Source organism: Pteropus medius, unplaced genomic scaffold, assembly GCF_902729225.1.
Source record: "Pteropus medius unplaced genomic scaffold, Ma_sr-lr_union100, whole genome shotgun sequence".
NCBI lineage: Eukaryota > Metazoa > Chordata > Mammalia > Chiroptera > Pteropodidae > Pteropus > Pteropus medius.
Genome location: NW_024349803.1, coordinates 3,282,407 through 3,348,056, shown reverse-complemented (window position 1 = coordinate 3,348,056; position 65,650 = coordinate 3,282,407). Strand labels below are relative to the sequence as shown.

Sequence of the window (65,650 nt, the reverse complement as noted above, 5' to 3'; positions counted from 1 at the left end):
TTTTTTTTTTTTTCACTAACAGACATACCCAGCAGAAATTTTGCTCGTCTTCTTCCTGCAGCTGATCTTTATTAGTGTATACTGCTCACTGATAGAAACTGTGCTACTCAGAATTGGATTAGGGGGTGATCTGGTCTAAATTAAAGCTGTAATAAACGAGCACTGTTTACATTTCCTCACACCCTCTCTTCTCTACACACACATCAAATTACTCTGGAAATGAAATGCAAAATAAAATGAGAAAGGTTTCTGTTCTTCATTAACGTGTAATTATAAAATGCTGAGGCTCCCCTGCTGGGTGGAGAAGTAAAGCCCATAGCAGGGGTGGGACTGCTTGAGGGTAGGACATTCTTCATTGCTCTTAACTGTGGGTGAATTATTATTTTCACATCTTTATGAAGAGATGAATAAAAATGCTGACTTAGATAAGATCTGTATCCCGTCATAGAACCATAATAATGCGAGGAAAGCAAGTGTGCAGGACTGTTCATATCACAAGGTTAGAACCTAATAGTCTACTCTCATTTGATATCTCTGCCCTTCCTGTTTTTTTTTTTTTAAATAAGCTGAGGAATTTAATAAGTAACTTCTAACTCAGCTTTAATCTCGATCTTAAACCACTTAGTTTTTCGTTTAAAAGCGGCAAAAATGATAGAGATGCTTTCGATTTACTTCCATTTATTTTAAAGATATTTGGAGTCTTAGCGCTGAAAGAACAAGAGAGGCCTCACGGGAGACTGCTAGGCTCTGGGATCAGACAGACAGCATCTCAGGCCAGCTGTGAGGGGAAGTCTTGCTCTCCAACCAGCTTCACGGGGTTCTTGTGCGGACTTGATATTATTAATTTTTTTTTTTTTAACAGTCCTTGCACAGTGTCTGATACAGTGCTTATGGAAAGGAGGTTATTATTATAATCATCTCTTGGCAGTGAAATATGGAAAAGAGATGGAAGGAAACCTGTGTCCCTCATTCTCCTGTCTTTTCTCCCCAATCCTAGACTTCTTGGGTTTAATTTAAAACTTTGCATTTTATCTGAAACTTGACTGTCTTTAAGTCACTTCTTTCTATAATTCTTTCACAAATTTTAAATGAGGAAGAAATACTAACTGGTTTCGTTGTTAATTCATATCACAATAAATGAGTAAGGATACTTTAGTAAGAAGATATACTTTTCCTCAAAAAGCTTATAAATATTCATCAAGGATGGAGCTGCACTTTCCAATATTATAGCCACTAATCACGTGGCTATTTAAGTTTAAAGCAATTAAAATGAAATAAAGTTAAATATTCAGTTCCTCAGTTGTACTAGACACATTTCAAGTGCTTAATAAGCACATGTGGCCACTGGGTACCACACTGGACAGTGAAGATAGAACACTCCTATCACTGTTCTATTGTGTTCATGCCTACTGGCTTAAATTGGTGTTCAGTATATACAGGGTAGAAAGTAAAAGAGATGTGGATGCAGTATGGAAAGACAAGGTGGGAAGGTAAGGAAGAGAAATTTATTGATTTCATGAATTTGGGAAGAACCGGTCCTGAATTTTGCTGTAATAAGACCACAAAACATTGAACAAAATTGCCCCTAAAATGTCTGTGGAGGATGTGAGAAAAATAAACGTTTTTAAGTTATTGAAAATTTTACTGGTGTACTTTATTTTGCCTAAAAAATTCAATCATTCATCAAATAGTTATTGAGTGCCTCCCATGTGTCATGTGCCACGCCAGGGGATGAGTGAGCCATGTGAATATGTATGAGAAGAGTATTCCAGCGCTATGGGGAAAAAAAGGTAGATCAGAATAAGAAGGATCAGGAATGTGGAGGTGGGAAGTAGACTGTAGTATTAAATAGATTGATCGGAGAAGGCACCCTTAGAAGGGGAGATTTGAGCAAGACTCGAAGGAGGTTAAGGTGTGAGCCATGTGGCTACCTAGAGAAAGAGTACCTGCAGGGGCACAGGTCCTTAGGCAAGGGCATGCCTGGCACATCCAAGAATGACAAGAAGGCTAACGTAACAGGAGCAGAGAGACCAAAGGAGAGAGTGAGGGGATGAGTTCTGAGAGGTAATAGGGAAGGAGGGGCAGATCATATTTAATTTTATGGGGCAATGTTAGTACTTTGGTTTTCACTTGGTCATCAGATAGTTTTTTAAGCAAGACAGACTGAATTAACTTAGGTTTTAAAAAGCATCTTCTGGATCCTGAGTTGAAAGGGTAGTGGCTTAGACCAGGGTGATACCAGGAAAGTTGGTGAGAAGTGGTGGATTCTGGATAAATTTTAAGATAGAGCCACTATGATGCGTTGAGAGATTGGATGTGTAGTGTGGCAGAAATACAAGAGTTAAGGTAAATAAGATTTTTCCCCTGAGTAATTTTAAAGATGGATTTGCCATCAACTGAGATGCAACAGACTAGATGGAACAAGTTTTTCTTTTTTAGTGGGGCAGGGGAGGATGGATCAAAAATTCAGTATTAGACATGTTGAATTTGAGATGTCTTTAAGAGAGATTGGATAAGTGGCTGGATATAAGAATATAGAGATCTCTCCAAAAAAATCAAATATTCAGAAATAGAATAATATAAGCTTTGACAAACGGACTAGTAATTGGTATTTAAATAAATCATCCAAACAAATAAATCTAAATAGCCACAAAATTATCAACATTATTCACAAACATGTGTGGCCAAGCGTTGGGTCCATTCCTCCAAGGTGTTTGCAACTTGCTTGGCAGTGAGTGGAAATAGTAATATAGACTTATGTGTTCTGTCTTTATGTGAATCCTGAGTTCTATTGTTAAGATCTGCTTAAAGCAATGTATACATGTGCTGATGTTAAGCAACATCTATAGCTGCCTTGTTTACTACAATAGCCATGAGCCACATGCTCCTCAACAGAGCACTTGAAATATGACTAGTCCTAATTGAGGTGTGCTGTACTTGTAAAATACACATCAGAGTTCAAAGATTCGGCATGAAAAAAATGCAGAATAGCTCATTAGTAAATTTTAAAATATTGATTACATGTTGAGATGATGTTTTGGCCATATTGGGTTAAATAAAATGCATTATTAAAATTATGTATCTATTATTCAATTTCTTTTTATCTTTTTAAATATTACTAAACAATTTTAAATTACAAATGTGATCTGCTGTATTTCTATTGGACAGTGTAAAGTACATCTCTTAGGCTTAAATTTTTGTAAACAAATGGCTTTTCTTAGGAAGAAAGTAGTTTGTAACAGTTCTTCACAATGGAAAAATCAATGAAAAATCTAGAAATCATTAATGACGTTGGGCTGTATCCTCCAGGAGGCTTCCCCATTGTAGCAGGAGGCTCTGAAATCTGTCCTAAAACAGAGGCCATATTGTAAGATTTGAGATTGGTAGTCTCCGCCCTCCCCCCCATCACTACCAGATTAAAAGTGGTAATTATGTCCACATTGTCTGACTAAATGCTGCTGGTGTGTGACATAAGAGCTGGTTTCAGGCAACTCTTTCCTCCCTGAATAGATAATGAAAATTGAGGCTGAGCCCCCACACCTCTCCTGTGTGGTTTGACACCTCTGTGGCAGCCACGACTTGCAAAATAAGAGGGAAGAATAGTTCTGAGAACCCCTGGGAAGTGTGTGTGGGGGGGGGACCCCTGCTGTTCTCTAAAAGGCATTCTAAGGAACGACTTCACAGAAAATCAATTGCTATCACTTAAGGCCTTTCCTTTAACTCACTATATTCCCTCATAGGCTTATTTTTTCTTAGAATGAGACAGAGCAATGTGTGAAAAATTGTATAGGATTTCCTGCGGTGTCTTTGAAAGCAAGTTTATAAATTCCTAATATGCATTCCTATTAGTTAGGAGTCTCAAAGAGAAGAGAGTGTCAATAAAAATCATCCACTAAGACAGATGATGGTTTTTGAAACAGGGAGAAAAGGCCTTGTTACAACAGAATGTTATGGGTTCAGAAAAGCTGAAGTGAATTTGAAGAAAGGAAAAGCATGGAGGTGAGTCACAAAGCTCTGCACCCCGACCCAGTGAAGTTTCTGAATAAGGCTTCCTGGCCCTTTCATGGTTTAGCTTCCCTGTGGCTTGAGCCTTTCATTCTCCAGGGGGAATCAAGGGAAGATTTCTGCTGGGAAAACCAGGACCCTGTTAGTTCATGGATTTCCTCCTTTCGCTCCCTCTGCCCCTAATACTCTTTATTTTTAGATCAAATTTTTAACGTATATCAGCTACTTTTACCCCTGGGTTCTATGTAGTTAAGATCATGGCTTCTAGAGGTAGACAAAGCCTGGCATCTGACCCAGGTCTGTTAATTCCCAACTGTGTGACCCCAAGGAACTGCTTAATCTCTGAGAGCCTCCACAGAGCCCTCTGGTCATCTCTGCCCTGAGGGTGACTGTAGTAGGGAATGAGGAAGCATATTTGTGTTGGGCTGAGGGTCTGGCACGTTGGAAGTGCTCAGAAATGTTAGTTATTATTATAATTATTATAACAAAAAATGAGGTATAATTTTAGGGAACAAACTATAAAATAAGCATGTCTGCTGTTCACAAATAGTAGAATTTTACATTACTCAATTTCTCTTATTTTGGCATAAGGCATTAAACAGTCTATATCAGGGGACCAACCAACTGGTCATTTCTTGGGTGTGGATGACTAAGGACAGGAACACATAAGCACATATACACTCATTTCCTTCCTCTATTAAAATAGCTGAGGGTAATATAATGAATCAATAATTACCAACATTTGTATATAGTATAAATTATAGCCGGCTGCTGCCCGCTGCGCTTAAAAAGCAAGACCTCTATATTGCCGGGGTTGAGGGAGAGTTGTACACACATCCATGTGGAATAAGGACCTCTCTCTTTCCTTTTCCGTAAAGGTACTTTCTAGGACTGTTATGGGGATTAAAGGGTTAACGCATGCACACCCCGCCCCCCTTAGCTCAGTAGCTGGCATCTATTATTATTATTCTTAATACGCTTGCTATTAGAAATCCTTGGCTGATTACAACCGGTACTTTCCAGAGTCACAAGCTGCATAGACTCAAGAGACTCTGGAAGGATTATCTTTGGGTCACAGTCCTGACGTGGCCCCAAATTACCCATGGGACCTTAGGTTTGAAGATTTCATAAAATCTGTGCCTAATTCTAGACTCCCGGAATGTTTGCATTAACGCTGGGGGAACCTGAGAACATTTCCTGCTGGCCTAACCCAGACCCCCAAAGGTAAAGCTGCTCGAGGTCCTACAGCCCATATCCGCCAAACTCAGGCCTATAACATGGTATAGTTGGTTATAGTTTGCCCGTTAAAATTTTTGCTCTGACTTTCCAGGGATCTTTCTTGTTGTTATACAATATTTCAGCAGAAAGACTACAATATGGTACATTGGAACAAAGCCAGGCAAAAATCTTTAGGCTTTGGCTGGACACCTACAGACAAGGGAGAGAGGAACACTTCATTCCTGTCTGCTCCTTCAGAGAGTGAGCAAGCTGGTAATAGAGTAAACGGAGGGGCTGGGGGAACCATCAGGGCAAGTGTGATGATTGGATTAGCTGTGGCCCAGGGGAGACGAAGAAGCACGCTCCTTGGGATCCGGAGTGAAAGCATTCTACTCTCCGAAGTGAAAGCATTCTATTCTCCAGACGAGAGAAGCTACAAACGAAATGATTGAGTTTGAGATCAGGCTGCCCCTGGGGATTGTCCGTTTCACTCTAGCTCTAGCGCCCACTCCCTCCCTTCCTCAGGAGGGCACTGTGAGTGCCAAGAGGAGGAGAGGGAGGTTGTGGGCAGGAGAGGAGGAGATGGAGGTGTGGCAGTAATGGGCACTGGCTGGCAGTTCCATGGGGATAGAGAGGTTAAGGGGTGGAGGGGGCAAAGTAGAGAAAGCAAAACAGATTGGGTTAACAACCATTTATTGAGATATTTGTTGGAGGAAACAATAGATCACTTGCTACGTATTTTCTCACTCTGTCTTGGGGCAGGTGCACAATTATCTCCATCACAAAGATGAATGAAAAGAAACTCAGCAAGCTTAAGTCAGATTCACAAGGACTATTTGGATTGAAACCACGCCAGGAAGTTTCCAAAGCTATGATGAGCTCCTACCCACCAGTCCTTAGCCCTCAGCCCCTATGGAGAATTGGAAATATGTCTGTTTAAAGCTGGCAAACAGTGGGTGGACTAGGCTAGTGAGAGAGGAGCATGTATCTTGCTTGAGAGAAAAAGTTTACTGAGAGGTTGAAGAAAGTTCCAGAGAGTAGATGCAGTAGAATATAGCTTAGATCTCTCTCTAAGAAATAAAGGGATTCCTCAAACCATCCTTGGGGGAACCTGCTATGAGAAAAGGAGAAATGGGGACAGAGGGTAGCAAATTCCTGGGTCCGCACACCAGGGACAGTGATGGACTCTATAGTCATGCAGATGAAACTTAGTGCAAAACCCTGTGATGAGTCCTGTGAGAAACAAGTCCGTCACAGCCGGCTCTCCTTTTTAAGGAAGTTACAGTCTCCTGGAGGATAAGATATGCACATAAACACTAAACATAAAAGATACCTTAGAAAAAGTCACATCAAGCGTCATTGGCATTAAGTGGTGAGAGAAGTTACTTATGATGGGTTTACAAGGAAAAGCATCGTGGATGAGGTGGTATCTGAAGAATGGGTAGGATCTTGACCCAAGGAATTGGCAAGCATTCCAGCCAGAGAAAAGGGCTAGATGTTGGATAGTATGGAGTGTGTGTAAGGAGACTATGGGCAGTTTGGTTTGGCTTGACCATCAGTAAGGGGATAAGTGGGAGATGATGACAGAAAGATTAGGGTAAAAGTGAAGGACCTCGAAAGTCGCTTAATTTAGAGGCACTAGAGACTCACTAAAAATGTTTGAATAAGGGGATGCCATGGTAAATCCTTTGCTTAGGAAGATTATTCCTACTCTTCCTAATCTTTTGCAGCACTGGACAGGTAGAGGGAGAAGGCAGAGTGACGGAGGAGGCTCCCTCAACAGTTTTGAAATAGAGACAATAAGGTTCTAAACTAGAGTCATGGCACATGGGCTTCCTTTGCCTAGAACATGTTCCCCTTCTTTGTTTGTTTTACACCACTCATCCTTTAGATCTGTGCTTAAATGTCACTTCCTTAGGGAAGTCCTCAATTGCCCCAGACTAGATCAGGTCCCCCTGTAGAGGCCTTCATGCTCTCCTTTCCTCTGAATTACAGCAGGTATCACAACCATAATTAAAAGATTCCAAGTAATTAAATGATTCCACATAATTAAATGACGTGTGGTCGTTTGTCAGCATTCTGTCTTTTATAAGGCTGTAAGTTCCATGAGGCCAGAGCTGGGACTCTGCTTCCTATTGCTATATCTCCAGAGCCCAGTGTAGTTCCCGGCACATGGTAGATGTCTTACCAGCTTGTGAAATGAATAAAGAGAAGTAGTTTATGGTGGGGGATAAGATAGGTTTCAAGTACTGAGGTATTCGATTGGCCGGATATGGCAACTGATTGTGCAAGGGAGGGGAGAAGGCAAAGACAATGCCAAGGGTTAGAATCCACAGGTTTTTCCTGCAACTAAGTTCAGTTAATATGGGGAAAGGAAGAAAAGGGGGCTTGATGGGGTTACAATAAATTCGGTTTTGAAAACAACCTCCTAGAAGATCAGCCAGGTTTAAATGTCTAATAGGCATTTGAAAATAGAAGCCTGGAATTGGAGAGAAATTAGGGGGGAGGAGACATGGCGTTGCTCTCCTGTGGTCCTGGTTCTCTGTTCCTGCTTGCAATCATATGACTGGGTTTGTGGGAAGTCACAGCAATGTGACTGGATTTGGCCATTGAAATATGAGCCAAATATGTGTGTTTCTAGGTGGAAGCATTAAAGAGCTAGTGTAAGCTTCTCCATATGCTGTCTTGCTTCTGCTGTCACACCAACATCATTCCAAATGCTACGAGCTTCTCAGACATGGCCCTGAAGTGCGGATGAGGAGGTGAGCACCCTGCCAGCACGCAATGAACACATAGTATAAATGAAATAAACCTTTGATGTTTGAAGCCACCAAGATTTTGGAGGTTTTTGTTATAGAAGCATAATCTAATCTATCCTGATTGATGCAAGAACCATGTACATAAAGAAGTCATTCAGTCAATTCAGTACTTGTTTATGAGTGCTCACTCTGCCAGGCACTGTGTTAGGTGCTAGAGTACCATGATGAATGAGACAGGTATAGTTGAACAGGAGTTGGGGGTGAGAGGAACTAACATTAGGGAACTGGAAGAGGGCCCAGATAGTACGAGGCTCTGGGAAGTCCCTTAAGAACAGGAGAACACAGCAGGAGCTGTGGGAGAGCAGCCTGTGCCCTGTCTCAGGCTCTCAAGAGAACTGAAAGGGCAGGAAGAAGTGAGTGCTGGGGTGAGCTTTCTCAGGCTCGCTTCCCTAATGCGGTCCTTGACGGGTAGTTCTCGACCAGCGGCATTAGCATCGCCTGGGAACTTGGTAGAAAGGCAGAATCCCAAGCTCCACCCCAGACCTTCTGAACCAGGGGTGGCCCAGCTATCTCTTTTGTAAGAAGCCATCCAGGTGACTCTGATGCACATTTAAGTTTACCATTGCTCTGGGGCAGCTCTCAAAAGCATCTGTCAACTTCCTTAGAACAGAAGTGAAGTGCTCCTGAGGCTGCCAGAGGACCTAGCTGTGCTCTCGTCTAATGGCTGTGGTGAGAATTACTGTGAGTAATAAAGTCCTTGTGGTCAACTGAGAAGACAAGGCTCCAGGTGTGGTGGGTAAGGGCGGGTAAGGATGCTGATTTTAACAAAAGGTACCACTTCAAACCAGGAGCAGCTGCCGAGCTGCTTTGGAAATGGCCTATTGGGAGTCACAGATCATGTATCAGGCTGGGAGTCCTGACTGCCTGGAGGTTTCTGCTGTTTCCCATCATGAATCCTCTCAGGAGAGGGGGATCAGCCCATGGAAGAATGAAGAAGGAGACAGAGCTGGGAGAGGTCTGTGGTGTGACAGGCACCACTAGGCTTGCTCCTCCCAGGATCTCATTTAATCATCATAATTACTCAAGGAAGGTAGATGCATTGGTTCATGTACTTTATCAGATGAAGAGAGGAGGGGAGGCTTAGTGAGGTTAAGAAACTTGCCCACAGGGACAGATAATAAGCGGTGAGCAGGATTCACCAGGCCTAGGGATTCTACAACCATTGCTCGTTTCGGTTCTACTTGCCTCGAGTCTTTCAGTCTGTGGCTACCTGTGTACCTTAGGTAGGAGCTAAGCTGCATACTGAAGGACATATAGGTGTTAGCAAAGAAAAGAGAATGTGGAGGAACATTCTAGACACAGGGTAAATGTCTAGGAAGCAGCAAGTCTTGCTTGAATAATGTCAAGTGTTAAATATGCCAGTGTACCTTGAGCACAGAACATGAGAAGGTGTGTGTGAGATGAGGTGGTGGCAGTTAGGGAGATGCTAGGTCATGCAGGCCCATAGAGGATGTAAACAGTTCAGAGGATAACATGTGGGCAAAGTGGGTTATTTGTATGACAATCAATATTTCTAACTTAGTGTAGAGGGTCTGTTATATTCAGGACATGAGTTCCCTATTTCTCTCCGAACCTTATGTTGTGGCTCCTATACCAATTTAAAAAGGGGCCTGATGTCTCAATTAATCAATTCTCTATTAATAAAACTACTTCATAATAAAGTTATCGTGATAAAATCAATAGCAACAACAAAGAAATATTATACCTTACAGCAAATAAAACCCCCTGGATTGCATAAAAAGCAATTATTTAAAGAGGTAATTGCTATCATTTCTAGAAAACTGACTACAGGGCAGGCAGCACTTACTAAGTATAGGCAATTTACATGTAGCATTTCACTTATTCTTTATAATAACCCTATGAGATACATAGTGGTTTCCATATTTTAAAGGTAGGAACGTGAAACTCAGAGAGGTCAAGTCAATGTCTTAATCATCCAGCTAGATAATGGCAAGGCAAGGAGTCAAAACCAACTTTCTGCTCTGAGTGTCCAGGCTATGCCGCTGGTATTCTGTGAAAGCAGATAGCCCTGTGGATTTGCAGTTAGCAGGGGTGAAAAGGGAGGCAGTTCCTGGCATGGGACAGGATTGGGGGCTCTGATGCTGGACATCCGTCTATTTCTTTTTACTGCTATCTTAGTTCTGATCAACTTATGAGGAATTAATCCAGAGTTATCTGTCATGACTTTAATTATGTAGCTGTGGCACCTTTACAAAAATGAAAGGCCTCATAAACACCAAATGCTTTCATAAATGGGACTAAATATCAGAATTCAAAATTTTACAAATTTGAAAGGCCCTTAAATGCCCTGGGGTTTTCCTGGGTAATATCATTCTTTCAGTATAATCTGGTGTTGCTCCCAAAAAGTAGAGGAACAATTTGCTGTGAAGGACAAGCTGAAGTCTTAAATCTCTAGTGAAGTTTGTAGAAATAGACAGCATATGCCATCTCCCTTCCATTGCACAGCCTTTCCCCATTTGTTGGATTTGCTTCTGTGGTTTTGCTTTTCCTCTATGAATGGAGGAACATTCGTTCCTTTTATCTCACACAGAGCCATTGTATTTATACCCAGTCCCCAGAGTCTCCTCCTATACCTGAAGGTGTGATATCAGTTAGGATGGGCTAGGTTTTGCTGCAGTAACAAACAACTCCTAAACATTAGTGGCTTAAAACAACAAAGGTTATTTCTTGCTCATGACATAGTTTGTTATGGGTTAGCTGAGGGCTTTGTTCTATATCATCTTTCCTCAAAGTTATAATCTGATGGACACTCCACTGTCTGAAATGTTGCTGTCAATATGGCAGGGGAAAGGGAATGTGGCTAATATTTACTGACTCATATGTTCTTTCATGTGTCATTTCCACTCACTTTTCTACTCCTAACTCCAAGATATCCTACCGTCTGCCAGGTGGAGGGAAACCAGAAACATCACTGAACAGAACATACCCTAAGAAATAATAAAAATATTTTTTCAAACAAAAAGATAAAATTCTTTCTCTAAGATAATTCTGGTTACCTGAGAAAAAAAGACTCTAGTGGCTAAGAGAATGTGATTTTCTCATCTCATTACATGTATGATTAAATATCCAACATAGACTCTGCTTTTCTTTTTCTCAGAGGTGACCTGGGCATGCAGAGGAATGGAAGAAGGGAAAGGGTGGGAGTACCAGTATATGCCAGGCACTGTGCTAGGAACTCTACCTATGTTATCTCCCTTAGTCCTAACAACAAGGCAGGAAGGCCAATATTTTAAATTCTCTTTCATAATGAGGAAACTGAGGTGCAGAGAAGTTAAGTGTGTAGTGAAGAATCTTATCAAAAGAGAGATCTAGTCTTTATCTCAGATTCTGGCAAGATGTCACATGATGGTGTACGCTATACACCCTGACTGTTTCTTTTTGATACTCCAAACAAGATTTTATAACTTAAAACTATTTTCTCTATCAAATAGCACAGTTTTTGTAAATCAAAATTTATGGTTTTCTGTCATGAATTTCGAAGGTCCACTTAGAAACTCAAAAAGCCCAGAATCGGACTCTAAATTCTCTATAGTCTGCCTTCTCAGGCAGAAACCCACAGGCCTCAGCTGGCCCTCACCATACAGTTGTGGTGGGGAAAGGCGGAGAGTAAGAAAAAAGTCATTACGTGGTATGGAAAACAGCAGCTAATATATTGAAATTATAACCCCTCCCCCACCCCGACCCCGTGCTGCCCATGTCAGAAAACATTCCAAAGAAGCCAATTCTCTTTCCTACATCCTCCTGCAATGGCTCCTGTATCTATTGAGATATACAAAATGGTGAGATTCTGACCCAAGAGGTCACATCCAGAGATTATTCTCTTGATCTCACTCCTTAATGGACAGAAAGGTCTATAGAAATTGCCTGTTTTCTTAACTGTCCAATAGTATTTCTTATGAAAATAAGAATTTTCTCATAAAGGTGGGAATGGGATGAAGTTTTTCTAGAGAGTAGCATCATTTTTTTCCCTACCTTTTTTTCCCATTGAAATAAGGACAGTTATAAATTTTCAGAGTACCTTGTGTAGTTCATGTTTGAGAAGTTACAAGCCGATTCATTTGCAAACCCACATATTAGCATTCTATGGGGTTACATACTTTTATCCTCAGGCTCTTTAACCCAGTTAATTACTGCTTGTTGCTATTGATGTCAAGGTTAAGTCTTTAGTCTCCACAGGGCCTAATTACCTTAGCTATGTTCAGGCCCTTTCTAAAATACACGCATCTAGTCACCAGGGGGACCAGGCAGTGTAAATAGGTAGAGACATAAAATTTCTAGAGAAATTCAAGGCCTTTGTGAGGGAAGAGGCAAGAAGACACATGTTTTTCTTTCTAGAAGCCAAATAATAGAAATTTTGGAAAAATCATAATTACCTATTTTTTTGCTTTCCCCCAACATTTCAATATTAAACATATAGAAAAGTTGAAAGAATTAATTTAGTACCGATATATATACCGCCTAGATTCTGCCATTAATATTTTGCTGTCTTTGCTTTATCACATGTCTAAGTGTCTATCTGTCCCTCTATCTGTCCAGTAAGCGTATCTTATATTTTTGATGCATCTTCAACTTCCTCCATCTTCAAAGCCAGCACTGTAACGTCTTTAAATCTCTATCTGATCTCTGCTTCTATCATCACATCTTCTCTGACTCTGACCCTCCTTCTTCCCTCTTATAAGGTCCTTTGTGATTACAGTGGGTCTATTTGGATAATCCAGGATAATCTATCCATGTCAAGATCCTTAACTTAATCACATCTGCAATGATCCTTTTGCCAAGTAAGGTAACTACTAGTCTTCTTGGGCTGCTATAACAAAATACCATAGACAAGGGTCGCTTAAACAACAGAAATTTATTTTATTACAGTTCTAGAGGCTGGGAAGTCCAAGAGTGAGGTGCTGCTCAGTTTGGTTCTTGGTGAGAGTTCTTTCTGGTTTGCAGACATTTGCCTTCTCACAGTGCCCTCACATGGCTGAGAGAGTGAGCTCTCTGATGTCTCCTCTTATAAAGACATTAATCCAAATGGGTCAGGGCTCTACTCTATGATCTCATTTAACCTTAATTACCTCTTGTAGACTCCCTAATTTTCACCTGGCTGTAAGTCTTTAGAGAGTATGAAGAATGAAAAAGTTATGCATGCTGTAGTAGATAGAATATGCCACACCCCCTCATTCAATAAGATGCCCATGTCTTAAACTTCAGGACCTATAAATTCGTTACTGCTATGGACTAAATTGTATCCCCCCACAAAATTCACATATTGAAGCCCTAACCGAGCAGCCAGGGGTGCAGGGGGGTGAAATCCCAGTAAGTGTCAAAGTCCAGATGATCAACTGGATGCCTCTACTGCTGGCAGATCGAAAACATGAGGCTCGAGACTTGGCCACTGGTTGGGTTTAGCCAAGTGGAAATCACTGGATACACTGTTCTGCTGGTATGGTGCGGGAAATGCCTGGCTGGAGTGGCTTCAGGAGAGAAGGGGAAGAGAGGAACTGGAGTGGGTACTGTGAGTGGAGGAGAGAACACATTGAATAACTCTGATAGAAATAGGAGCAGAGAAAGGGGTGGTATCTGATGTTGGCTTCTTCATCATCATCGATTTTATATTATTTGTGAATATCAACTAACTCTTTTCATGAGCCCCAGAAAGTCGAGGAATAAAAGAAGGATAAACTCTAAAGAGTCTGAAAGGGCTTTGGTCCTAACCACCATAATTCAGTACAGACACTCCTGAAGGAATTCACATGGCACTGGCACTGAAGTCCTGAATTCTGATAGTGCCACCAGCACTCTTACCTTCTTCCTTCTTTCTGTCCTCCTCCCTTCTTTCTTTCTTTTCCATCTTGTTTTTTTCTTATTTATTCATTTTTTTTCCTTCTTTCATTCCACAAACACATATAAGACCCCACACCTTTGAAACTTGGATCCGCAAGAGGGATTAGTATGAATTAGCTAATAATAAAATTATTTTTCATTTCTTAGTAAAATTTTCCATTTTATCATCCTCTGTACATAAGAATGAAAATATTCTTAAATTTCAAAACCAGTCGTTTTATCTGCCCAAAGCACACTCCCTGATTTAGCTGCAGACATTCCTCTAAATAGTTTTGCATGCAAATGTCCCTATTACGTAGTTTTTAGAAGTATTTTTTGAAGAGCAAAGGCTGGGTAGCAATATGTAAATAATTTTTATTATGAATTTCATTCACTTAAAAAGATAATCCATTCTCTTTTTAGTTTTAAAACTGCCCTCAGAAGTGAATGAGGAAATTTCATGAATGCTTCCAATCTTTTTCAGGGCTTCACATTTCTGAATTTCATTTTTTCTTCATTTTCCCAAACTCCAGAATCTTCCTTTTCCCCATTCATATACCCACACTCTTCATTCTTTTATTTATTTATTTATTTTTTGCATTTCACTGTGACTTCTCCTTAGTCTCCTTGTGATATCTTTGTCCCAGGTGTGGCTAATAATGATACACATATTTAAGAAAACCGCTTAATATTGTTTTTTAATCACCCTATCTCTATTGGTTCTTTCCTGACTGTTCATTCTATGATTAGAACAATCTCATTCTCCCTTGCTAGGATAATTTTCTCACGTCTTATGATTTCCTCTTAGAAACTTAAAAATTAAAGCATTTCACCAAAAACTTATTGGTTTAAATAGAGAACTCAGAAAGATTTTTTTACAACCTTGATATTTACCTGTCTAAATGCTATCAAATGAGCACCTAGAACATATTTCAGTCTGGACACCACATCTTAAGAAGGACAAATTAAAGTATGCCAGTGACAAGTGATCAGAAGTTGGAAAGCCATGTCATGAAGACTGACTAACTGAAGGATTTTGGGATGTTTTGTTTAGAAATAAGGAAGTCTTGGGTGAGAGAGGGGCATGGGTAGTTAGAGGTGACAGACTAAGAGAGAATTTGGCTGGGACGAAGACTACTACCTGGGCCAATTTAGATGGTTGTCTCAGAAAGATACTGGTACTTGGGATGAGGGTGGGGGCAGTACCCTGAAAGGCACCCAGGGGAAAACTGGGTGTTATTAAGCTTGGCCATCAGTAGAAAGAGCACTCACCTTTGAGATGCATCTCATCCATTCCCACACCTACTTGACTATGGCTTTTACTACTTCTCCCAGTTAGACCTCAGAAGCAGAGGTGGTTAATGGTCTCAAAGGACTGAAGACAGGCCCATATGCAAAAATCATGGGGCAATTTAAGAAAACAAGTACTGTGAGAGCATAACAACAAAGACAACAACCTACAGTAGAAAGAGAAGACCTGTTGACAGATAGGAACAGGAATCTTAATCCTAAGTAAGACATTGCAGATATGAAACAAGAATTAGTAGTTTCGAAGGAAAGTCAACCAAAGATAATGGATATAAAACATGTAATTGCCAAAATAAAGAATGGGTTGAAGAGCTGAATGGCTGGCAAGTGGATAACATCTGAAAACTAACACATATGTGCACGAAGGTTCATGTATGTATGCAGCATCATAACCTGGTAGGGGGAAGATGGATTATTCATCAATGATCTCTAGAAACCTGGTTCACTATATGCAGAAAACTAAGATTAAATTTCCATCTTGTTCTATATACAAAAATAAACTTTAGATAGGTTAAAAGCCAAATATGAAAGAGAAATGTAAACGTCTATTAGAAGAAAATATAGAATTTTTTTGTGACATTGGAATGGAGAAGGAATTCTTAAGATGACAAAAAGTGAAAGCCATAAAAGAGATAACTAATGGAGTTAATGACACAAAAATTAAAGATTTCTGACACCGTAAACAAAGTTAACACATAGGTTATAGGTTAGAAGCAACAAAGTTGGAATAACTGACAAAGAAGTATTTTGAGTATACAGATAACTCCTGAAAATCAGATAAATAACAAAGAAAATAATAGGATATTGTAGCAGACTCTGCTGATGCCCTGCCCACATCCCTCAGCCCACCTCTGAGTTGACCTGCAACTGTGGTGGATGGTTGGTTCCCTGCATCACACAGCTTTCTACCTCAGTGTGGGAACCTCTCTCTTTATTGGCCTGAGTGTTCTCTCAGTGTACTGTGAGAACATGCTCAATTTAGATGTGCAAACTGAAAATGCTGGTGGTTGCATCTTCCCAGGGGCAGCCTCAACCAATTAGGACCAGAGGATAGTGTGTAAATATCCATCTTCCCCATTTCTTGGTGGAACAGTTTAGGGAAGTGTTCAACATAGTTTTTCAGGGAGTTCCCAGAAGGACTGAGCCTCAGTTGCCCACAGCAGCAACCTGATCATAACCCACCCTATTTCTCCCTTCCTTGTCTCGCTATCTTTACTCCCCTACTTGTGCTTCTGAATAAATGACATACACTTTAGTCTTTGTCTCAAGATCTGTTTTTCAAATTAGGATAGATATTTTAAGCATTGCACAGGAGAGGAAAGAGGAAAGGCTGAAAAGTATGGGAAGAGATGCTCAACTTCAGTCATCAGAAATGTAGGGAACTATGTAGGGAACTACCACTTTACTCTCAAAAGTTTGGCAAAAATGAAAAAATACGGATTTTATAAAATGCATGTGAGAATGTGGAGAAATAAAAACCCTATGCGCCACTAATGCAGCCATTCTGGAGAACAGTTCAGTGTGTAGCGGATTTGCACGTACGCACACCCTAAATCTCACAAATCCTCTCCTATGTACATGCCCCACACAAACTCTCACACACTCAATCCTACCAGGTCTACGAATCAAACCAATCTTCAGTGCTCCTGGTAATCCTACCATATTTCCCCAGTCCAACTCTTTCTTTTTAAACTTCCGTCCTCTAATACCTTCTCTTGCTTCCTCACATTTAGCCAATAACCTCACTTCTAATTGAACTGAGGACATAGAAACGATGGGACACCAAAATTTGACTTTAGGCATTCTGATTCCAAAACTCCCACTTAACCGCTGCACTAAATTTCCTTCAATGAACGATAAGGACTTGTTAAAGGTTTCTGAGCAGAATCACAACATAATGGACTTGGGATTTTAGCAAGATGGGTTTGTCAGAAGTGTGTAGAATGGCTTGCAGGGGACAGAGACTGGAGGCAGGGATTCTTAGTGGTGGAGAGTGTGTATATGTGTGTGTCGGGGGGATAATATCAGTGCAAGTTGACAGGAAACTTACTGGCATGCTGCCAGTGTGTTGGGGCGCGAAGAGACTGATGAAGCAGCCAATTAGGCAATCCTCAAGTTTGTACTGTGGCCCTACTCCATACTAGAAATTGGGCTAGGCTCTGGGGCCAGTGAGCTGAAAGATATAGACACAGGTAATTAACTAATAACAAGTGTGCAAACTACTGCCAGGTAAAAGGAATGTAGCAGCCCAACTTAAAACAGGAGAGAGGGGTGCTGTTTGTATGTAATTACATCTCTTCTTACTAAAATAAAAAAAAATATTATGCATGAAGTTGTCATAATATTTCATAACCTTAAAAATAATATTTTAAAAATTAATATTTCTCTCCATAACCCAAAGATATAATATTTGCCCTTAAAACACAGATATCCTTTTCAAGTTAATCATCTTTTATCTGAAAAAGCGAAGGTGGTTTACTAGTCATCTAATTGACAGATGTAACTAGGACTGTCAGAGATAATCTGATCCTGCATTGCACAATTACGTAGAAATGTAAGGTCGGTGTTTATGGATAACAAATATGTTATCTTCAAGTAGATTTTAGAAGTCAGAATGAGTAGATATTTTAACTGGAAGATCGAAGATGCAAATTAGGAAAATCCATCCCCAGGTAGAGGTTGCCCAAGGTGTAGCAATTTTTATAAATATTTATATACTCACATGAAACATACTTCATTTGCCTTACTTAGTAGGTTATTTGAATCCCTTAGACATCCTTTTATTCGTACAACGTAAAGGCACCGCTGTCAAAATGACTATCATATCTGATGCCTATGCAAGCATTTGTCTTCTGTTTTTTAATGCAGGGATGCTTATGAAATAGATGTCTTCCTAGAAAGGAAGACATGCTTAAATGACTTGTTATTAATGAGAATCAAACGTGCTCAGCCACCATCTTCTCTCCCCAAGATATTACGGAATCTCTTCCTGGTTCTTCTAGTGCCCCTCCCTTTATCCAGCACATCCAGAATGAGCTTTCGACCAGTAGGTCTGATTATATCACCTACCCACCTTAATATCTTTTATCGGCCTCTTATTGACCTGAATTACCTGGGAGTCCCTTATAATCTGGTTGCTGCCTCTTACTACCCTTCACTGCTGTACTGCTTTATCACTCTGTACTTCAACCCCAATCATCTCTTAATTTGCCCATGCGTCCTTCCACCTCAGGGCTTTTACACAACTGTTGCCTTCTTCTTGAAATGATTGTTCTCCCCTCACCCTCAACTCTCATTCTCCTGCTCATGTTTTAGTTCTCAGCTCAAAGTTCACTTCATTCATATATCTGTCACTTACTGTGTGCCAGGCAACCTTCTGAGCGAAGAGAAAAAGTTTGTTCTCTCATGAGCTGATATACTAGTAGGGGGAGGCACAAAATAAATAAATGTGAAAATATGTACTATGTCATAAGGCTAGATGTGCTCAGAATTAAAATAAAGTGCAGTAAGGAGGGAGAAGCCAAGGTGGGGAAGGGATTGTTCCTTTAGACTGGTGGACAGGGAAGGTGTCTCTGCTAGGGGGACATTTGAGCAGACACAGGAAGGATTGAGGGAGTGAACAGCAGGTGCAAAGGTCCTGGAAGTAGGAATGCTCTTGGCTTGTTCAAGGAACAGCAAGGAAGCCAAAGTGGCTGGAGCATGGTGAGCAGCAAGGAGGAGAGCAAGGGAGATGAGGTCTTTGAGGTAACCGAAAATGGCTCCAGGTTATGGAGGACCTTGCAGGCCATGATAGGAATTCTGAAATTCCCCTACGTGTTAAGGGGAGCTACTGCAGATGTCTGAGCAGACAAGTAAAATTATTAGATTTTTGTTTTTGAAGGTTCCCTCTGGCTTCAGTATGGAGACTATACAAGAATAGAAGCTGGGAGCCAGGGGAGAACCTAGAGGGTACTTACAGGTGAGAGATGATGGTGAGTGGGACAGGGGTGAGGGGGTGCAGAAAAGTGATCAGATTCTAAATGTATTTCAAAGGTATAGCAGACAGCCTTCTCTCAACCCCTCCCCCAAACTAGGTTAGATCTCTTTGTTGTATTTTCTCATTGAATCGTTGGCTTGGCATTCATTCAAATGGTAATTATACGTTCTTTGTTAGATTATGTGGTGGGATAACATTTGGAACTATTAATGGATACTTTTTGCCCAGGGAGAGAATGGACCTCTCAGGAAAAGGAATCTTCTCCTACATTTCGAGGTTTTAAAGTTTAAGCACTGCCTGGAAGAACCTGACAAAAATAATAGGTTTGCAAGAGTACATGATAAGGACCAGCAAGGCCTCTTACCTTTAGAATAAACAAAAGACTAACAGGTTAGCAGCTAGGGAGTGAGGAGAGATGGAAAAGGTAAGAGAGCAACAATCGCAGTGGGTCCCTGAGACCAGGCTTGTGCCCTGTTCCTTCTAAGCCAATGCCTGGGGGAAGGGAGGGAGCAGAATTTCCATTTGGGGTTTATGAAATCTCATTATAGATGAGAACTTCGCCTGGAACAAAATTCTGAGCCTTGGCCTGGTCCCTGAGAAGAAGCATCTACATGGTGTGAATAAGCAGATAGGTAGGGCCTAAGGTGGCCTCTCAAAGGTATGGCAGAATCTAGGAGAAGCATACGATCCTATTTGTCTGCAGTGTGATGGCAATGTTCTATATCTGTGCAGTCACATATGGTGGCCCTAGCCACGTGTGGCTACTGAGCATTTGAAATGTGGTTAGTGTGACTGAGGAACTAAATTTTTATTTTTTTAATTTTAAATAATTTTAAATATCCACATTTAGTTATTGGCTACTGCACTGAACAGTGCAGTTCGAGATGAGGCATAGAAGTAGAAGTAGATAACTCCACAGTTTTTCCTGGTCCTGTATGTCAGGAGAACTGCAGATGGTTCTTTCTGTATGATAAGTTCCTGGAAGTCACTGAGACAGCTGAGCCCAGGAGCTGTAGTCAGAAATGTGGGACCCAGATGAAATAAATATGTCTCCACAGATAGAAGTATAGGAAGGCGATGGCTGAAACCAGTGCCCACTTCTAGCAATATCTTCCCCCAATGCCCCTTAGAAACAACTGCAGGGAAAAGCAGGAGACCTACCTGTATTGATGAAATTAAGTTTCCACTGCCTGGCAAAATAAGGCCTCTTAATAAAAAATTAAAGTGAATTGCAAAGACTATGGAGAGACATATCGTGCACACTTCTGAATGTAATTATAACACAGATCTATAGATCTCTCTCTATATATCTCTATCTATATGCTATTTATAATCAGTGTCTATCTGCCTAACTGAATGATAAGCTCCTTTGGAACAGGTGTATCGGTAAAGAAATGTTTTTGGCTACAAGAAAAAGGAAACATGACCACAGAAATGTAAAGAATTTGAAGTCTGTGTTTTCCACATAACAAGAAGTTTGGTAGTGAGCAGTTGCTTAAATTGGTTCACTGCTTGGTAATGGCAGAGATGATATATCTATTATTTTCTTCCTGTCTCTGTTGTTTTCCCTCATGATTGCCACTTCTCCAGCCATCATGTATGCATTCAAAGAAGGGAGAAAGGGAAAGTATGGCTCAATGTGTATCTATCTCCCTTTATTAGAAACTTATGGCTTTTCTTGAAGTTCTGCAGCAGATTTTATATCTCACTGGCTGGAACTAAGACAGAGGCAGGCTGGGAATGCCAGGAAGAGAATTGTCATGATTGTCACAGACCGATAATGACTCATCAGTGGTGGCTGCATACATTGCTGCCCGGAACAAAACTGGGGTCTGTCAGCAAGGAAGAAGGGGGTCACTAAGAGTGTAAGTGAAAGTGGGGATAATGACTGTGTTTACATGTTCAGCACTCAGCACCATGTATACCTTAAATGGGAATTCGGTTCTAAAGCCAGGACTAAAGGCAAACATTGCATAGAGTTAAAACTGCCCTTGAATGTTCCCTCAGGAGTTTGCCATGTTGGAGGCCAAAATGCCATATTTGGAAGCCCATACTGTCTTTGTAACCCCAACATTGGAACAGGTCACCACTTCAGCAAATGAAGTAGCTAGATTGTGTTAGGGGCTGAGTGTTTAAACAGTAGGATCGTTAATAGGATCACGCTCAATGCAGCAAGATACTTTTATTCTGAGAGGCACAGGGACTCCCTCATCCCAAGCTCATTAAATAAACCGGTGGGTAGAAATGTGCTCACTATTTAAATAATTGTCCATATACTACGTCCACATGCTGTGAAGTATATAGTATAGAGGATGCTTAAGAGCCTGTCCGCTGGAGACAGAACAGACTGCCTGTGTTCGAAGGTCTGCTCCATCACTGACTAGGTAGGTAGTGCTGTAACCTTGGGGAAATTACTTAACCTCCATGTGGCTCAGTTCTCTGTCTGTGAAATGAGGATAATAATGCACCAACCTTGGAGAGGTTGTAGTGAGAATAACATTTACCTGTATTAAATGAGTTAATACAGGTAAAAACCTGTATGTCTGGTCCATGACAAGTGCCACAGAAGGTTTAGCTATTTTTATTGTTGTTATTTCATATGTTAAACAAAACATTTCATGGCCGATAGCTTTTCTAAAAGAAAGAGTTTATTGAGCCATATGCTAGTCAGAAGAAGGACCAGGTCCTGGGGCATGTGGTCTTCAGCACTGGCAGCAGGGCTAGATGGAGAAGACAACATGTGTACCATCCTGGGACTGATGGGACTCTGATACAAACATTTTGTAGAAGAAAGATGTAAGTTGTTTTGAATTTACATTGGTTATAGATAAAGGGGGTGGGAGAAGGTCAAGTTCTGGGAGAGGTGCATTGTCCGTAAGGAAGAAGTGTTTGCTCTTTTGGATTGGTTGTGGGCAAGAGTATGGAAAGATCATGTGTAAGCAAGACGCTATGGCTCCTGGTGGTGGCTATTCTCCCTAGATAATTGTGGAAATAGCTACTTGGAAGTCAATTCCTTTAGGAACGTTATCAGTCTTTTGTTGCTTCGGCAGCAGTTAACCAATTAACCTCTCTTGCCCCTTCCTTCTGCTCTCCAGCCTGCTATCATTCAATTTAGGACATTTCAGAATTTTCTCTTTGTCATATAGTTGTGCTAACTCCTGTTCAATGTGCATGTGATGCTCCTACTTCCAAGTGAAAGGCAGTCGATATATATTTGTTAAAATAATAAATAAATTAGAATATTTAAAGTACTTTATAAATGATTAATATTCAATCAGCAGAGGTTCATAACACTGTCACTTTAGTACCTTTGAACCTTAATTATCAGGTCTTAGGTGAAGGAATACAGACATGCACTGCAGGTTTTGAGGAAGTGCTTCCTGTCATGGAAGGTATTTAAAGGAAAATTGAATCTAATCCTTGGTAAAGCAAATATTAATTACGCAGTGGTCTGTGTAAATATTAGGGATTTAAATCATTTAACTCCTCCATGCGTTGGCCAAATGAAAGAATTGGACTAAGAGTAATTTACAAGTGGATTCCTTAAATAAATAGTTGTCCTTAAATAAATGTGGGAAACCTAAGGTGAAGTTAAAGAGTTTCTTACTGTCTCTTTTTTCTCTCTTGCATTTCTCAGAACCTCTGAGGTTATTTTGTGTTGTAAATCTGTGAAAGAATAGAATGAAGTATTTTACAAACTTGTTTGATGAACTTTTTTTTTTTAATTGCCAAGGGTCATCTGCAAATCTACTGTTCTATAAATGCTGCATGCCTCTGAGGTTCTTCATCCATCTAACTCTAATATTCTCTCCATGTCTTATGAAGGTCATTAGGGCTGAGGTTACTTTTAACCCACAATTATATAGTTCAAATCCCTGATTGACTTGTAAATGTCCGCACTAGGACTGGGCTTCTCATCTTTGCCTGTACATTGGAATCACCTGGGGAGATTTAAAAAATACTGATCCTCAGGCTGCATCCCCAGAGATCCTAATTTAGATGGTCTCGGTGCCCCCTAGGCCTTATGTTTTTAAAAGCTCTCCAAGTGATTTCTAATATTCAGCCATAGTTGAGAACCACTAGGCTAGGAGAAGGTTCCTCAACTAGGACAAGTAATAACCAGGGTTAGAAATGCAAAGGACCATAGAGTTTGGATGGGAAAAAAAAAAACAAAGACAGAAACAAGAGACATGTGGCGAGGATGATGATTAAGATCCTAGAGGTAGCATGGGGTTAAGTTATGTGACAGAAGAGATGAGAATGGCTGACAGGTGATGGAGGCTGGTGTGCCCATCATGGATGGGGCTACATTTATACATATGTGTCCTTAGGACAGCAACTGGAAGAGTTCATGCCCCTTTAAAGACCAAGAACCAACACAAAACAAAATAGAAATATTGAAACCAAAAGCCAGTAGCCTAGTCTGAAATGATGGAAGCAGACCATGTTAGCCAGAAGGTCCCCAACTTCAGGGTCAGGGTCACACTGAGGAGACTTCCCTCAGGCAAAACTCAGAGAAAGTCTTTGCATTATAGCTGAATTGACTGTCTCATGAGAGATCTTATTTGCAATTTGTCTCAACTGAAGCCATTGTGCATCTTGTTTCCTAAAACTGCTGCACAGTTTATGGGCTGTGAAACCATCTCTCATAATTCATGTATGTGTGGCCTACTGGGCCTCGCCTGGACCTAGGAGGAAAAAAGAGGAAGCCAGAAGCGAGTGGACTAGGGCTTCACTTGCAAGTCTCACTCAACTGTAGGATGAGCCCAGCAGGAGGTGACAAACTATCCAAACCTGTGTCCATAAGAGAAGAGTAGCTCAAATCCATTTAGACTGGTACTGAGTACATCCAGTGGAGAAAACATGGCCTGAGATGTTTCTCAACCAAGGCGGGGCAAATCTGTGCAAGCTGTCCTACATTGCCCACTCTGGCAAGTTTGGCAGACATTACTAATTGATCATGGTGCAATTTCATGATGAGCTTAGGCATGGCCGTGGGATGCTTCACAAGACGGAGCTCCAAACAGCTGCCACCAAATGATCAGTTAGCACTTAATTACCATCCCACGTTTGGGCTTATTTCTGCTCAGAGTGATGGGTGGCATCACTGTGGTAGACATTAAGATTCCATTTATTTATTCAATCATCTTGATATTGAAAAGATAGAAATCTGTGCCTAACATTGTTGTAGGCATTGGGGATAAAATAGTGAATAAAACAGACATAGTCCCTACACATTAAACAAACACAAACATATAACTACAAATTGTAGTGAATGCTATTGAGGCTTTTAGGAGGCTAATAACACTCTCCCCCTCCTCCTTTTTAGAAACTAAGAGTTAGGCAACAGAAGTCAAGGAGATGAAAATAAAAATATTTTGATAAGAAGAATGTGACCCCAATATGGCCAACTGGGTTTGTTAATGTACCTTCCTAAATTAGACTTATCACCCCTCTCCCTGAAAACCTCAGGTCACAGGGGCTGAACCTGTCCCATCAATCTTACCTTATAGGCTTAGAAGAATTCAGGCCAGCAATCCATTCAGCAGGGAGGGACCAAGCCAAGCATGCCCAGTTCCTTCTCCCAAACCCACCTATCAGAAGAGTCATTGCTTTTCTGCTAGGGGTAGGGCAAGAGATAGTAGTGTTTCTCTAGTTTCTCTTACTTAGAAATACAAGGAATGTGGAATAAGTGATTTCTCACCCTTCTACTCCCCACAAGAGCTATATGGGAAAGTAAAAGACACAATAAACACTTAGAGGATTTCTCAATTAGAATCTAAATGTTAGAAAGGCTTCTTTGGTGAGACACTTAAAATGATCCCCAAGCAGTTTGATTATAGAACCCAAACTATTTACCTTCATGAACTAAATCCCACAGGGCTTAATGTTAAGTTGGGTTTTTTCTTAAGAGCAATGGCACACTGTTGAAGAGTTTAAGCAGGGGAGTGACGTGATTAGTTAGTATTTTCAAAAACTAACTTGGCCATTGATGAAGACTGAAGGCAGACGAGAGAGAAGGCTGTAAGAATTAGCCAATTAAAATACAGGATGCTCAGGTGAATTTGAAATTCAAGTCAACAACAAATAAGCATGTCTCAAATATTGTATGTGACATACTTATACTAAAAAAATGGTTTGGTGTTTATCTCCAATCAATGTTTATCTATTTGTCCCATTTTAATTTGGACTTCAATATATTATTTGGTAATTCTAGCAAGAGAGGAAGATGCAGAGAAACCAGTTCCGATGCCATTGCAGGAGTTGGTGATGGTGGAGATAGAGAGATGGGGTATATGCCACTCTTGTTTTAGAAGTAGACTCTTGGTTATAGATTGATGCAGTGAGGGAGAGAGTCTGGAGTCAAGGGTGACTCAAATTCTGGGTGAGCCATTGGATGGACGGAGGTACCAATATAGCTAATGTCACAGAATGGAAGTAACATTAGTTTTGATATTTCAGTCTGCTACTTTCTTGTGGTAAAGCTGTGCACCCTATGTACTCGTGCTTATTATAATATTTACTTGTTATTAACTGATTTCAACATAATCTGGTATTGAATCTGAGACAGAGGGAAAGGGCCTATGTACTGTCAAATAAAAGTAGCATAAACACTGTGCAGTACTAGCATTGCTGTACCTAATATGACATTCCGTGTTGCTGAGAAAATTATTAAAAGCCTCTAGGCCCATGTAACAATAAAATTAGTCCATAGGTTAGAGGAACACAATGTTCTGGTCTCTGACTGTGCAACTCTGGGCAACTCCCTTAACACCTCCTCGATTATATAAAGTGTGATATAAATATAGCCTGTCCTGTTACATGGCTGTTGTGAATATTGTGTGAATTACAAATATGAAAGATCTTTTCTTAATATTCAAATTCTGTTGTGGACAGAAGGTTTGTGTCCTCCTCAAATTCATATGTCAGAGCTCCAACCCCCAGTGCTGTGGTATTTGAAGATGAGGACTTTGGAAAGTAATTAAGGTTACATGAGGTCATGTAGGTGGGGCCCTCATGATGAGGTTGATACTCTTATGAGAAGAGAAAGATCTCTCTCTCCCTCTGCACACACACACACACACACACACACACACACACACGCATGCACGCGCGCACGCGCCACGACGCACAGAGTAAATGCCATCTGAGGATACAGTAAGAAGGTAACTGCAAGTCAAGAAGAGAGCTCTCGTCGGAACATAACTATGCAGGCACCCTGATCTCAGTCTTCTAGCCTACGGAAATGTGAAAATTAAATTTCTGTTGTTTAAACCACACAATCCATGTTATTTTGTTATGGCATAAAATAGGTACTGTTACTTTTACAAAAGTAATCAGGTATAAGCAAGCAAAAATTTTAACAGCAAAGCAAAATCTTTTGCTATTTTTAGTCTGCCGGTATATATTCTGAATCTGTAAGCTAGGCCACCTTTCACATATGGTCGCAGGTCTCCAGTCTTAGGGTAAATTATATTGTGTGTATTTTCTTGACTTTTCCTTTTCCACCAACCAAACACATTCATTAAGGGCAGCCTTGCAAAGATGTCACAAAAGGTTTAAGTGTTTGAGGAAGGGGAAGGGAAACTTGGTTGCTAGGAAACCATGGAGCCAGTCTAGCTCAACAGCCACTAGCTGCTTGGAGGCTGTGTATAGTGTGCTGACTGCATGTATGTGAGCACCAGGGGCATTTCTCTTTTAACGATGACTAGAAAACTGGAGCACCCAGCATCCCATTCGGAAATCCAGCTTTGACATCAGATGTAAAAAAATGCTGAATAACGTACTGAATCAGTAAGGCTTTCCATTACTAGAAACAGAAACCCAATTCTGAAAAAGGGAATTTGTTCTCTAACTGGAAAGTCCAGGAGAGGATACTGCTTCAGGCAAGGCTGAATCTCTGTGACTTGAATGACATCATTAGCTCATTTTTATCTCTTTTTCTCTGTGCAGTGGTCTCATTCTCACTTATTTTATTTTTCTGCCTCTAAGTGGGCTCCCTGCAAGTGGTGGGGAAGAGGTAGTCTGGGTTTAGAGAGTTTCAGATTCCTATGTCTCAGGGAAATACCCCCAGATGAAGAAAGATCTTCTCTTTCCCACAATCTTTGTAAAAAATGCAATGGACGAAATATGATTAGCTCTGCTTGCGTAACAGGCTCTCCCGTCGGACTGATTACCATGGCCGAAGTAGCAGGGTACTCTGATTTGCAGCCCCACCAGAACCATATGGAACAGGGAAAAGCAATCTCCCAAAGAAAAAATGGAATTCTGTTACATGAAAATGAGGGAGTGGAAGTGGCAGGTCAAAATAGCAGATATCCACTGCAATACTTGAAAAGATATCTATAGTTCTCTGTGACTTTGTCTACATGGGAACTTTTGTAAAAATTACTTATGAAGGATACCCACTGGAACATTATTTGTAATAAAGAAAAACTGGAAACAACCCCAATGTACATCCATAGAGAAGTGGTATAATAAATTGTTATATTCTTACAGTATAATACTAAATAGTAATTAAAAAGAGGGAAGTAGAGTTATATTTACATACTTAAAAATATGGCTTTGATATGTATTAAGAGAAAAACAAGTTGCAAAACAGTTGCAAAATGAAAATTTTACAGTATGTAACACTATGAAAAATGTACAATTTTGTAAAAAATTAATATTGAGAGAAATAACTCTATCATCATATGCCCTCCCAAATTACCAGTGGCTCTCTTGTAAGAAGTCACTAGAACACACTTATTTGTGTTATAAACTCTTGAAAGTATGATATTTTACATGAACTTGTATTTTATGGTTAAAAAACAAAAAGGATGAAATTTAAAAAATCAGTATGAGCATTAAAAAATAACAGCTTTATTGATATATAACACACATATCCTTTTACAGTAAACAGTTCAGTGCTTTTTAGTATATCAGAGTTGTGCAAACATCACTACCTAATTTCGGCACATTTTCGTCGTCCCCCAAATAAACTCCAAAGCCGTTAGCAATGACTACCCATTCTCCCCTCCTGCACAGCACCTGGAAGACATTAATCTCCTTTCTGTTCCCATAGATTCCATTCGTAGGTATTTCCTACATTGTGTGGTCTTTTGTGTCTGGCTTCTTTCACATATCAGTACTTTGTTCTTTTTTTATTGCGGATTAATAGTCAATTGTATGGATGCACCACATTTTTGTCCATTCGTCGATTGACGGACATTTGGATTTATTCTCTTTTTGGCTATTATGAATAATGCTGCTGTGAACATTCATGTATAGGTTTTTGTGTAGACATGTTTTCAGTTCTCTTGGGTATATATCTAGGAGTGAAATTGCTAGATGATATGGTAACTCAATGTTTAACTTTTTGAGGAACTACCAAAATGTTTTTCATAGCAGCTCTTCTATTTTACATTCCATTTTATGGTTCTTACATATTTTACAGCAATGTGTATGGGTCAAATATTTTCACATCCTTGGCAACACTTGTTATAGTCTTTTTTTTTTTTTTAATTTTAGCCATCCTATTGGGACGTGGTATCTCATTGTGGTTTTGATTTCCATTTCCCTAATGATTAATGATGTTGAATATCTTTTCATGAACTTATTGACATTTTTATGTCTTCTTAGGAGAAATGCTCATCTATATTCTTTGCCCATTTTAAAAATTAGGTTATTTGTCACTTCATTGTTGAATTGTAAGTGTTCTTTTTATACTCTGTATACAGGTACAATATTGTCACTTATTCTTTGGCTTTTCTTATCGCTTTCTTGATGGTATACTTTGTTTTTCTTTTTGCCTCTTGCACTTTTGGTGATAGCGAAAAAAAACCACTGGCTCATGCAAGATCATGAAAATTTACACCTATGTTTTATTCTAAGAATTTTAAGGAGATGCAGTGATAGTTCATAATGGTTTTGATTTGCGTTTCTCTAATAACTAATGACATTGAGCATGTTTTTGTGTATTTGTTGACCATTGTATATCTTCTTTAAAGAAATGTCTATTCAAGTCTTTTGCCCATTTTTAAATTGGGTTATTTTTCTTTTCATTGCATTATAGAAGTACTTTATGTGTTCTAGATATTAAGTTTTTATCAAATACATAATTTGCAAATTTTCTCCATTTATGCATTATCTTTTCACTCACTTGATAGTGTCCTTTGATACACAAAAAATTTAAGTTTTTATAAAGTATGACTTACCTATTTTTTTCTTTTGGTGCTTGTGCTTTTGGTTTCATAGCTAAGAAACCATTGTCAAATCGAAGATCCTGGGGATTTATAATATGTGTTTTAAGAGTTTTATAGTTTTAGCACTTATATTTACTCTTTTACCCCTTTTGAGTGGATTTTTATAGATGGTATATGGTAAAGACTCAACTTTATTCTTTTGCATGTGGAATTCCAATTGTCCCAGCATCGTTTGTTGAAGAACATTAAGCACTTTTTGAAAATATGGTTTTGGTGGTTGCATAATATTCGATAGTGTATCCTTATTTCATTATTCATTCCTTCCTCATTTTGTGGTGTTCCTAATATGCATATAATTTACTCCTTGCTCACATCTTTAGAGAAATGGCCCAGCTCGGAGCCCAAGAAAAAGAAACCCCTGGAGAACTCATGATTATTGCCTTTGAGCATGACTGATGGGATCACAAGCAGGCATTCAGCCAAAGCTGAGCCTATTAGATCTTTCCTTTGGGAATTTGACATTGGAGTACTAAGACTGTGCCAGTTAGATTTGTGGAAATGAGTTTAAAGGTATTGTAAACTCTGTGGATTGAGATTAGTATGATGAACTCTGTATGAAGGGGACAAAAGAAGCTGGCTATAAAAATAGGAAAAAAAATGATGCAGATACCATTAAAATAGAGACTATGAGAAATAGAGAGGTTTGCTGTTGGTAACTGTCCAGTTCTCATGAAGTTCATAAGATTCTCCCCTTCCCTTATTTCTTTTCTTTTCTAGAATTTATTTGAGTGGATTTCTGCTCCTTTGCAAACATACTTTCCCTAAAAGAAGTCTTGTATTTGTTAGGAATCTTGATGGCAAGAGACAGAAAACAACTGGGCTAAGCCTAAAAGGGACTCTTGATGGCTCATATATCCAGAAAGTCCAGGGCATAGCTTGATCTAGGAGGTAAAAAATGTCATTTTGACCTGGTTCTCTCTATCTTTCCACTTACCCTCTGTGATGTTTATTTAATTACCATCCTTTTAGGAGCTTTGTCTTCAATCACTCTATTAACAGTCTCAAAAGAAGGAAGGAACTCCTTCTTGTACCTCCTGTGCAAGTCTGGGATTCACTCTGATTGTGACCATATTGTGTGAGTCATGATCCAACCCTGAGCCAGTCCCAGGGGTATCTGGTGCCAGGTCTGAGTCATATGTCTACTCCTGGTGTAGGGGGAAACCTCATTGGAACCACATTGACTAAAAATGAGGAGGGAAGTTTTCAGAATGGAAATTCTGGATTCTGTTATGAAATAAAAGGAGGAACAGATGCTGAGTAGCCAAAGAAACAATGGAAGTCCAACACAGGCATTTAGATTAATTCTTATATTTCACTATTACGTATGTGAACATCCGTGTACGTAAATATTTGTTGATATCTCTCAGTGTTTTTTTAGGATATCGTTTTAGCTCTATTGCTGCATTACAAACTACCCCAAACTTACAACAGTGACTTATTTCTCACTGTGCTGTAGGTTGACTGGGCTCAGCTGGGAAGATTGGCTCCATGTGGTATAGCTGAAGTCACTCACGTGGGTGTCTTCAATGGAGAGCTTAGCGGGGCTGCATCATCACAGTCTCTCCTCCCCCAGGGCCTCTCTTCCTGTGACCTTTATGTCATTCCAACATGAAACTTGAGCTTCTTTACAGTATGGTGGGTGGCTGGCTCTCAGGAGGGAGAATAGAAACTACCAAATAAGCCTCTTAAGACCCAGGCTAAGATGTCCGAATATATCGCTTCTACTTCATTCTGTAAGACAAAGCTAGTTATAGGTCTAGCGGAGATTCAAAGGGAGAAGGATGTAAATGTACTCTTAGAAATGGAAATACTGGGTAAAAGAATATGCACATTTTATGACTCCTGACACAAATGATCACATTGTCTCCCAGAAAGTGTCTACCAATGTACAATCACCACCCCCAGCAGTGGGTAAGAGCATGCATTTCACCACACAAATGACAACCCTTAGCAGTTTCATAGGTTTAAAAAGAACATGATTGTCGTTTTATTAATATTAAAAAGTTTAAATTTTTCATGCACTTGCTGACTTTTAAAATATTTTAAATATATATGATATTAAGAATTATGATACAGCATACATATGTGTACCATGAGATAGTTTAGTAAAAACCATATTACTATGAAATTTCCTGTGAGTTCCTCCCTGATTCCAATCCCTCCTCTCCCTCTTATTCTGAATTTTGTGTTTACATTCCCTTGCTCTTATTTTTTTTTTTCAGCTTTATGGAGATATAATTGAGAAATAAAATTGTAGGGTTTTTAAATTGTACAACATGATGATTTGATACATTTATAGATTATGAAAGGGTCCCTTCATCAAGTTAATTAACACATCCATCACTTCACATGTTTACCTTTTCTTGCAAGCGTTTTCCTTATTTTCTTTTATCTTTTGTAATAGCTTTTTTTGAGATACAATTCACATACCATACAACGAACTCATTTAAAGTGTACAATTCAATGGTTTTTAGTACATTCACAGAGTTGTGCAACCATCACCGCAATAAATTTTAGAGCATTTTTATCATTTCCCTCCCAAATCCTGTACCCTTTAGCAGGTACTCATCTATTTCTCACCTTGCCCTATCCCCACCCTAGGCAAGCATTAATTAACCTCATGTCTATTTAAATTTGCTTATTTGGGGGCATTTTATATAAATGGAATCATACAGCATGTAATCTTTGTGACTGGCTTCTTTCACTTAACGGAATGTTTTCAAGGTCCATTGACATTGTAGTCTGTATCAGCAATTCATTCCTTTTTATTGCTGAATAATAATAGTCCATTGTATGGATATACCATATTTATTTATCCATTCATCTGTTAATGGACATTTAAATTGTTTCTATTTTTTGACTATTGTGAATAATGCTGCTATGAACATTTATGTATAAGTTTTCTATGGACTTATGTTTTCATTTCTCTTGGAGTGTCTCAATACCTAGAAGTGGAATTTCTGGGTCATATGGCAACTTCATATTTAACCTTTTGAGGAACTGCCAGTTAGTTTTCCAAAGTGATGGAACCATTTTACACTCCCACCAGAGGTATATGAGGGTGTCAATTTCTCCACATACTTACCAACTCTTGGTATTATCTATCTTTTTTATTATAGCTATCTTAGTGAGTATGAAGTAATATCTCATTGTGGTTTTGATTTATAATTCCCTGATGACTCACGATGTTGAGCATCTTTTCATATTCTTATTTGTCCTTTTTTTGTATGTGTGCTTCCTTCAGCTGGTGTGTGCTGGTAAATGATCTTAAAAGATTATTTGCTAAGGCATTTTCTCTTGAACTCTACTTCTAAATATGGGATTGAGTTTCTCTACTCTAAATCTACAGTGTTAATTCTTCAGTAAGAACTCAGCAGCTATGATAAACCTGCGATTGGAACTAGCTTTTGCAATGACAATGATAAAACATATTTCATCAGCAGGTGTTTGAAGCCCAGTGTTTGGCTGAGTTTTCTTTGTTAATCTCTGGTTTCAAAGGAGAAAATGATCTTTGCCTATTTACTTTGCCTGAGTGGTCTGCTCAGGTTAGCAGAATCCTATTAATTATTGAATTGGACAAATAGTGGCTTTCCTTTAAAGTGCCCTGCTGTTCTAAAACTTTGTGTCTTAGAGCATTAATTTAGATAGTTTCTGAATTGGAATGGGTGCATTATATGGGCTTAGGTTACATGGTAACTTTATATAAGTGCATTTAGACTCAATATGATACTTTTATTGTCTCTGTGAATAGCCCATACCCCTAATGTCAGCTTTTCTTATCTTTCTTGGTCATCTGCATCTTACTACTAACCACTTTTTATATTTCCATATTATACATTTTTTTTTAGGATATGCATCAAATCGTTTATGATTTTGTCCTCTACAACACCTAAGAAAAGTACTTTACATATAGCAGGTGCCAAATAATTCAGTGAGTGAATGAGTAGAAAAAGAAAGAATAAGCAAATAAAAATTTTTCTTCAGTTTTGTTTCTTATATTAAATATTCAAGTATATCATAAAAGTCATAGAAATTTGTGGGCTTAAGAAATCATAATCCCTCATGACAAACCTTTTTTTAAAAACTCTATTTTTAAAATAAGTTCTTTATTAATAAAGAAGAGACTCAGCAGAGACTGACAAGAAGTCTAAAATGAGAGTGGCTTGAATAGATGTGTAATTTGCTGTAATTTTCTCTCACGTATTAGAAGCCTAGAGGTGTGGTTTTCATGATGATAGGCATTTAGTCTTCTTTCACCTTGTGACATTGCTATCCCCAGTATGTGGCTTCCTTCTTCATGGGCCAAGGTGGCTGCTCAAACTCCTGCCATAATATCAGCATTCTCACCTACCTGAGGGAAGAAGGAAGAACATACCTTCTTCTTTAAAAATGCTTCTTGGAATTTGCTGCTACCTCTTCTGCTTATACCTCATTGGCTAGAACAATCACAAGGGAGTCTGGGAAATGTCGTCTTTATTTTGGGCAGTTGTGTACCTGACTATATTCTGGAGTTGTATTGATAAAGAAAGAAAGGTTTAACAGATATTGGAGGGGGGAAAAATTGTCTCAGTCACAGTTTCCCATTGCTTTTTGGGTAAACTCATGGATATGATCAACAAGGTCCTGACTGATCCAGTCACTGCTTTGTTTCTGGCCTCATCCCTACTTACTTATTCTTGCTATTTTAGCTTTGTTTTCCTGCTTCCATTTTTTCTAAAAGACCAGGGTCTAACCAGAAAACTCTAGGAATCTGGATTCTAGTGTTTTTAATCAGTTGATTAAAATGAAGGTTTCAACTAATGTTGAACATCTTTCTGAAATGTTCAGTTCTAATTTCTTGCCTTAGTCTGAACAGTGCATCAAACAATATTTATTCTTCCTCTGATGGTTGAGGTCTCAACGTGCCTGAAGATCAACATTATGGCCATGGATCAGTGCTGACTGAAATCGCAGATGGAGAATGAGAAAGAAACTGTGGAATCTGTTTGACTCTGGGATACACCTTGGAAAGCTGCTTTAAACAAATGTGCTCAACATTAGCTTGTTTTCTTCTCAATCACCTCTTTCTCCCAAAAGTAATGTGCCAAAAAATTCTAGTGATCGTGTTTCCCAGTTGATGGAAGATTTATTTTATGTAGGAGTTGTCATCTTTGTTTTGAAAGAAAAAATAACTTTTTATAAAGTGTCTGTCACAGGTTGGGGCTGTGAGTGACAGTTACATCTGAGTTCAACATTTCTTTTTTTAAAACAGTAGAGGAAAATGACATTATTTCTTGTCCTGATCTTTAAATGTCAGCTGCTAGAATCAACAAGAAGTAGGGAGTCCAGGAAGAAGGAAGACAATCTTTGGGATACCCTGAATTCCAGTGATAGCCCAGAAGCTTACAGAATGTCGTGGTTTAGGAATTTAAGTTGTTTTGAAAGCTGCGAGTCTCAGTTTTCCTGGGATATGGGACTTTGATGGATTGAAGAAACAGGATCTTTACATTTGTCACAGGTTACTCAAACTACAGTATTTTTTGGGCATTTGTCCAAGATTTTAATTTAATAAGGCATGTCTTGCATCTTTAAAAAAAGTTTGGTATTTTAATTCTTTTCCTTAATTCCCTGTAAGTAAAAATGGGTATTTTCTCTCCAACATTTAAAATAACATTTACCTGTTATGTTTTTCCCTCAGGGCAAGGCTCCTTCCCTTCCCCCAATGTCTCACTGCCTTCCTCAATGTTGGCAACTCTCGCCTTTGAAATATAGAAGAATTAACAAGTTGTGGAGCTAAAAGTAGTAGATGAGAGGGTGTGGAAGCAAAATGTATGATGGTGACAAACTAATTTGTAAAGAAGCCAGTTCTGTATCTACACTATTCCCAAAATAATTTATCTTCTAGAGAAATTTAGTCATCAAAGTCTAAACACTAAGCAAGAGAAAAGGCTAAAATTTTACCTATTTAAAAATGCTACTTCACAGTGTATATCATCAATTTACACTTCAGATGTGATTGGTTTAGTTTTAAGTATGCACCTATCTCTTACAGTTAAGAAAATGCCTTTAGACCTAATCTTAGTATAGCTTTAAGGAATGTTTGAATTGTTGGGGACAATTAGGCTTTCAGGCAAGGTAACTGTCAGTCAATGATTGTTCTGGTTACTTGATATTCAGTATTATATGATCAGGTAGGAATGCAATCAATCAAATGGGGCTTCAGCGGAGGGCATAGAAGCGGGGTGGGGTGACGTAGTTCTCAAGGTGATGACAGGATGCAGGTGGTATCATGGTGTTTCTGCCCAGTGGGGAAATCTATTTTCAGCTTAGATGCCATGAGGAAGGGAGGCTTTCTGTCACATAGATGTTAAACAGTCCCTCACTTTGCCCTGGTTAATTGGCAAATGCCACCCAAATGTAGGTGGAGTGCTCAGAATAGAAAAGAGAGACTCTTGCATGGTCCCGAGAGAGTAGGTAAAGTAGGGAGCCAGCATTTTTTGGTGGCATAACTTATCAAGGGAATGAAAACCTCCTTAACGATACTGTGATGAAAGGTCAATTCTGCTTTACACATAGAAATAAAGGAGCAATCAGGACCAATACCAAGAGGATCAGCTAATAACATAGCATGGAGCACACAAAAAAAACCCCAGCACACATCAGAGAATAAAGAAGGGGGATCCCTATGAGTGCTACTCAAAGTGCTGACTGGTGCTGGTCTGCAGTTTGAGAAATACAGAGGTTTAGAGAAATGGTTTAGAAAAGATTATAGGAATTTAATATTGTCTCAACATCCAAACATTGTCCTTGATTTTTATAGTTTATGTTGTACCAAAGCTAGCTTTTTGTTTGGGTTGACAGCAATAAGAAAACATGAGAAACATACACCTAAGATTATTCAAGCTCCTAGAAAGCCATTGGGCTGAATGGATGAGTATTTAGGAGTTAAACTGAGGATAGACAGGACCCCAAGGGAGCAGAGGCAGGGTGGAAGAAATAGTGGACTTGTCTCATTGAACGGGGCATAGACTGGTGTGAGCACTGTCAAATTCACACAATAAGACATGAGTGGTGTGACAGTTTTAAGTTAGTCAATTTTAACCCACACGTATATAAATTCTATATATACTCAATAATAATTTCTGATTTCATTATAAATAATTTAAATTTATTTAAATGGTTAGAACTAGCTACAGGTAATTTATGATGGGACAACAAAAATTTTAAATATCATAATTCTCTATATTAATCACTTATACATATACTTTCAGTGAAGCAAGTGTACAATTTTTGTAATTCTTTTCTTTTATCCGTTGATACATTTGTCAAACAGCTATCTGAATCCCACGACCCCAATGGACTATTTTAGACAAAATGCTATTGCTTCGAATGGCTACAACTGGGTGTCCTTAAACCCTTCCGGAATGTTTAACCAGTGAGATCTAGTTCTAGTGGGGTATGCTACAAATAAATCTTCTCAGTCCTCTGCATTTGGAAGGCTTACAATAAAACTTCAATAAATTACAGTTTATAAAAAACGATCACCTACATCATTAAAATGTATGGCTTTATTCTTGGATTCTTATAATTTATCTTGCACTAGAGGTATATATATGGGCTGAAGGCAACAAGAAAAACATAAGGATATACACCTAAAATTACCCATGCCATACAGAAAGCCACACATCTATTGAGGGAGGCTCTTACTTGAATGGTTGGGCATTTAGGAGTTAAATTAAGGATAGGCGTGACAGAGCCTGAGGGAGCAAAGGCTGAGTGAAAAAAAAACACATAGACTTAAAGTTGGAAGATGTACATTTAAGTCTTGCCTCTGCCCCTTAACCAGCTGCATAGTCTTGGGCAAGTCATTTAACCTCTCCATACCTTAATTTTCTCATCTATAAAATGGGGAAAACTACATACTTCTTTGGGTTCCCATGAGGTCTAAATGAGAGACTATAGGTGAGATGACATTGTGGCTATATATAATGCTAGAATTAGGGATTAGGGGATGAGGGAATAAACAATGATTTAGAACAGGACAAACATTTTCTATAGAGGGTCAGATAGTATATATTTTCGCTTTGTGGGCCACCTACTATCTCTGATGAAACTACTCAACTCTGCCTTCGTGTGAAAGAAGCTTAAGGCCAAAGTAGGAGGGAACCAGTAGCAGATGTCTTCATTGCCCTGCCTGTAACCCCTGAACCCCCACTTTACCAATGGGTGGATGGCTTCATATCTGAAGTAACCAGGACTCTCCTGTCTTTGGCTATAGGAAGATACTTCCTTTGCCTGTGTGTGAGCCAGGCTAGAAATGCTGGGAGTTAATTTTCTCAGGAGTTGCCCTCAACCAATGAGAGGTGGGAATTGGTGGGTAAATACTACCCTCCCCCTCTTTTTGAGTGAGGCAACTCTGAGGTGTTTTCTACACTATTTCCCTGAGAGTCACACAGGATGGAGTCCCAGGTTCCCATAGCACTAAACTCATTAACACACCTTTTACATCTTGGCCTCCTTCCCTTTCCTGTCTCACTTCCCCTCTTTCTCATCAGTGCTTTCTGGAATCACATCTTCAATAAGCTATGAGTACCTAAGTCTTCGTCTTAGGGTCTGCCTCTCAGGAAACTCAAAAGAGTACAAAGTCATGTAGATATACACTCTTTAAGAAACAGCTAAAGGCTTAAAAAATGCAGAGTTGCTTCAATATTCTGGACTCCAAGAAAGTTCCCTTTAGTCCGACCACCTTGGATCACAGAGCCTTGTAGAAGAAACTGGAACTCGATTGTGTGCCGAGGGAAGTTTTAGGTATACAATGTGTGTTGAACTTCCTCTCTGTGCAAGAAAGCTAGCCCTCTGTGTTGACCAAGATAGAAAAAAAGCACAGTTCTACCACAGCAAAATGTGTGGCTGAAGTGTCATCTGCTTCCAAGGGTTTATCTTTTTTTTTTTCAGGACAGCAAAAAAAGCCTTTTCAACCAATAGACCTTTTTCAGTTCTAATAAAAAGGGTTCTTCCGTAGAGTCTTCACAGTTATTTATGGCTCAAACTATGAGTCTCTTGTTTCTGGACTTTTGCATATGTTCTTCTTTCTGCCTGGAATACTTACCCCTATTCATTTTGCCTGGCTCCCACTCACACTTAAGATTTTAGGTTTCATGTCAGTTCCTATGGGAGACCTTTCCTGATGTTCCCTAGACCAAGGTTTTATCTGTTCTTATCATGTTCCCAAAGTGATCTGTTCTTCCACCGTCGTTGTACATATCAAATCATGTGCTATTGATTATTTGATTATGAGAGATCAGGGTCACAATTTATTTATATGATTATTTCCAGGGACTAGCACAGGGGCAGTGGTACTCCATAAATATTTGTTGAATAAATGAGCAATGTGCTTAATAGGTGGAGGACCCATCCTAGGGCTCCACAGTAGTTTATAGAGCAGTCGTAGAGTGGATAAGTAAATACAGAGGTGAACACTGATAAAAGGTCCAGGTTTCTTTCTTTTCCTCTTCTATCCATCTTCAAAGGCTCTGAGCCAAAGTTTCTAAGTACCGGAATAGCAAGCTCACACTTGGGCGCTAGGCTTGCTAGCCTTCAAATATCTAAGAGGACTTCGTATCCATCCAGCCAGCCAGCTAGCCAGCCAGCCAGCCGTTCCCTCCATCTATCCATTCATCGAACAATTATTGAGTTCCTGTTCTTTTTCAGGTATCATGTTAATCACTGGGGACATGAAGATATCTTATCTCTGCCCTTTAGAAGTTATCAGCCAGTCCAACTAAATAATGAAAAGCTATTGCAATACATGGCTCAATAGAGATATTATGAACTATTTGGAGAACATAGTGCAGGAGCAGCTACTTTATGTTGGTTGTCTATATCTCCATTCTTCAACAATGTATAATTTGTTCACGAGTGTGGCTCCAGGAATTGGGGTTACCTCTTTACCACAGCAAAATGTGTGGCTGAAGTGTCATCTGCTTCCCACATGAATTTCTTTATTCTTTCTCACTTCTTCTCATCTTTATTAGGAGCTTATTGTGGCCTAGATTGTAACATGTGAAGGTCTGAGCAGAATGGATGGAGTAGTGGGAATGCCACCAACATGAGGGGGATCTGGTGATGTCTCCATTAAACTTATTAAAATAATTTCACTTCTTGCCTTGACTTTCACCTATACACCAATTTTTATTAAGCCTCTTTTTGTTAAACTATACATTAATAATACATACATACTATCCGTATAGTGTTTTATACTTTTTAAAGAACTTTTTAGAATTTCAGGATTGAAAGGAATATTAAAGGTCACCATCTAGTCCAGCTACCTGTCTGATTTCCAAATCCTTTCTACAGCATATGCTGAAGGCCACCCACTGCCTTCTAGGGTAGCCTCCTCTACCTCCCTGATCTGGAGCCATGCTTTGCTGCCAGGCAAACCAGGCTCTCTGGAAAGTAAATGCCTACTCACTGAATGCCCACAGAGTTTCTTGGTTCTCAGATTTAGATCCTGAATCCTCTGATCTCATGTGTTCCATACCTTACTTTTTACTTTGTGCTCCCAACACCCTTGTCTATCTCTTGATACCTGTAACCCCATCCTTCCAGTCTAACCCATCGTTTAGACTTTCTCTTCCTCCCTCCTGGATAGGGGGACCTCAGTAGTTTTTCGGTAGGACCCATCTGTTACAGGTACTTTGGTTGCTATAACAAATTATCTAAAAGTATAGTAGCACATAGCATAAAAATGCTATTATGTGCTCATGGATTCTCTGGGTCAGGTGTTCAGATAGAGCATAGCAGAATTGGTTGACCTCTGTTCCATAATATCTGGTGCCTCACCTGAAAAGTCTTGAAGGGTGAGAAATGGAATCATCTCAAGTTTCATCCACTCACATCTGTAGTTGTTAATGCTGGCTATTGACTGAGAAAACTTAAAGCTATGAAGACTTAAACAGTAGCTAGCACATCTACATTGGACTTTCTATGTGGCTGCTTGGCTTTGGTCACAGCGTGGTGACTGGGTTCCAAGAGCAAGAATACCCAAAGAGAGAAAGAGAGCAAGGCAGAAGATGTATACTTTTATGACATATCCTCGGAATCACATAGGATCATTTTCTCTACTGGTCACCATAGTTACAAAAATCTGCCCCCATTCAAAGAGGGAGAATGTAGACCCCTGCCCCTTGATGGAGGAGTGGCAACATCACATTGTAAGAGAGGGATAGGATGTATAATAGCATGGCCGTTTGGGGAAAATATAACCTGCCACATCCTCCTGGTGCCCAAAGGCTCTCCATCCATGCTCCACCCCAAGAGAAGCCCATGACCTGAAGAACGACATCATGGGCATAGGTCTGTAGTGGAGTCAATATTCCTTTGTTATAAGTAAAATCTGTCTCCCTGGGACTCTTACACTTTGTCCTAATTTCTCTGTTCTTGGGGCCACACAGAACCAGTATATTATGTCTAGAGCATTTAAGGAATCTAGCTAATACTCTAGGAATTTTTGGTTCTTTAAACTAACCATTCCAAGTTTGGGGTTCATGTTCAATCCTGTACTTTCTTCTCTAAATGAGCTTTAGATTTTTTTTAATCCCTTTAAAATGTTGGAATCCCCAAATGAATACATACTCCAGATGTGATTCCTCCATTTCAGATTAGAAAAGGATGAACATCCCTCTTCATCAAGTTCTGGATTCCCTTTGATCTGCCCAAGGCTTCTTTGGCTTTTATTTTTGGTAGTCACATGGTACTGTTGACTCATACCCAGACTACAGTCAACTAAAACTCCCAAATCAAGTCACATATGCTGCTACTATTTCCTGTTCCTTGTTCTATGCTTGAGTTAGATTTTTTTAGGCCAATATTCAAAATTTTTAATTTTCTCTGTTAAACTTTATCACATTAAATGTATCCCATAATTCCAACCTGTTAAATCTTTTGGCTATTGAGCATTATCTGGTATATTAGCTCTCCTTCCAAAGCTGCAGATGGCCTAAAAATTCTGTTATGCTATCAGGGCTCATATCCAAGTCACTGATAAAAATGTTGAATAAACATATAATTTTTCGTTTGATGTGTACATCAACCATCAGAAATCAGGCAAAATTATCCATGCTTTTGAAATAAGGGAACTAGAACTCAGAGAGGTCCATAGATATGCTAAATATTATATTAATAATAGATGTGACAAAGGAGGAACTTGAACCTAAAGTTTCTGCTCATTTTGCATTTGGCCCTGGATACTTGGCTAAGGAAGGGTTAGGAACTGAGTAAACAAAATGTAAGCCATGAATAAATGTAATTAGAATGATAAAAATGATGAGCTCTGACAATGGCTTGTGAAAAAAAAAAAAAAGATCTTTCTTAATCTCCATTTTCCACCATTGTGCATTTTTTTCCTTTTTACTTGTAAATAAATTTATTTTCCAATCTCAACTTCAGAGAGTTGTTTCCTGAGTTGCATTCTTGAACTGCAACCCGCATGAATACAAATCTCCTATAATAAGACACTAGAATGCAAAAATGTGAAGAACTTGTTGTGTCTTTCAAGGTTAAGGTGAATCAAAAATGAGTCTGAGTAGGTAGGATGACCAACTGACTGTATTTGCCTAGGATGGTCCTAGTTTTAGTGCCAAAAGTCCCAGGAAATCCCCCAGTCCTGGGAAAATCAGATGGTTGGTCCCCCTGTGAGTTGGATACTACAGCATTCTGTTCTCCAGTCTTCTCTTTAATGCCACGACAGATTAAAGATGGCCACAGATTCTTTGACACTCCTTCTACTGAGAAATAAGGTAGAATACAGGGGAAGTGATGCTGTATAAGTTTCCAAGCTCAGACCTTAAGACACTGGCAGCTTCCACTTCCCATCTCTTATGTATTCTCTTGGAGCCTTAAGCCACCAAATGAGAAGTCCAATTGCTCTGAGACTACCATGCCGGAGAGCTCATATGTGGACACTCCGGTCAACAATTTTAGCTGGACACAACTTTCTATCCATCACCATGGCACCAAACACATGAGTGAAACTGTCTTGGATCCTCCAGACCAGCCCATGCACCAACAATACCACCACTGAAATAACCAAGTGATCTTAATTGAGGTCATATCGTAAAGGAGTTGCCTAGCTGAGTTGTATTCAAATTCCTGGCCCACAAAATTATATGACATATTAATGAAATGGTTGTTTCCTTGAGCTGCTACATTTTGAGGGTAGTTTGTTATGCAGGTAGAGATAACTGGGGCAAATGCCAAAATCGATCTAAATAAACCTTACACCTATTTTTTTACTCATCATTATAAACAGTAACCCATCTCCAAATAAATGTTCTGCATAAGGTCTATGCCAGCCTTGTCTAATCTCAGCAGGCCTCTTCTAGATGGGCAAATGTTTAAGGTGAACTGAGGTGCTGGCTTTGGCTACCTACATCCATTATTCCTGCATCACCTTGGCATGCCATATTGGCATACTTCCTTCCATATGAGCTGGCTCATCTCTCTGCCATATGCTCCAAAGACTCCTTATTGATGAAATTTACATCTTTCATTCCAGTCTTTGGCATTTTGTTGGCAATAACAGACTGCACCCCTGTAGGCTACAGTCTCCACCAAGTGAATTTTCACACAGCCTCACATTTATCAAGAGCAGCAAACACTTGACTGCTCCTTTCCAATTTGGCTCTATCACTGATAATCTGATGGAAGAAACTGTAGATTCCTGGAAGGCAAGGGCTGTGTTCTAAGTGTCCTTGGGTCTCCATAGCTTCTTAGATGAATGAATACATTCTCACCACTCTGGCAGTATCAGTCAGCTTTGCTTCTACTCTTTCTCTTGCCTAATCCTTTTACTATCTCCTCATTCCAAGGAAGGATAGGCCTTAAGAAAGAGAAGTCTACTGTTGTAGGGGATTTTAAAGTAAGAAGAGGGCAAAAGAATTAAGCATCAGTTTGAGGCGCCTCAGCCCTCAGTTCTCACTTAATAATTTGCTTCTGATTTTCTTCTTGCTTGAAATCTTCGATGGTTTTTGGACAACGGGAAAAAGAAAAGTGACACGAATGTTCATTTGCAATGCATTGGGGTAGTAGGAGGAAATGTCAGGGATGAGGCTTACAGAGTCAGCTGGGGGCTGATAGCTATGTGGAAACATGTTGCCTAAATAATCTTAGAATGTTAGAACTGTAATGGACCCATGAGGAAAAGGAGTGTAAGAATATGGTGACATAGATGATGGGATTAGGACAAAGACTCTAACCTCCAGTCAAGTGCCCTTGACACTATGCTATCTTATAATAATGCAGGTTTCTAGGTCAAAATAAAGGGACCACGTGCAATTGTCTCCCATTCTCTCTCCAAATACCACTCAAATTATAACACAGAAATTCCAGAGGAAATAAACTCCCAATAGTGTGGAGAGTGGGAGCAGGTTTATTGTTATATGAGAGTTATTAATGAATGTCTGGATGGCAGACAGCAAATGGGAACACACTGAGAGGTAAACATATGGAGGAACCCACCTCTGCTAGAATGAAGACTGCAGCTCTGCCTGGAGTCTGTCTCCCCTATGAGCTCCAGGAATGCTGGGAACCTGGCGTCACCAGGTAGAGAGCATTAGTGTGGGAGGTGGGATAGTAAATTGTGGAGGAAGTGTTAATTGGAATACTGTCTATGGCCAAGCTGTGCCAATTTCCCCCCCACACCTCCCACTACCCACTTGCATAAATGCACCCCTTACCCACCCATGGAGCTGCAGGAGAGCTACCAGCCACAGGTGCATCCCCAGGCCAAACTTGAAGCATTGTCAGCCACAAATGTCATAAGAACTGCTTGGAGAGAGATTGAGAGCTTCCAAAGTAGAGGTCTGGGGTCCTAAAGGAAAGCTCTCTTGATTCTAGAATTTTGAGGGTGGAGGGTGTTCCAAATAGTGATCTCTCAGTCTCACTTCCTTGCTGTGTCCTCCCATGACCTTTTCTCTGTGTGCTCACATCTCTGGTATCTCTTCCTCTTCGTATAAGGATAGCAGGTCTATTGGATTATGACCTCATGTAATCTTAATTATCTCTTTAAAGGCCCTATCTCCCATACAGTCACATTCTAAGTTACTGGCGGTTAAAGCTTCAGCATAGGAATTTTGGAGAGACACAATTAAGTCCATAACGTCCACCTATAGGAGAGTAGTTGAATAGACCATGAGATATTCACACAATGGAGTACCATGCAGCTGTAAAAAGAAAAAGTATGGAGAAACTCTCTGAACTAATATGGGACAGCATTCAAGATGTATTCTTGATGATAAAAAGCGAGGTGCAAAATATTGTATGTGTTATCTAGGAAAAATACGCGCGTGCTCATGTAAGTATTTATGCAGTATAATCTTTGAATAGTCCCTGAAAATTAACTATTTTCAAATTGGGCTATTGACCACTTCTAGTAGTAGTCTTTCAACCATTAATTTTTTTCTAATTAATGAATCAACTAATTATCATACTTTCTGCAGCTTAACTGAATTTTGATCTGTGGGTCTTCTCAAAGCATAAATTCGAATTAACCAAATTTTGTTAATTTAATGATACTTCTAATTATTTAAGACTTCCTAAAATCTTCCCAATGAGCTTTATCTTACATCTCATTGGCTAGAGCTAGGCACATGACAGAGGTTATAAGCAGTAAGGAAACAGGGTTGTCACAGTTGATTTAAATCAATCAAGATTCATCACCTATACCTGAACACATTGCCACTCTAACTAAGATGAAGATTAGTGATAGCATATCTGTCATACTTCTAGATAAAGGAGAAGTGAGAGACTGTTCTTTTCTCAGTAAAAATTCATTTTTATTTATCTCTGCCTGTTGCCTTTTTAATGTGCCATTTTTTAGCCAGTGAGCCACTTCTAATTCCCCTTAGATCTGTTTTCCCAGTATGCATTTTTAGGAACTCTCTCCAATCTCTATTCAATAACTCTACCCTTCTCACTCAAATCTACCTTTTCAGCACATTCTTATTACATAGGTGACGCTTTCAAATTTCTACAATAGTGAGAGCAAAAGGGAAACTCAAACGCAACCAATAAAATATCAAAATGATTGATAAAAAAAGAAAAAACCTAACTAAGCACCCCCCTCACAAAACAAAGCATGTCAAAGCTAGCACTAAAATGAAAAGACTGACTGATGAATGTTGTAAGTTTGGATTTCCCAGGAGACCCTGGGACCAGGAATTGAGTGCACATAGTTTATTTGGGAGATGATCCCAGAAAACATTGGTAGCAAAGTGGGAAAGTGGGGTAGGAAGGGGAAGGCTCTAATGGAAGGTACAATATGAAGCCAGTTATCACTCAGGGCAACCAGAGCTTAATCCACTGGGGAACTCCCTAATAGTCAGTGTACAGCATGCACCTCAGAGTTGTCCCACCTTAAAAGAGAGGGAGCTGGGGTACTTATCCTTCAACTTTCATTTGTTGTTGGCCAAGGGCTGCTGCAGGGGCATGGGCATTAATTTCCTGGCTCTTATGGCCTTTTAGGTTTGGGCAGTGGGGGCTCCAACCACTCAAGTAAGCCCTTAAGTAGTTGGAAGTCAGGCAGTTGTACCTTATAATGGCAAGGCCAAAAGTATATAGGCAGGGCATTAGTGGCATCTTGTATAGATGTATTTTTTATAATTCTCAAATCCCATTGTTTATTGGAAATGATAGAACCATGAGCAGCTACTGAAAAAACTAGAAAAGCAGAACTTGAATAATCTGGAAACAGAATCGTGGAGTGTTGGCTGTTACTTTGAGATCTTCAGAGTTTCATAAGACCTCCAGAGTAGAGAAGGCCCTCGTCCAATACCAGGGAGTGCCTGGCACAAAAATCCACTCATGGAATCAGATGAGAACTATGAATCCAGGTAAAGAGCACTAGCATTTAATCTGCACTAAAGAAACACATCTTTATTTCTGGTTGCTACGGAAGATAACTTATTTAAAAATCCAAAAGCTTTGAGCCACCATATGGCTTAGTGGCTTGCTCTAGCCACTGAGAGGCAAGGTACCTCTGGAATCCTCGGATGATTAGGAATAAATCAGCCTGGCCCCAGGGCATATTCTGTTTAATGACTCTGCCCCTTTGATTACTCAAATGGGGAGCAGAATGTGCAGGAATAGGTTTGGATAAGGGGTTCTGTGTTAATAGATCTCATTATGCAACAAGGAACATTTTTTACTTTTGACCCATTCTGCATGCAAAGCTCAACTCGAGCTGCTCCTGGACAACCTGCAAATTCTGTGCTTTGGTGACTCTGGCATATTTCAGACTCCAGATGTCCCTCAGGCCTCCATGCCTTTGCTTCTCGGTGTTCCTCATTAAGGCCTTTTCATCTGCCCACCTGTTGAATTCCTGTCTTTCAAAGGCCTGTCTCAAACATTACTTCTTTTCAATAGCTTTCTTCTCTTACTTTTCCTTTCTCATCTCTAACTTCTCAAATTGTGAATGAACTCAAAAGCAAAACTTGTAACGATGACTTAGGTACTGATAGTTTATTTGAACAAGTAAAGGAGTGGAGAAAGTGAGATGAGGAAGGGCTAATGAAGTGTGCATCAGTCAGTAGGCTGCTGCTATGGGGAGCTAGGGCTCCAGGCTGCTCGAGCCCTCTGAGGGACGTGGTAGAATGTCTCTTGGAATTGGCCCACCATGGATTAGGAAGCTGGATTTATCCAGGGGTGGTAAATCCCCAGCACTTCCAAGCTGTCCCAAGCACATGTTGAGCAAGACCCACTCTGGTGCCACAGAAAGCTATTCTTCAGGCAGAGAAGCAGGAAGGCTCGTGACTTGAGGAAGGAAGCTGTCAGTATGCATGGAAAGCGTCCACCACAGCTTCAGGTGGACTCAAGGTGGGCTGATGGAATATGAGACTGATGGCATGTGCCATGCGTGCTTACAGCTGGTATCTCCTAGTTAATTCTTACCTTACCAGTGCTCACATGACAGTTTCTTAATTCCTTCATAATAGTCCCAAGTGCTCCATAGCTATTTGTTTTTCTAGATGTATTAAGCACACTTTATGTTTCTGCTTTACATTCAACCCTCACAACAACTCAAGAGGCAGATACTATAATTGTTCCCATTTAATAATGAGGAAACTGTGTCACAGAGAGATGAAGTAATTTTGTGTTTATGTGCCAATCTCTGCTTTCAGACTGTGAGCACCTGAAGGTCACAGCCTTTGTGTTATTACTGTCTGTATACTCACATTCAACATACTGATCAACATATAATAGGTACTCAATAAATGTCACTTGAATCAGATTATTCATAAGATTCAAAATCACTATGGAAAGTGGAAAGAAATGCATGGCATTGAACAATTTTATTTTGAGAACAGCTTTTCAATGATCAACAAGGCCCAGGGCATAGCTGGAATGATTGGATTATATAACATGAGTCAGGAAATCATCAAGGAGAAAAATATATCATGTTGTATGACCACTCATGTGCAAACTCTCTGCTTTCTCTTGTCTTAGGACTAGCCATGAGTTTTAGTAACTCTATTTACACCTGCATTTTTAAAATAATTACAAACAGAATTAATCTTCAGTCCTTACCCTTTAATGCAATGCTAAGGGAATGTTTGGAACACAATTTAGTCCCTGCCCGTCATATAGTGAAAATAGCCCAAAGTAGCTGTCAAGGCATAAACAATTCAGAGGGAAAGCATTGCTGTGGTTTTACTGAACAGATGGTCTGATGACGTCGGTGTCTCCAAATTACCTGCAGCAAAGCAGATGGAAAAATTAACATCACAGGCTAAGCTTGATGGCAGGCAGAGAGTCACAGAGAAGTTCAGGGGAGAAAGGTCACATAAGATGCTTTCTTCGCTTTGTTTTCAAGTTCTACTGGGGGTCTTGTCCTTTTCATAAATTCCTCAAAGAAAAATAGCAAGAATTACTTTAGCTGGTGTCACAAACAACCTCCACTAAGGCTGAGCTGGAAGACACAGTATTCAGCAATGCCATTGCCAGTAAAAAATGAGATTGATTCTAAAAAGAGGTTATTAAATATGTGAAAGTATTATATCAATGAAAAGAAACACCTCAGAGCTATAATTGAATATGATGTTTCTTTGAAAAAAATCATCATACTGGCTGTGTATTTAGCCCCGGGCGCATTGTAGTTTGTGGAATTTATATTCCATCTTGCTTTGAGAAGCTGCATCATAATTAACATTTTCCACCTGGGACTGACTAAACAATCCTTTACCTCTGCCCTTCTTATTTCCTTGGTTAGTACTGTGCTTTCACTTTTTCCTGCCTGCTGGTATCTCAGGCCTCTACTTCCTTTATGCAAAGTTGTCAGCTGCATGAAGTGATGCATTCCAGCCTTAACTATGGATTGGCCTATCTGTGCTGGATTACCTTGAGTCCAAGGCCCAAAATCTCAGAGTCAGAATCACAGAGCTCTCTGTTTACAAATGAAGAAGTAGGCCTCTGAAGGTTCCACCCTTTTCTGAGGGCACAGAAATGGCTAAAGACAAAACAAGAACCTAGAGGTCTACTCTTAGAAGCCACGCGGCCTTCACTGCTCTACAAAACCCCAGTGTCCCTAATTCACTTCTCTCAAAGAGTATAGACCTTGAGATACCTGGCTTATATACTCTAAACTCAAAGGGAACTCAGTATGATTAGAAAAACAATTTTTAAATACATTTTTCTACAACACTCCTATTCAATATTCATGGCAATATAGCATCATACAAAGTTGTCTTGATTTCAGTTCTAGGAAACGAACCCTGAGTCAAGAATTTGAGTGCATGTTTTCTAAGGGGCTGATCCAAGGAAGCAAAGATAGAGGAGAGAGGAAGTGAGACAGGAAGGGAATAAAACATGACTCGGATTATCCCAACCAAGAGGTGAAGGAGTTGGGGTGTATATATCCTCCAACCCTATCTGTCATTACATGAATGCTGCTTCCAGAGCGATTAGCTGCCCTCTCCTTTTAGAACTTCTGACCAGGTCCACTGGGGTGAGAGAAAGCCCTCAGGTAAAGAGTGACTGATTCTTGTAGTAAAATGTGTTGAAACAATGAGTGCTCGGGTGGTATAGGCAGAACATAGCAGCATTTGCTATGGTCAGATTTGAGTTCAGATCCTTATTCATTGACTTGCTGGATGACCTCAGATAAATCACTTCTTTCTCTAATCCTCAGATTCTTTATCTATAAAATGGAGAATAATATCATCATGAAGGAAGCAGCTCTCATGTAATTACAGATAGGAGTTGGAGGATATATATACCCCAACTCCTTCACCTCTTTGTTGGAATATTATGAGGCATATTTTATTCCCTCCCTATCTCACTTCCTCTCTCCTTCATCCTTGCTTCCTGGGATCACCACCCAAGAAAACATGCGCTCAGATTCTTGCCTCGAGGTTCGTTTCCTAGAACTGAAATCAAGACAACCTTGACTGATATGATGCTCTACTGCTATGAATACTGAACAGTAGTGCTGTAGTAAATAAGATAATAATACATGTAAAATGCTTAGCACAATGCTTAATACAGAGGAGGCCTTTAATATGTGGTATTGTTATCATTATTGTCATTTGTCTTTCCTATGTCAAGTACCTGGGGAAAAAAAATAGAATTTAGAATCACAGTGTGTTATGCCATGTAGGGGCCTTAGCTATAACTTAGGTCAACCTCTTGATTTCAAAGAAGAGGAAGTTTGAGGATGAGAAAAGTTGTTGTCTCAAAGGAAAAAAATCCTCTATTACAAGGTGACAGAGCCAGACCTGTAGAATGGGTTATCTGGCTCCGTGTGCAGTGCTCTTTCCACCACCCTGGACTGTATCCTTCAGAATTATTCATAGAATATAGATCTAAAAGAAAGAGAGAATTATTATCAAATCCTGGGGTGGCAGACAATTATCAATCAATTATCATTGGCTAAGGATTCTGATGATGAGATACATCAGGCAAATGGGTATGATTATTATCAATGTCTGCCATTGACCTGAGAGAGCACACTGGCCATGTGTATGCCAATCCTGTTGGTGGTAAAATAATTGAGAAAGTTGATTGCTGGACATGGGAATTGGCAGCAGAAGAATGAGATAACTACTTAATTTTATTGCAATAATAATATATATTCATTGCAGAAAATTTCTAAAGATATAAATGAGAAAATAAAAATTACCTCTAAGCTATAGTAAAGAAGAAAACAGATCTTTGGAATTGATTCTGAGTCCCAAACTCAGAATAAGAAGACTTAGAAGTGAGAAAGAAGGCTGAAAACAGAAATTAATTGAGGGTCTGTGTAAGGAGTCATTGATTCTCTCACATCTGGATGCAGAACAGCAAGCAGCCGGGCATTAAATCCCAGGACTGAAAAAAAAAAAGTTGAATCTCCACAAGTTGATCTATAGATTCAATGCAAAACCCTAAAATTTATCTGGAAGCGTAAGGGACCAAAGAAAGCCAAGGTATTTTTGAAGAAGGAGAATAAGAAGAGGAGACTTAACCTTACAGATAACCAGACTTTTTATGAAACTACTGGAATTAAGACATTGTGGTACTGGCACTGCAGATAAACTGATAGATGGAATATAATAGATAGCTCCAAAACAGATCTATGTACATATGGAACTTTGATATATGATAGGAGCAGCTTGGCAGTGAGGAAAAGAGGGACTCTATAATAAGTGGAGCTGCAACACATATATCCAGATGGATAAAAATGAAACTTGACTCCTACCTCACACCATATGCCGAAACAACTCCACATGAATTAAAGCCCTTAATTATAAAAGCACAACGTTAAAATCATTAGTAGGAAATATAGGTTAATATTTTTTTCTGACCTTAAGAGAAGAAAAAAATTTCATAAATAAGACACAAAAAGTGCAGCTCTGAGAGAATCTCACCCAAGTCAATGGGGAACCTCAGAACAAAATATCCCAGCTCTGGTACCCCAACCATGCTTAGTCATCGCCTGGAGGCACTCCAAAGAGAGCATGGCCTTGATGAGAGCACCATGGTGAATCCCAAGCATATGGCAGGTGGAGGCTCTTAGCTCACTGCCCTCATCCCAGTAGATTCTCTCTGGGGGGAGATCTGAGTGGCACATTCCTATGGCTATCACATGCCAGAATTGAGATAATCTGTTTTTATCTGAACTCTGATAAAGTCCGATAAACTGTCCTGAGTACACCACTCTACTGACCAAACTATCTAGTGATACAAATGCACCAGAGAAAGTATTTATTGTAAACTACAGAACCCTCTCTAACTAGTTATGGAATAACTAGTTAATAAACTTCTTTAGCTAGAAATGGAATGTATTCAAGGAGATTTAGGTAGCTCACAGAATCTCTAGAAAAGCTAGAGTCTAATACAGGGGGCATGTAGCTTGAACAGTCCCAGTGACCCCTTAGCGTTTCTCCAGCGGGCACAGGTACCACTGACCATACTGCTAATTTCTAGAATTTCTACCTCTGCAGGCTCTGGCAGTTGGATATCTCTATTTGCACCAAAAAGGCTTCTGTGAGGTTTTGCCTCCTTTGCATCACTAGCTTACAGCTTGAAGTGTGAGATAGGAGCTTCTGGTTGGGGAAGCCAGAGTCACGTATCTGGGCCTTGCTTGAAGGGAAGCTGGGAAAGCAATTTTTGCCTTATTTGTCACCACCTCATCATTCCCTTTTTGTTTCTAAAGATTTTCATGCCAGATTAAAGCCCTAAATTTATGGATTATTTTTTCACAATTACATTTTATGCTGGTTACTTTTCATACCAATGGGACTGCATAACTCCATAAGTGAGATAATTGCAAAGACCCAAGTTTGCATTATTTCATGGGAAATAGAATTCCTCAATCATGGGACATGAGTTCTTTTAGCTTCTTTCTTGGAAAGTGGCTCTTTCTAAATTCATGTCTAGATTTGAGTGTTTACCTTACTTTGGGGCATAAGCTCTTTATTCACTGATTTATGGCATTATTCTCCAGTAGGTACAAAGTTATTTTTGCTTCATGTAAAGACTGGAAGTTTTGTGAAGTAGAAGTGGAAGATTGTAAAAGTATGTCCAAGGAGAAATTGAAGGGGTATTGTGGTAGATTGTGTTACGGGCACAAAGTCATCCCATTCTAGTATGATGGCCCCTGTAATGTGGTAAGACCACAGAATAACCACCCAGTTAATCCTCAGAATCAAATAAAAATAATACATTCTTATTGTTTTAAGCCACTAAGTTTCGGAGTAGGTTTTTTTTTTTTTTTTGCTGCAGTAGATAAGTGAAGTAGATATAATCAAGATCTTGAATGCACTCTGATGGTAGAAGAGCAAGGTAACAAGTAGGTGGAGAATTTATTTATTTATTTATTTGTTTGTTTATTTATTTATTTATTTATTTATCTAACATTTAGTGGTTATCTAGTATATTTAGAATTCATTTACTCTTCCTAGCAGCCTTATGAGATAGCTATTACTATACAGTAGTTGGAAAGCCTAGGTGCAGAGAAGTGATATAACTTGCCCAAAGTCATGTGCTTGGTCTGTGGCAGGTCTAAGACTTGACCTTGTGTGTGCCTGATTCCAGAGTCCTTGCTCATGACCATACCACTACACTGCCATTGCCACTTATAAAGAACCGATCCAAAATAATGAAGGATAGATAGAGACAGAGAAATAATACTCAAGCTTTATAACTCTCGCTTTCTGTGTTTATTTCCTATCTAAAGATTACTTCATATAAGAAGGGAAGAATGATTTTTAAAATGATCTGAATTCCTATTCAGACTTCTGTTTCAATAGTTCCTTCCCTGAATTATTATTAAATAAAAGATGGATGTTCTGAGACTGATGAGTTATAAGAAATATAAAGATAGGAAAATTCAAACACACTTGTGAAAAATAAGCAGACTCGTACTTACTCATAATTCCTATCAAGGCAAAATGCCTTCTGAAGCAATCACTGACATTCATTCATTCCACACAAATATGTTGAGTAATTACTAAGTGCCAGACATTGTGCTAAGTGCCAGGAAGACAAATGTGATCTGTTTCTAACCTCAAGTGCTGCGTAGTCTAGTTATGATAGAAAATTAAACAAAAGCCCAACTCATGAATTTTCTAGTCATCTTTCCAAATTACAGAAAAAATATCAATGATCTTAAAGAAAAACGTTGCTTTGAGTTGATTTTCTAATTAAAGTGATAGAGTTGCAAAAATTAAGTTGTTCTCATCAGTCTCCTGTATGACCACATGTTTATTTCATTTCCAGTAAATGTTAAGTACTCTTTCACATTTATAATCCAGAATTTAGTAGGAATTTATTTCTTCATGGAACAATAAAAAAGATTCAAATTATAGATGACTCTAGAAGAAAATAATTTAGAAAATCTCGTAAGGTAATAAATTTGCCTCCTCTTTTTTATTTATTTTATTTTTTGCCTCTTGGGTTGCACATAAACCTTCTAGCTTAGAACTGTATCTGTAGTTGATGACTATCATTGTTTTAATGAGAACCATATTAGAAAATATGCTTCGGAGGAGTATTCTATAGTAAGGGGCAGGGAATATTCTATGCCCTGCTGAGCAAACTTGCATATATTCCTTGCCTTATCTGTGCCTCGGTTTCCTTACCTGTAAAATTCGGCTGTTGGGTGAGATAATATCTTGAATCTTCCTCCAGGTATAAAATTGTATAGTTCTTTAAAGAGTTCTTATTGGTTACTGGATGTTTTCTCTAGCTACCTACAACATCTTCTTAAGAAATTGGAGACAAAATTCTTCAGGATTCTTAGCATAAACTTGAGTTCACTTTTTTCTGTTGATCTTCACCTGGAATTTAAAAAGTTTTTAAAGCTGAATTGCCTATATTGTTTTCTAGGATAAGGAATATAGGCTGTGTGTGTGTGTGTGTGTGTGTGTGTGTGTGTGTGTGTGGTGTTGTGTTGTTGTGGTTACCCTTTTGAAGGTAAAAGAGATGATGGGCACAGTCCACCATAATGAGACTGATGCTTATTAGGATTTGGGAATTTTGAAAAACTTCTAGCTTCAATGTTAGCCATCTGCTGGGCTTATATAATCCACACAGCAATAAAACACTGGGCTCTCTCATGTGTCCCTCTCTGCTCCTGGGCAAAGGAGTAACAGGCTGGAAGTTCAGATATCTGTGTTCTAGCCCTGATTCGGCACCCAGCTAGTTGTGTGATGAATGACTTCCTTGATCTGAGCCTGTTTCTTCATCCGTAAAGTGAGCTGCATTAGAAGATTATGCTTACCTAAAATGTCTGAGACCTATTTAGATACATTTAACATTATTTTCTGAGTTTAAATAAATTTAGTTCAAAATAACACAATGATTTTAGCATGTAATATGCATATGCTATTGCACTTCAGTGGTTAAAAGAGAAGATACCTGCCCAAGAATCATCGCAATGGTGCCTTGCCTGTAGGGCCTTAGTGGTATCCCTGAAATTGTCATTTATTCTTCACACCGTCCTAACTGAACGTCAGCCCTGTCCCTTTTCATATTTGTAGCAGCAGGTGCTATACCATCACTGCACCCCAGAAAATAACTCTTACATTACTACAGGCAGAGGAGGAGTTGAGATGGCCTGGATGGTTCTTCTCTGTGAGTTCATCCTCAATTCAATTTTGAGTTGAGCTGATGATATGAGACATATGGAAAAGGAGCTCTAAGGCAGGGTTTCCCACCCTCGACATTGTTGACATTTTAGCCGGGATAATTTTTTGTTGTGGGGCCCTTTCTTATGCATTGTAGAATATTTAGCAGCATCCTTGGCCTCTACTCATTACCTGCCAATAGTATCCCCTCCCCTGATTGTAAGAACCAAAACTGTCTCCAGATTTTGCCAAATGTCCTCTGGGGAGCAAAATTAGCCCCAGTTGAGAACTAGTCCTCTAAGGGGAGTGCTTTTGGATATATGGACTTCCACATTGTCAAAAATAGTCCCTGAGAAAAAGAATTGAGTTCAAGTAGTTGATTTGAGAGGCCATCTGAGGAAGGATTGTGAGGGATTAGGGAAGTAAATCGGGGAAGGAAGGAAAGCCAATAAAGGGTGTGCTAATGAACAGGATACTGTCGTGGTTGCAAGAGATCAGCTGGGGGCCTCTGTGACTCTGCAGAACATCCCTAAAAGTTGTCCCATTGAAGAGCATGGAAGCTGAGGTATTTATCCTCCATCAAACTAGGGGACAGTTTGTCAACTTCCTATCCTGACTCATTCCATCCTCAAACATTTTTCCGTTGATTGAGATCCTTTTTAGCAAAGCATTTTTAAAAATGCCTGGGTAAGAAAAAATATTTGTTTTGAATAATTCTGTCTTTTGGATGTTCAGATTCTCTACTGTAGCTAGGCTGGAAAAATCTTCAAAGTCTTTCCCAAAATCAATATTCCAGGACTCTCTACTTGGTGACTTGGGGCCAACCCTGAGGAAGCTGAAGAATAAATAGAAAGAGCACAGCCTGATCCAGAGGTATGGGGTGGGCGGAGAGGCACTCATCCTCTACCTTGAAAATTGAATACGGAAATAATCACAGAACAGGTAAGACTTCCCACATTTTCAGTTCTCACAGGCAGTTTTGTAACCATGACTTCGCTTCTGAATTGACATTGCATTGGCTCCCCTGACAGCCTTAAAGAGATACCATCAGGACTTTGTCACATGAATTGAACGATTTAGACAGTGCTCAGGCAACAATAGAATGAACTTCAACTGGAATGTGGTGGGGGCAAAGGGATGAATCCTCGAAAAATTAAGTCTGTGCCAATTCAACCTTCCTGCATCTCCTTCTCTCTTAACTCACCTTAAACCTATTTTATTGAACCATTTATCAGTCTGGAGCTTAAGGACGATATGCTGGGAAAATCAAATTTTAACATAGAAGAGAGAAATAGCTGCCAGTCACCTCAGCAGATGATAAACTGGTGAGTCTCCCTTTTCTTTTTAATGGCACTCGTTTTCTTAACATTAAAACTGTTTAAGATAATCCCTTGTGAATCATAAAATTGTATTGCTTTCTGGCAATGAAAACTTCAATATACAACCACTGACTTAGCCATAGTTCTTGATTTTCCTCCAGGGACTTTCACTTATTCATCTTATTTAGTTCTGTAAAATTGAGGAAAAAGTAGAGAGGGATGATGGACACATTAATCTGTATTCGACCAACGGGGATATTAATGTGCAGAAGATAAGTGGCGTGGCTACAGCAACCCTGAGTCTGAGCACTATGGCAAGCATCTCCTAAATCTTAGGGCTATATACAGTCCTCGCATCTGGATTATGACCCTGATGGGATTTTCTCTTTAAAAAATCGGCATGTAAGAAAATATGTCCGGGTTTCTGAACGGAAAGCTCTGCCTAGCAGTTTGAAACATGCATTCCTAGGCCAGATTTGAGGTCTGTGGCCTGATTTGTGTCCAAACCAGAACAAAGAGCAAAGATTTAACACCAGCTGAGGCTTTTAAAAAAAAAATATTAAGAAACAAAAAATAATCATCCCTTTTCCTGCCAAGCATGGCAGTGCAAAGACCAGCCAAGCCCACCTTTCTTGAAAACCCGTGATCTGCTTTTCAAGGGGAGGATGAAAGCCCCAGGAATAGACAATGGTTTTGAAACATTGGCTGACTTTTGAATATTCATGACTATTCTGATGCAAATGAATATTTCAAATTGAGCTGTTTTTGTCGAGGTGCTGTTTGAAATGTATAGGCTTATGAAATTGCTCTTCTAGTTTTGCATACTCCCAAGAATAACTTCCTTTGCTTGTTTATAATTCTCCTAGAAGTTTTCTCAGGTAGGCTGGAAAGTTTCAACTGCTTTCTTTTCACCAAAAACTAGGGCTATGGTTTGGCCTAACCCACTGCAAAAGCCTGGCTTTGTTTAATTAGAGCCTGGTCTGATAAGCCCTACTTGTTCTGCCAGTAGCAGAAGAGGCTTACTTATCACACATCAGATTGTCTTTCCTTTGAGGTAACCTCAAACCAAAGCTCACTGTTCCCTGAAGAACAAAGAAAGAGTGAGAACGTTGTGCCAGTGTTTGGAAGCGCACAGATGATCAGGAAGTCAGGAGGACCGTTTGGATTTTGCTGACTTTGCACCTAAAGTGTCTCACCATGATTGGGTGTGGTGTGTGACTTTGAAGAAGATACATAGATCCGTGGGATGATGGAGACTTAGAGACCTCCAAAGCACAGTGAGTGTTCAGTCCCCTGTGGGGCAACTGTGGGACTTCCTTCCCTCTTTAGGCTGAATGCAGTGACAGTGACTACTGGTCAGGCCCAGGAGGAAGATGGGGGTGTGAAGGAAACCGTGATTGCTGGAGGGCAGAAATGGGTCATGTGAAGCCAAGGTCAATTTCTGAAGGAGAGCAGTTAGTTGCTGAGCTCTGTCTGAAGCCACTGAAGGAAGCTGCAATGGAGCTTCTTATGTCTCTCAATAGGTGGAGTGAGCCTGTTTCAGACACTTGGGGAACACGGTAGGGAAGTCCTTGTCCCAGGCCAGTAGGGTCTCCTTGTTCTCCCTTCAGGTCGTTAATACACCTGGGCGGTACACCCTTCCTGAAAGGTCATGAGTGTGACCTCTGACTCCATTCCTTGAATAATAATCTTTGGAAGTATACCTTCTCACCTCCTAGTCATCTCTCCAATCCAGCCCTCCATTTACAGATACTCCATAGATCACCCTCTCCCTGTGCCCACGTAGAGGATGCTGACTCATACTTATTCAGTGAGCACTGTACTTATTATGTGTCAGTCCTTGTGCTGGGCGGGGAACACAAAGTGAATCTAATATGGTCCCTGTCTGTTCAGTGCTTCTGGTCTATGGATCCAAATTTATTTCCTACTCCTAGCCAATTTTTCTGTCCCATGATTATTCTCACCACCATATCTTTTCCTGGGGTGTTTTCTTTCCCTAGAGTGCCCACCCCTTTCAGGTCCAATATTGTGAAACCTAGTTCAACTTCTGAGGTTTTCAAGAATTGCCTTTTCTATTCAGCCTCTCTGGTTTCTTTTTTCCTCCCAATTTCTGCAACATATTTGTTCTGTGTAATTTAGTATATAATTTAAAGTGACCTTACTTCATTTAGTGAATATTTTGGGTGTATAAACTAGTCATCTTTGAGAGTTCGAGTATTATTTTACCTTTATACTGAATCTCTTCTTAACCTTCCATTCCTATCCCAGCACTCAACACAAAATTGAGCACATACTAAATGCCCAATAAATTCTATTGGTTATTAGAGTCAGAATGACTCTAATAAGAACAATGTACTGGTCTTGACAGCACCGCCCCCTCCACACCCCCGCCAACACCAGTGAGAAGTCTGTCTGTCTGTAGCCCAGGCTTCTGGTCAAGTAGAACAGATCTATCCCTGAAGTAGACCCTAATATGACATAAGCAAAAATATCAGCAATTCATAACTAACTGTAAGTGTTACCAGATCAAAGGTGTCCATCTGCCTGCTCACATCTAATTCAATGAGAAATACGTACAGATTTTATAGCAAAGAAAGCAACGGTTTATTTTAGAGAGTTGTAAGTCCTGGAGACACAGGTAAGCTATCTCTCTCAAAAACCTGGCTCCTCGGGTGTCTCGAAGGACTAGATTATATAGGGAAAAATCATTAGTCATGGAAACTAAGGGAGTTGGGGTCACAGGCGCTATTGATTGGACAAGGCTGGAGTAATTGATCATTGTGTCAGTTTCCGGAATCAGCCATGGTGTCATCTCGTCTGGTTCTGTGACTGGTGGGGCTCTTCTGCCTCAGTGGGCCTGGGGCTGAAACCCATCTGAAGCCAAGGTATTATCCTTAGTTTAACTGAAAGTTATTGTCCTCCTGCTTGATGAACTTGAGGCTTTATTCTTGGAAGATCTGACACTGGCCAGAACCTTATGTCCTAAGGCTTAATGATTAAGGGAGTAGGCATACCAAGGTGGAAGCATAAGGGTGGAAAAAAACAGGTTAGTCACAATGCCATTATCTAGACAAAACCAGCTTGAATCAAAGAAAAAGCTATTAATGAAATCTGGGTATGGTTACAAAAGGTAGAGAATATATTTATACAGAGAGTAGATCTCATTCATTTGCTTCCACATTAAGGAAAGTTTCTATTCAAAAAAAAAGTTTTTAAGGTCATCAAAGGTTATCCTCAGGTGACCTTTGTCAAATTCCTTGACCTTTCTGAGCTTCACTTTCCTTGTCTATGCTATGGAATAACAACACCTACTTAATAGGATCGTTGGGAGGATTACATTAGGTCCTGCATATAAAGCATTTAGCCCAGAATCTAGAAAAGTGTCAGTGTTCAATTAGTGATTGCTCTTATACTTATTGTCATTGTTATTGTCCTTTTAAACCGGCATTTCCCCAAGTCTGATAAGTGGATTGCTTGGTGTACATGAGATAATTTTAGGTGGTACTTTGACTTTTAAAACATTTTAATGTGTGCTAGGAAAAATAATCACATTTATGATTTTATGGATATAATTTATGGTTTAGTTATTTATTGATGCATAACGAACCATACCTACACGTAATGACTTTAAACAACAATGATTTATTATTGTTTTTGGTTTGTGATCTGAGCCGGGCTTAGCAGATCAGTTCTGCTCTTTTTCACTCCCATGTCTGGCATCTGAGTTAGGATGGCTGGAACACTTGGAGCTAGCTGCAAAGCTTTCTCTCCTTCTATGTAATCTCTTCAGCCAGGTAGCTATACTTATTTACATGGCGGCTCAGGGCTCCAAGAGCAAGTTTCCCAGTAAGACAAGTCTTATTATACAAGTGCTTATCAAGTCTCTGTTTGCATTATACTTACTAATATCCCATTGGCCAAATAAGTCATATGGCCAAGTCCAGAGTTAGTGTGGGCGTGAACACAGGAAGGTGTGGTTCATGAGGGCCAGCAGTATAGCAATCTTGAACACGCATAATTTACCCAAGGCATCATAGCTAGTAGGTAGTCAAGCTGGGATCTAGAACATTCTGGCTTCGGGATCTATGTCGTAACCACCAAGCAAATCTCCTCAAGTAGAGCATCTCAATTATTTATTTCCAAACTTAATGACTTAAAGAAACAAGCATTTTATTACGTTCATTGATTTTTTTGGCCCATGAATTCAGATAAGTCAGAACTATAAATGAGGGCTCATCTATACTTCACTACTTCTAGGGCCTCACTGGGATGACTCAAATTGCTGAGAGCTGGCTGAGATGGTTCATCTGGGATTGTAGTTTTCACTGTCTGCTAGGCTCCTCAGTTTTCCCTTACCTGACCTCCCATGTGACTAATTTCTGGGAGTCTTCACAGTGTGGTGGTCTCAGGGCCGTCAGATCTCTTACATAGTTGCTGGTTTTTCTTCAGAGAGCAAGGTAGAAGCTGCCAGGCCTCTTAGGGGCTAGGCACAGAACTTTCACTGCTTTATCTCTGCCACACTATATTGGTCAAAGAAAGTCACAAGGCCAGTCTAGAATCAAGAGAAGGAATGATAGGCTCCAACTCTTGATGAAAGAAGCAGCATAAATATACAGAACGAGAAGGAATTGATGGTGGCCATATTTGGAGACTTTCTACTATAGTATGCTTAAGGACTAAAATACCACTAATTTAATGGTTTGTTATTATTATTGTTGTTTAATAGACTACTTTTTTTAGAGAAGTTTTATGTTCCCAGAAAAATTGAGAGGAAGATACAGAGATTTTCTGTATACCTCTTGCCCCAAACATGCATAGCCTCCCCAGTTACCAATATCACTACCAGATGGGTACATTCGTTGCAATTGATAAACCTATTATGTTGATACATAATAATCACTCAAAGATCATAGTTTACATTAAGGTTCACAATGGATGTTGTATATTCCATGGGTTGGACAAATGAATAACATGTATGCATCATGATAGTACCATACAGAGTATTTTCACTATCTTATAATTCCTCTGTGTTCTGCCTCTTTATTCCTTTCTCCCCCAACTGCTGGCAGTCACTGATCTTTTTACTGTCTTTATATTTTTGCCTTTTACAGAATGTTATATGGTTGGAATCATACAGTATGTAGCCTTTTCAAATTGGCTTCTTTCACTCAGTAACATGCATTTAAGTTTCCTTCATGTCTTTCCATGACTTGGTAGCTCATTTCTTTTTAGAAATAAATACTATTCCATTCCCTGGATATGCCACAGTTTATTTTCCATTCACCTTCTGGAGGACATCTTGGTCGCTTCCAAGTTTTGGCAATTATGAATAAAGCTGTTATAACATCTGTGTGCAGCCTTTTGTGTGGACATACGTTTTCATCTTTTTTGGATAAATACCGAGGAGCACAATTGCTGGATGGAATATAAGATTTTAAAGCCAGTCAATCCAAAGAAAACGTTAAGTAAATAATATTAGATTGAACCATATGAAATTTCTGATTTTGTAGCTTATGCCCATATATTGCTAATTTTATATGGTTTGGCCTAATAGTATAATGGTCCCAGAGTACAGCAAAGGTTTCCATAGTAACATGCAAATAAAGTTTGGGAAATGTCTTTTAATGGAAGTATTGTATTTCTGGTGACTTTCATTTCTTCATGTCTTTATTGGACCAAAATGTGGAAGACGCTCATTTGGACAGTTGGTTTTGTTGTTGGTGGTGGTTGTAGTTTGGAAAGAGTTGATGTGAGCTACCGTGTGGCAGATGCCTATTGAACATATTTATCAAAATATCCTTGACCCGGAAATGTGTTAACATGTGGGTGATATAAACTTCAAATTGGGAGATGTTCTGATCCCATTCCCATATAAGCATTCAATCAGTTTAACTTGCAAAATGCATAAACATCTGACAGTTTGATTTATAGTGTCAATGGAAGAAATCATTTTTAATGTGTACTGTAAAACTTGAAATACTCAGGAGCTGAATGAATACGTTTGTTGCTACTCACAATCTCGACTTGTTAGTCCCAATAGCTTTGTTTTAACATGGTCTTTTCAACTTTGTTTCCTGCTTACCTACCAATGACTTCTGTTATAGCTCGGAAGTTTAACTGTTGTATTATACCAGTACTACATGTCAATGGTTACGACCTTTATTTTTATAAAAACCAAATATTTAGTCAATTTATTATGTCTTAATTTAATTTTTGTATACCTTCCATTTTTAAGTGCTTAAATAAGTACTATATTACAATGAAAATGTAGTAATATAATTAACCAGCCATTAAAAATTTACTTCTATAGAAAAAAAAAATGTCCTTGATCCAAGGGATCACAGACTTCCCAAGTTTGCTGCAAATCAGACACCTGAGAAAGCTGGTGGGTTATTTGATCTTCCTGGGGAGAATGTCTTCTTTTTGACTCCCAATAGTAAAAGTATTTTCTACATCATCAGGTATATCAACAGAAACTCTATCACCTCGGTGGGACATTAAGACCTTTTTCTTGCAGGGGTTGGCACAAGAAATTAGAAAACGAATCATTGCAATGTTGGCTATATGGAGTGTATATCTGAGGAGACTGTTTTCCAAAATAAACAGCCAACAATTAAAGAGCCTTTATCTTAGGCTGGGTTCTGATGATGAATCAGAACTTCCGAGATGGTGAGGGTCTGATTTAGACACTTCACAGAATTTTATTTATATTCAGTCTCTGCCAGATTAAAAAAAAATTCCCATCACACTCTGGTTGTTTTTCAGTCTGGCGGTCCACTGTAGTGGAAAGATTGTAACCAAATTGGGTAATGTTGCCCTGTAGATCTCCAATATAAATATCCCAATGTTGTTTGAAAGTTTGGAATTGGTGAAATAATTTTAGGACTCCTTTCTTTCATCTCAACTCTTTCTGAGTGAAATTTGTAGAAATTTTTTGCTCAAAAATAGCATCCAAAATTTTTAAATGTTCTAAATGGAGTTTGCACCAAGTCCAACAAAACAAAACAAAACAAAACCTCAAATCATTTTCCAGTAGGCTCTCCTGAAGGAATGCTTCAAAGGTCTAGATACATCCAAGATGGCTTAAGTCACACGCCTCCCTTAAACCTCAATAAACGTACTTGCCTCACATTCTCAGTAGCTTCTGGTTATTTTAACTGCTCAGCCCTGACAGTTAAATAAAAACTTGATGACAGAAGAGGTTTCATTCTGTGTGTGAACGTATTTTCTTCAGCTCATCAGTAAACAGCAGACTAGAAGATGTTCAGAGGCTCAGAACAATAATGTCAAAGCTAATTCAATCCCTTACAGGTCAAGGCTTGTGACCACGACTCTAGGCTTTGTCAGAGAAACAATGCATAGCACTTCTGTGAGCATCTTTTCCACACATGAAATCTCACCTTAAAATAAGTGCACATTGATTTCTCTTGCTCCCATCTACATTTATCTTAGGTTCTTTCTCTGGGGATAATGCAGAACGAGTGTTGCCTTTGCCTGGCCGGCAACCTAACACACTTCTTTCTCCTGAACCATTTCAGTTGCACATGCCAAGATCACACTTTATTACACACTTATTACTCAGTACCGATAGATTGAATTTTAACATCACATCTTTTCTCTTATTTGAGCACACCAAAGTATCAATGTGTTCGTTTAAAGATCATCTTTTCAGGAACATAAATTTATAATTAAATTTTGGATCCAGTCATTCTAATTTTTCCTACTTTTGATACAATTTAAATAGAGATGACAGATTATATTATGATTCCTTTGTTGTTGTTGTTGTTGTTGTTTTATTTTTTTAATTTTTAGGTGAGGCAACCCTTGGTTGACCTCACCGATTGCAAGGACCTTGTTAGCTTACAATACCTTATTTTTTATACCTACAGCACCTGGTCTTCCTAGGTGGTCTCCCATCCAAGTACTAACCAGGCCCGACCATGCTTAGCTTCCGAGATCAGATGGGATTGGGCTTGTTTAGGGTGGCAGGGCCATAGTATTATGATTCCTTTGGATCATCAAAATGGTCTTAGTTTAACAAATTTTTTATAGAGAAGGATTTCTACATATATATTTACTTAATATAACCAAAGCAAGAATATGCAGAAGAATATTTCTTAGAAATTGCACGTGACTAGTTTTTTTTTTCCAGTTAATGGCAAGTAGAACTAAAATTGCCTAGTTAACAACAGTTTTCCACTCTCATAGACTTAATTGCCAAATCTTGAAAACCTAGCAAAGAAAAATATCTGTAATATCTTATAACAAACATGTAAGGTAGAATGACCTTGCATTCTAAATTTCCAATTAACAGATGCAAATAGTCACATCATGTTTCACAATACCAGCCATCTGTTCCAAAAGCCTGCAGGTTCTCCACTGCAAGAGACATTTAAGTGAAAGAGAGACTCTAAAGCAAATTGTAGGTTTTATAGCTAGTATTGGGTTAGAACATATGCCACATATATTTTAATGGAAATAATTTTATTACTTTAAAATTATTTTACTGCTTTAAAAAATGATTGCAAAAGTCTTTGTTTAATATTCAGAAATCACGAAGTAGAAAGTGAGAGTATAATTTCTCCATCGCCATGCCCACCTCAGAGATAGCCACTTTAGACTACTTGGCATATATATGCATATATACTTATTGTCTATTTGTGTTTCTTATGTGAATTTATTTTTCATCTCCTTTGTTCGTTCAAAAAGATAAATTGTACTTTTTTTGTATTGATTTCTAAGAGCTCTTATAGCTAATACTTAACGGCATTAGATTTGTAGGTGAGAGCGAGACCATATGTTGTAAACAGTAAACAAGTCTTGTGTAAATAGAAATAGGAATAAACCCTCTAAGTAGCTTTTTTTGTGCAAGGTGCTTTATGTATGCTATTTGTATGAAGCAATTTGGCCTCATTATTAAGGAATGTTCTTTTCAAAGACTGGATACAGTGATTACATTTCACCAACATCTTGGCTTAGTTGTTTTGGGGCAGTAAGGTTTAGAGTTGGAATCTGTTCTCTAGCAGAAATTGCCTATGTGGCTGTACTTTACAAAAATGCATGCTTCCCCTGTCAAGGAGGTAGAGCATAATTAATTCCCCACCTCATACGCATGGGCTACACATAGTGATTTCCTTCCAAAGAGTACAGTATGGAAAGGGGGGAAAATGACCTTTCCATGGAGAACTGTAGCAAATGCTACCTCAGCCATGTGATCAAGGTTTATATCAATAGTATGCACCCTTGATGTGTGATGAGAATGGCACTTTATTTCCGTGGTCTTCCACCCCTAAACTAGCAACCATAGTCTAACCATGAGAAAAAACACCAAACTAACTGAAATCGA

The 65,650-nt window shown here is 39.3% G+C and overlaps 1 long non-coding RNA gene and 1 pseudogene across 1 annotated transcript; one reads left to right on the top strand and one right to left on the bottom strand.

Annotated features, from left to right (window-relative positions):
* The first annotated feature begins 8,245 nt into the window (after positions 1-8,245).
* LOC120582045 (uncharacterized) lies at positions 8,246-58,224 on the top strand. The gene is made up of 3 exons (XR_005647442.1): positions 8,246-8,723; positions 55,782-56,310; positions 57,359-58,224. It is a non-coding gene; the product is annotated as an uncharacterized LOC120582045 (long non-coding RNA).
* A 5,960-nt stretch (positions 58,225-64,184) lies between these two features.
* Positions 64,185-64,303, bottom strand: LOC120582511 (uncharacterized; annotated as a pseudogene).
* Positions 64,304-65,650: the final 1,347 nt, after the last annotated feature.